This window comes from Pinus tabuliformis, chromosome 9 (assembly GCF_031772625.1).
Source record: "Pinus tabuliformis cultivar Carrire ecotype Pingquan chromosome 9, CPIR1, whole genome shotgun sequence".
Classification (NCBI taxonomy): domain Eukaryota; kingdom Viridiplantae; phylum Streptophyta; class Pinopsida; order Pinales; family Pinaceae; genus Pinus; species Pinus tabuliformis.
This window is the reverse complement of record NC_142307.1, coordinates 33,947,775-34,008,722: the sequence shown is the minus strand read 5'-3', so window position 1 is coordinate 34,008,722 and position 60,948 is coordinate 33,947,775. Positions and strand designations below refer to the sequence as shown.

At 37.1% G+C, this 60,948-nt stretch overlaps 1 protein-coding gene and 1 pseudogene across 1 annotated transcript; both read right to left on the bottom strand.

The window, feature by feature from the left end:
• Positions 1-10,898: 10,898 nt before the first annotated feature.
• Positions 10,899-15,405, bottom strand: LOC149146982 (DNA damage-binding protein 1-like). The gene is given in 2 exon segments (XM_089443527.1): positions 10,899-12,933; positions 14,093-15,405. Coding segments are annotated over 2 exon segments (3,348 nt in total).
• Positions 15,406-41,232: 25,827 nt separating this feature from the next.
• On the bottom strand, positions 41,233-41,844 carry LOC149146981 (DNA damage-binding protein 1b pseudogene; annotated as a pseudogene).
• Between the last annotated feature and the right edge of the window lie 19,104 nt (positions 41,845-60,948).

Here is a 60,948-nt window from a genome sequence, read left to right as displayed (position 1 = left end):
AACCAACTCGCTACGGCTGGTAAGTCAAAAGAAGCTTCATAGGAAATTCTAGAAATGGGTCTGTCATAAATAGAATAGTAAATGGGCGCCATGAAACCATTGCAAATTTGGTACAAGTGGTCCTTGTAAGAGGACTTCCACAATTTCTGATGGTATAAATGAATGGGTGTTGGATCTTGGGTAGTCCATCTCCAACCGAGGACAGGAAACTCAGAATTAAGACACAGGGTATCCATAATGTAAGCAGAATAACAAAATGGAGGGATTTTCCTTTCGGAGACTATAGTTTTGTTTCTGAATTCACGAACAGCTACGACCAACTTATCAGAAAGAATAGTGGCCCAGTCCATGATTATAGAATTCATAGCCGCTTCCATTAGGGGAACCATGTCAATATTGATACTAACAGAGTCATGTAATCCCCACAATCTACACATCATAATCCCCGCATAGCAATAGGGAGAAGCCAAAGAAATGTTGGAGTACTTACCCGAACTTTCATGCTTGTGCTTGGCTGGGTTCTGCCTCCAATCTCGGAGGGGTTCGGATGGTGATTCATTTTCTTTTGCGAATTTCTACACGAAAGTTCTGTTGTAGACTAGCTCCGGTTCAGGCAGATGATACATTCGCCTCAGGTCATCAGGCTTGAATGACCCGAAAATCCTTCCGTCCCTTGTATGGAAAGTTCTATCAGTGATGGGGATTTCTTCGATTGCCCAGCGCACCACGTCTGTGTAAGGGAGAACCTGCTCTCTGGCTGCTATTCTGTGTAAAAAGGAGTCGGCCAAGTCTTTGAGCGTTGCATCAGACTTCCTTAATACATCTACACTAGCCGTTCTCACTGTCACTTTTGGTTGCTCGGCCTCCAACAGATTATATGTGCCTTGCCATGTGGTCCTAGCAAGACCAGTGCACGTAGTGTCCGAGATTAAGCCTTTCTTCGAAATTGGAGCAGCTTGACCTGCAACAGATGTTGTAGTAGAACTAGAACTCCTCTTATTTTTCTTCCCCATCATGTTCAGGCTTTCTTCAACAAACGAACTCTACACAAGTGCAAGAGAAATTGTAACACGAGGAATAATGAAGACAAAGCATAATTGGAAAGGTATATATCACTTGAAGCGTGGCGCTATTAATTTTCAAAAAGTGGCTGCGGATCCAATCACTGGTAAGAGATCGCATATGCATTAATGGTGATTTTAAGGCCTGCTACCCATTAAATGACCTTTACGCTGTTATTCAGTTGAATGACCTCCCAACGCGTGCAACAGATATGCTATGCCTTAGATGCAAGTATTCGTTAATCGAAGGGGCAAAGTTATTAAATACGCATGGATTACCTTATCCCTGCATTTAACGGTTTTTTGAAATCTGCGCCTTATCAACCGGATTTAAATATAACTTTTAAGCTTAAAGCAATCGTTTTTTGAAAATGCCGATTACCGATGAACAATGTCGCATCGCATGGGGGGAGAGTGTTACATTATCGTTTGAAAGTAGCCCTGGCGAACGCCGATTGCGATATTGCATCGGACTAGCATATGAACCCATTACCAGATGCAATTTAAGTGATTTGCCGAACTCCGATAGCGAATTCGCATCGCATCGGGGAAAGAGCTGGGCGCCTTATAAAAATGCATGGGATACCGCCGACGGCCGATAGCGATATCGCATCGGGTCGGGGTTTATAACTTAAAGCATTTTCCCACATGAGACAGTGTCGATAGCCGATCGCCGATATAGCGTCGCGTCGGAGTATAAGATATGTGCTCTTTTCGTGTATACATTGAATACGCCGATCGCCGATAGCGATATCGCATCGGCAAAGACCGAAGTGCCATTTAAGTGCATCTCTCTTGTCATTGCGATATGCGATCTTGCGATCGCTTTATCGCAATAACAAAAGATTGTTTTATTTTGGAAACATTGTTTTTCGAAAAAGGCTTTAATTTACATACTCATTTGATTATGATACCTTTTTCGAACTAATTCATTAATACCAATTAATTTTTTAAAAGGGACCCATTTCATATGTTGATTATTTGTAAATACAGATGATATGAAATGGGGGGTTGTTGTAGGGCACAACAGACCCATCTTTGAATTCTTGAACTGCCTATCTTCAATGATAATGTTTTCAATCACCCACCTGATCATGCCTATATGGGGTAGGATTTTAGCCCTTGCTCTTATCCTATGAAGGAATGACAGGAAGCATCTCTACATTGAATTTTGAAGGTCGTTTTGAATCAAGTGTTGCTCTCGTAACAGTGATTTTAGGACGCTCATCCTCCAACCTATTTCAAATTACTTCCCAATTTGTTGCACCTCCGGCAACATCACAAACTATATCGACAAAGATAGGAGCCATCTCAGTAAACTCAGCTTCAAAAATGGTCTGTTTTCTCTGTTTCTGCATCACCTTTCTTAGGGACATGTCTTTTGTCTCTTTCCTAAGATAGACAAGATATATGAGTGCAAACGATATCTAGTAATTAAGATTGAAAGCTTCTATGAAATGACTTTGGATCGTGAGAAAGGTCTGAATGAGATACTTGATTATAACTACCCATAACCAAGAAAATGATTATCCTTCCTCGGGCCGCTAAATATTTAATAACCTGTCAACTCATTTGTTTTAGCATTTAAAGTATAATTTTTTCACACATTTTACCGGACTTAATCGCACATCACAGTCTTAAAAGGGATATAGTATAGCGTTATTGGATGTATTAAGCGAAATGCGGTTGTGAAGATCAAAATATCGCATTTTACAAATCGTTTGTGGTTTTTCTAACGGCTTGGTCAAGTTTCTCACGAACTATGTGAAGTGTGAAATGCGATTACGAAATGACAAGGTGATGTTATCGCAACGGGAGACCTAATCACATACCGCACTTTTATAAAGGTTTTTTAACATGGTCATGTGGAAAAGTGTGATTTGCGATCTATGATATGGATTTCATCCTTATTTAGTTTTGCAGGTTTCACTAGGAATTTTCTTAAAGTTAGGGTTTTATTATCCTAAGCCTAAAAATTTAAAAGGGTCCCTATTTAAAATTCTAAGCCTAGCTATTGTTTGTTATAAATCGGGGGGTTGTTTCGTAGTACAACAAGCATATATAGATATATATATATATATATATATACATCTATAATTAAGGGATTGGATCCCAATCTTCGACCTTGTCTCTAATCTAGATGCCTGCAGGAAGGAGGACTACTTTGTTGGCTTCCGCATCCGCTTCCTTATTATTCTATAGAAGAATGTGGAAAAGATTCACTTGAAGAAAGGAACCAACTAGCTTCCTTATTCGGGCAACGACTCTTGCTAGCCGAAAGTCCCTCGGGGATGTGTTATCCACAAGAATTTGAATCAAGGATTGGGAGTCACCAAGAATATTGGCTTTCTCAATACCAAGAACCTGTAAATGCTTAAGGCCTTGCAATAAATCCATGGCCTCAGCTTGCATTTTTGTACTGTGGCCCAGGCCCCAGGCATACCTATTCTCTATGCAGCGATTCGCATTCCTGATGACACCCCCAGCCCTAGCAATTCCTGGATTGCCTTTGGCAACCCCATCAAAAAACAAGGAAGAGTTGTCACAATTATTGAGCCAAATGCAGAAATCGCACTCAGCAAGCCTAATCTGCCAATTTTTCGTAGTTTGGAACTGTCTCTCATCCTCATAAAACTGAAGGCCAAGCTTTCCCCCCCATGCCAGTTCTTGAGGATTTAAATTATTTTTTCCCAGCTTCTCAAATTTCTCACCAAGAAATTCCTTTAGCAGGTTGTTGGCTTTTAACAAAACAAGGTTTCCCTTCTATGCTTTTTCTTGAAAATTTCTATGGTTGCGCTCAATCCATATCTTCCAGAAAATGAATTTTGGATAAACCATCCAAGCTGCCTTGAACCAGTTGTTATTGGGGAGTTTTCCGAGATAGAGATCAGCCTAATCATCAAAGTATCCAGCAATCAAGTTTAGCAGATGAATAGAGGATCCCCATGAGAAAAACACATCAGCCCAAATGCTCTTGGTGAACCTGCATTCAATCAATAAATGAGTGGCATTTTCCTCATTTTCCAGACAAAGATTACATCTGGAAGGGCCTAGGAAGCCTTTCTTTTTCAGTCTATCCTCAGTTAAAATGCTGTTGTGGCACAACATCCAACTGAAAAAAATCAATTTTTGGCACACATTTCTGCCTCCAGAGTCCTCGCCAAGTCGTTGGGCAGCAAGGGATGTGGGAAATTTTTTTGAGTTGTGCATAGCCTTGTGCAATAGTGTAAGAACTAGATAGAGAGCCCCAACCTCTCTTGTCTTGTTTCCTGATCCTCATCGGGTTCATTCCCTTCAGCTTAGTCAGCAGGAATGACCACGCCTGATCTAGAGCATCCGACATTTGAGGCTTCTTCTAACCTACCCACGAATTATCCTTCCAGCTAGAAATATCCCACAAAGTTTTGACGCCACTATTTAACATCCAGCTTCGAAGCTCAGAGAGATCTTAGAGTTCGCTCAATGGTTTTTCGCTCATGATTTTATCAGTCCAAATATTAATGAGCTTGCCATTACCCATGATCCAATAGGAATGCTTTTGTATCAGACGTAAGACATGCATGCAAAGCCTGTGGATTTGAGAGCCTTTGCTGGTGTGGGTGAGGTTATCCAAGCTTCGTAGCCTCTGACCCCTGAAATATTTCTTCCATAACACCTTTTGGGCCTAGTCTAGTTTCAGAGCTATTTGTCTCCACAAAATCTTAGCCCCCATAGCAATATTTTGAGTCCTCGGATCATTGAAATTCAGACCTCCTTCTAGCAAAGGTTTGGAAACTTTGTCCCAACTAACAAGGGGGATCTTCCTGTAATTTTTTTGCCTCCTTTCCAAAAGAACCTTTGAATCCATTCCTCCATCTTCTTGAGGATGTTGGAGGGAGCCAACATGGCTGAGAATTGGAAGATGGGCAGGCTAGATAGGACAGACTTAATAAGCATTGTTTTCCCTGCAAGGTTAAACCATGAGAAGCCCCAAGACTGAATTTTTTTCTTAAATTTCTCGACCATTGGGAGCCAATCTTTACTAGAGTGCCTCCTTTGGATGATAGGAAGGCCCAAATAGATGAAGGAGTTCCAAGAAGAAAAGCCAGCGAAACCCATATATCTGGAAATTGAGGAGAGCTCGTTGTTGCAGATATTCCAGCCATAAAAATGGCATTTTCCTTCATTTAGTTTGCTACCCGAAGTCCCATAGAAATCGTCCAACACTTTTCTGAATCTGGAGGCAGAGTACAAAGGCAACACCCAATAAAAGAACTTATGTCTATATATTACTGAACTTGTCATATGTAAATATTTATAGTTGTCTCCCTTCGATGGGATTGACACATTTTTTTAGACAATCAGATAGTGGCCAGACCACTGATACTTCATATGTTATCAAGCATCTTTAGCATGTAGTTTTCTAATTTAATGAAAATTATGATTTTTCCATGGGAAAAATAAATAAATAAGTAATAAATAAAATTTATCATTAAAATAAATATTTCACTTAACATGAAAAAATTAATAATAAAATCATAATAATTCTATATTCTAATTATTTTTGTGAAAGCTTTCTATAAATAATTATTTTACCGGTTCATAAAGATAGATAATCTGAAAATGCAGATAAAAATAAATAAAATGTAACTTTAGAAAAAACATATTTCTATATTGGTAAATGGAAACTCAAAATAGATAACTACAACAAACAAAAAAATGGATGAAAATAATTGAAATGTATCCCAAAAAACATATTCAATATATGGTAATTCAAAACTAGTTCTCCTAACATAATTCATATTTCAATTATTTTTGGGACAAATTGCCATAAACCATTACTTAACCAATACACAAATATAGATGATCTGAAAATACATATAAAAATAATTGAAATGCAACCCGAGAAAAACATATTCCTATGTTGACAAATGGTAACTCAAAACAAGTCCACTTGGGGTAGCTCAATTGGTAATGGTTGTGAAAATGAACTCTTGTTGAACCCAAAGTCTTGGGTTCAAATTGTGCTATCCCCCCATCTGATTGGGGTGAGAAGTTGGACATGATGAAGATGTAGTCCTACCAAGCTTACAAAAAAAAACACAAATAACTACAACAAACAAATAACATAAAATAGCTGAAATGTAGCCCAAAAAACATATTCAATATACGGTAACTCAAAATCGGTTCACCTAACATAATTCTATCTTTCAATCATTTTTGTGAAAGCTTTTCATAAACCATTACCTAACCAGTCTATAAATATAGATGATCTAGAAAAAAATATGGTTAAATTGGAGGGATCTAGGAGAGTACGAACTCTAGTGTTTCTGGAGGGAACCTGGTTCGAATCCCTGTAAACTCTCCAAATGGCTACTATGGAGGGGGTCTCCGCCTCCCCCTCTGGATGTCGAATATTATTTCCACTTAATGGTGGCCTCCCTTCCGAAGTGTCTACATCCAGTTGTGGCTGCAACTTCCAAGTTCATCAAGAGAAATATAGAGTTTAAGGACATCTCCCTGCTGGACGGAGCCCGTCGCATCTCCCTGGCATATTCGAAGATAGCATTAATTAGGAAATTTATAGGAATGTGGCCCTCACCTAGATCTATGGATGCCTGGATTAAGAAAACTTTGACTCCCACGATGAAAGGTGAAATTGCACTTTTTGTTGTTGGTAATGGCTTCTTCATCTTTTTATTTGAAAACAAAGAAGATAAGGAGGTCATTTTTCGTAATGGACCATATTTATTTGGCTCCAGAGGGATGTATTTAAATATTTGGACCCTGGATTTTAATCCTGATGAGGACATCGCTACTCCCATTCGAGTCTGGGTCAAGCTCCTTCATCTCCCTATATTCTATTGGAGCGACGATTGCCTTCGGGTTATTGGTAATGGAGTAGGGAAATACTTGGATAAGTATGAGCCAAAAGGATCCTAATTTTCCTGTGCTAAAATTTGTGGAAGTTGACTTGGAAAGGGACTTCCATCTGAAATCAATCTAAACTTGGGAGAATGGAAGCACAAAAAAGTCTTATACTATGAAGAAATTCCATTCAAATGCAGACATTGTCATGACTATGGCCACTTTGCTAGAGACTGCACCAAAATTGGGAATGATAAAAGTCTGGATGTTCCAATTGCACAGGAGGAGCAGTGGCAAAAACCTAAGAAAGCCCCGAAAGGTAAAGGCTCGATGTTAAAACCTCGTAGCATGTCGGTCACCAATATGGTTTCGTCCTCTTCGAACCCGTTCAAAGTGCTGAGTGATGGAGATATGGAGATGGAGGCACCACCTCAGACAATCATGGAGGAGACACAAGAAAGAGAAGAAGGAGAACTAGTAGCAGAAAATAGTCTGAAGGGGGATGGGGATGAAGTTACCCCACCAAAGTTTGCACTTGTCACTGAAGCACCTCCAAGTAGCCTGCAAAAAGGTATGGATTGTGTTTTCACTTGGAATTTATCCCAAACTCTATCCTGGGTTGAAGAGTGCAGCAGCCAGGAAACTAATTCCAACAAGAAAGCTGGAAGACCAAATAAAAGGACATAGAGAGAAAGGGAAGAAGAACTAAACAAAAAGTTGGGGAATCAAATAGTCATTTCAGAAATTTGAAAGGAAAAAAATTGAATAAAGAAGGAAAGGACAATGGTCGTTCCCCCTCCACCCACAAATTATGAAACTAATATCTTGGAACATAAGGGGGCTAGGAAACCCTGCTAAAATCCTAGCAGTCAGAGACATAATAAAACAAGAATGCCAATCAATAGTATTTCTTCAAGAAACAAAGTTAGAAGAAGTGGAAATTATGAAAGAAGCTAGGAAATTCTGGAGAGATAGCATTCCTTAAGAGGAGCCTTAGGAGGACTAGGCATAATTTGGTTGAACAAGAATTTTACTCTCGTTTATGAAATTAAGACAAAATCTTGGATAATGGCTCTTTTGGAAGATAAGGAGACAGGGGAAAGATTACCCTTCATAATCAAGCATTACGACCAATAATCAGGCAGAATCCCTTTCACTCTGGAAATGATTCAAAATAATTTTGGATATTGCTATCAAAACTTTGTATATAGTTGGCGATTCCATGATGATCATCCAAAAATGTATTAATCTTCTCAAGAATGTCACTCTCCTAGAAGATGAAACCTCCTCAATCGTGGTAAGGATTACATATTTTTTATAATAAAAATTGAAAAAGTTCATCTATTCCACGTGTTGCGTGCCAATAACCATCTAGAAAATGGTTAGGCCAACGTGGGGGTGTTATTAGAACAAGGTTGAATTTGCATAAACCAACATAATTCTTCATGTCACATCCTTTGAATGGATGCAAAGATGTCCTATGCATGAAATGGCAGTGGGGGAGGTTCAGGGCTTGGCAACTCGAGGTTTGGTCATGGCACAGGACATGGAAGTGTTAATAATTTGGTGGATAGCTCCTATAAACAAGTAGTAAAGGATATTGTTGAATGAAAATATGGTTGTAATTTACGCCCAATTATCTGGTTTGGGCAATGACTTGGAATTAATGCAAAATGCATGTGCATAGATGTATTGAGTGTTCAATAGAAGGTTGAAAACATCGACATTAAGGTGGAAACAACAACGGTGGGGGTCTTAAAGAAATTCTTCGAAGTTGGGGATTCAACGGCCATCATTGTTGCTAATGTTGAGGTTGTTGTTGTTGCGCAGGTTTTGGAAGAAGAAGAGAATGATGCGAAAGAACTAACCACTTATGTGGACGTTCTTACAGGTGAAGAAGTTGAGCCTGGTAGCAGCTGATTGAATTCGTCTTAATTTACATATATGCAATATTGATGTATAGAATATAGTGGTGTTTTTTTGGAGAATATATAGTTATAATTTTGTCATAAGAACATATGTAAATAATAGTGGTAGCAAGAAGGTCCCTATCCAATATAATTTGATGGAAGTTGCAAAAAGTACAAATCCGAATTTTGTAAGGGACCTAGCCCATTTCTAGTCAATATAATGAAAATACTACAAGTTTCATATATATATATATATATATATATATATATATATATATATATATATATATATATATATATATATATATATAGATGATGTGAAAATATAGATAAAAATAATTGAAATGTAACCCCAAAGAAAACATATTCCTATATTGATAAATGCTAACTCCATACAAATAACTACAACAACAAATAAAAATAATTAAATGTAGCCCAAAATACATATTCAATATATGGTAACTCAAAACCCGTTCTCCTAACATCATTCTATGTTTCAATTATTTTTGTAAAGCTTTCCATAAAGCATTACTTAACCTGTCTATAAATATAGATGATCTGAAAATATAGATGAAAATAATTGAAATGCAACTCCACAAAAACATATTCCTATATTGACAAATGGTAACTCAAAACAATTGACTACAACAAATAAACAATAGCATATAAAAATAATTAAAATGTAGCCGAAAAACATATTCAATATATGGTAACTCACAACTAATTCTCCTAACAATTTTATATTTCAATTATTTTTGTATAAAATATCCATAAACCATTACTTAACCAGTCCATAAATATAGATTATCTGAAAATACAGGAAAATAATTAAAATGTAACCCCAGAAAAATAGATTCCTATATTCACAATTGGTAACTCAAAACAAATAACTACGATAAACAAACAACAACAAATAAAATAATTGAAAGGTAACCCAAAAAACATATTCAATATATGGTAACTCAAAATCATTTCTCCTAAATATTTTTGTGAAAGTTGTCCATAAACCATTACTTAACCTGTCCATAAATATAGATGATCTAAAAATACATATAAAAATAATTGAAATGTAACCCTTCAAAAACATATTCCTATATCGACAAATGGCAACTCAAAACAAAATAACTACAAGAAACAAACAACCGAAGATAAAAATAATTGAAATGTAACCAAAAAAACATATTCAATAAATGGTAACTCGAAAAGATTTCTCCTAACATAATTCTATATTTCAATTATTTTTGTGAAAGCTTTCCATAAACCATTACTTAACCAGCCCATAAATATAGATGATCTAAAATTACATATAAAAATAATTGAAATGTAACTCCAGAAAACATATTCTTATATTGACAAATGGTAACTCAAAACAAACAACTACAACAAACAAACAACAAATCAAAATAATCGAAATATAACCCAAAAAACATATTCAATAAATGGTAACTCAAATCCAGTTCTCCTAACATAATTCTATATTTCAATTATTTTTGTGAAAAAATTCCATAAACCATTACTTAACCCATCCATAAATATAGATGATTTCAAAATAAAAATAAAAATAATTGAAATGTAAACCTATTTTGACAAATGATGACACAACAAATAATAGCAACACAGATAAAAATAATTGAAATGTAACGCAAAAAAACATATTCAAAAACAAATAACTGCAACAAATAAAAATAATTGAAATGTAACCCAAAAAACATATTCAATAAATGGTAACTCAAATCCAATTCTCCTAACACAATTCTATATTTCAATTATTTTTGTGAAAATTTTCCATAAACTATTACTTAACATGTCCATAAATGATCTAAAAATACAAATAAAGATAATTAAACTGTAACCCGAAAAACATATTCTTATATTAACAAATGATAACTCAAAACAAATAATTACATCATCAGGGTTAGATGTTAGATAAAAAATAATTGAAATGTAACCCAAAAAGCATATTCAATATATGTAACTCAAAACCAGTTCTCCTAACCAATTACGGCACCAAACAAACCGCAAGCAAAATAATTTTTCCTATTTCAAAAGTACATTGGATAAAAAAATAAAATAAAAGATATCAATGTAAGCTGGCAAGGTATTCCACCATTTTGCATAACTCATCAATAGGAATGGTCATGGCAGTTGCAATTTCGCTCATCCTTTGGCGGTTGAGATCCAGAAAAGACTCAATCAAATCGCCATCCAGCAACTGTTTCACATTTCTTGTGTCACCAGTGTTGAATGACCTCCACTGCTCATGGTTTAAGCCTCCTACTCCTCTTATTACGTTCACAAGATGCATTTGCAGCTTTTGAAGAATTTGATATTGCTCCTCTGGAAGTGATGCAATAAGACCAATCATACCATTAGTTGTTCCAAATATTACTGTAGGAATGGTATTCCCATACAAGGGCAAGGGCTGAGCTAAAGATGCACGCCTGAACTGGTTAACAAGAGCTCCAAGATGGTATTCACCTTCAAGTTTCAATTTTCTTTCCTCTTCCGAATCAATTGCAGCATCGTTCTTTTTCTTCACCACAAAAATGTCGAAATCTTTCTGATCTGTACCAACGTACGTATCATCATCCAGAAATTCTACAACAGTCATGTAGTTTGCACTATAATCGTGAGCCTTCTCTTCTAATATGCCTCCCCTCTCATCAATATTCTTGTATACCAACAAATACATAGATTGTACACAATCACCAACTAAGATAAAATCCCCACGAGTTTTTACACAGAGTGCAAGCACATGCCCGGGATGTCCACATTCAAACTCCAGCTCCCTGGAAACATCATCACGGATCATCCATTTGTACAAGTCAATCTTTTCGTTGATTCCTGCAACTAATTTTCCATTAAAAGCATTGAGATTGTATACAGCTCCCTTTGTCTCCTTCTCTGTAACCAGACGCAGTTGTCTGTTTCCAACCGAAAAGACCAAAATTCGGCCCTTCTTAATAAATATAGTTTCCTGATCAGGATACCGATAAGCTGTCCCAACACAACAATAGACAGTGTTATGATCATCTGTAAATGAGCAACTGAGGATTGAACAACCTTCTTCATACATATCCAGTGGATATGATGAAATATTTTCAAATGTCTTTTCATCTAATAGACGAATGAAGTGTTTTTGCATTTCATCATAACCATACTTCATGCTGCAGATGGCAAATGTTCCAGACTTGTCTTGATAGCAAATACGATATGGGTGTTCCTCGAGATGAACTGATGAGATGTAAATATTCTGAATATTATCGATTGAACCAAAAGAAAGCATGTCTTCCTTTACAACCACAATGCTGTTAGGGAAAGATTTTGAATGGAAAGAACACATATGATTAACTTCTCCCACACTCACATTACTATACGCCAACCTCAGGTTACTACTGCAAATAACTGTGGCCCTGTCACCTAACGCTAACACATGCGTTGCATTCTCATGACGAAAAGTCCTCAGATTTATTCCTTTGGTACCCAAGGAAATCTTTTTCGTTTCCCCGTCAGAAAGCTCCCCACTGCTCACATTCAATGTTAGGTTATATAAGTGCCCATCCCCAAGCCCACACAGCAAGTATGAAATCCCTTCAAATTTACAAAATAAAACAGACCGGGTAACAACATTCTCGCCAAATTGGAGACTTTGAATGAGTTTCAGATCAGGAAGAGAATAAATTCTGATACTTTGGTCTTTCCATAGTCCAACAGCTGCCAATTCACTCCGTTTACTATCCTGACCAATAGGAGTTATGTCCATGCAAGATACATCATACTCAATCTTTTTATGTCCCTTCAGTGTTAGGGATCCCTCTCCAATTTCCAAGTAGACAATATTACACCCTCGAGTGGCCAACAAAACCTGGGTAGCACTACCTGTGGCTACTGTTATAGACAATCCTGTGGCGGTGGGGGCTCTCCATTCAGACAATAGCTGTCCAGAAGACGCACTCATTAATCTCACAGAACTTGTTGTTACCTGAACAAGCTGGTCATGAATAGCATCTTGACAGAATAAGGAAGGAGCATGAAGGACAAATCCTTGTATTTCATGTGTTTCTTCTAGCTCATCATTTGAGTTAATGGCAAGTACACGAGTCTCACCAAGAAAGCTCAGCACTGTTGAAAGTATAATTTCAACTGTGCGACAGCTGAGGCATGCGGCAGCCTAAGGACAATAATCTGGGCGTATCGGCAAAGTCGAAGTGAAATGGCCGATATCGCATATCGGCAAGTCAGCATATCGGCAAAATGAAGTGAAGGCATTATAAAGGAGCCTTTGTGTTTTGCGATAAGCGAACGCCGATATCGCATCGGCAAAGTCAAAGTGAAGGAGTTATGAGGAAGCTCTTGTGTTTGCGATGAGCGATCGCCGATATCGCATCGGCACATCGCTATCGGCAATGTCATAGGGTTGAAGTCTTTGACATGAGTAAAGTTGCGATGCGATGGTGTGGACCCGATGGCTTCCCAAAACCAAATCGCATAATGTTTGAAATTCACCCGACGGCAAATATTAAATGTTGCGTGGAGTAAACCTAAGTTTTGATTGACCATACGTCTTGATGAAATGTCATAGTGGTAGGTAGAATATTAAAGTTTTACATAGAGTTGGTAAGTTTTTTTATGAGAAGGTATGGGCGAATGTACTTATTACATAAATTCTGTATGGGATAGGTGATGTAATTTATTACTGTGTTGACTTGTGTTTTCTATGTATGGCACACGGGAAGTTTAAGTGTGCGTTCACAGTAGAGTAAGATTAGAGTGGTGAAGCCAAAAACCATGTGTGGTATGTATTGAACACACAGCAGTGTGAAAAGTGTGAAAAACCAGAGGGTGAATGCACAGCAGTGCATAAAATGTATTTGGTAATATTTTGTAAGGAATTGTAAAACAGAGGAATAGCAAAAACCATGTGTGGTTTTGCATAAAGGAAATGGTGGAGCGTGAAATTTTGTAAGCCTGTGTGAATTTTGTTTACAGCAGTAAACTTATGTAAACTTTTGTTACAGCAGTAAGTTGTTTTTCACAGCAGTGAATATGAAAACAATTTTACAGTGGTAAATCCCTCTCAGTAAAAGAGGATGAAGTTTGTATTGATTTTAATGAATAGAATGTTTTTATAATGGTGGTGAAATACTCTGTTTTCTCTGTGAAATTTTTTGAGTCTTCCTGTGCACAAAAGATCCTGGAGTAAAGTAAAAACAGAGCACTGCCTCTGTGTGTTTGTTTATTTGGTTTTGGTATTTCCCCATTGAAGAAAAATACCCAACAAGCACCAAATAAGTGTCGAAATCGTCACGAGTCGAAGAAGCTCGTAATGGCCACATTCCCTTTACATCTGCAAACTCTGCAGCTGCATGCTCGTTGATTCGTATGCCACTCCTGAGAATGCGAAGGCAGCCATGGTTGAATCCTCCAGAACAAGTCACGACGTGTTCTTGTCCACCATGATCAACAACACAAAAGTCCACGATTGGACCAAGGTTAACATATGTTTCCACAACTGAAAATCCCACTGATCCATATATAGAATCCGGGGGAAGATGCAGTTTGACAAGTTGTGAATCTCCTTCATCAGACCCAATGTACACAAATCCATTCTCTAAATAACAGATTGTTGAAGCAACAGATGTGTCACCTAGCAGATCTATATTGAGACCACTAACCGTTCCCTTTTCATGAATGAGAGAAAGCAAGTGAAGGTGACCCATGTGGTCACCGAGCAGATATTGAGAATCATGGACTTTGGCATAAGCCTGAATGATAGTCATTGAGTTGGGTGTGGGAACAGCTTTGAATACTACAGAGGGAGAGGGACTGAAATAAGCAATGGTCTTCTCACCAATAATAATAACACCTCCAAAAGGCATGGGAACAGGTATTAACATACGGGCACCATGGTCTAAATTGGGCACAGACCAGGGCATCTCCTTAAAATCCCTGCCTTTTACATCTACCTCCTATGTTCTTACTTGCAGTTCATCTCCATACTGTTGAAGTTGTTGGTATAGCACAGCAATTGTGGGCTTTGAACAACCATACAAGAACTTGATATCCACAACTTCAACAGTTCTGTCCAGCGTGATATCGAAAGCGTGTGTAACTCCTGCAACACCATCATATGCTAAAATTGTAAATACGCCATGATAGAGGTGGAGTCCAATGACTCGACAATCCGGATCAACCATACCAATCTCATATCCATTCTTGACAGGGATCGCGACAAAATCCCAGACATTTGCGACAAAATCCCAGACATCTGCGACAGCCCTGGTAATAAGCTCACGGCCCCCGTTATTATTCCACTGAACAACACTCAACTTGTATTCTTCTGTGGAAATAACAAGAGAATCCTGCTGCTCCCCAGCAGGTCGGAACAGTTCAAGCACTGCGATTCGGCCATAGATTGGTACTTGTAGAACTTTTTGTAAACCCTGAGAGGAGAGAGAATGGATCTCAATCCAGGTGCTTTTTGCAATGATGAGATTAATGTCGCGAGGACCAGTAAAGTTGCCCACGCAACAATGAGTCACAGCAGTGGGCTTATGGACACTTACAACGTAGTTCCACATATTCATCTTCTACCCCTTGAAAAGAGCTAGCCTCGGGTTAACGGCAACAAGTGCTTCTGCTCTCCTAATTCGGCAGCAACAAACGACTGAACCTCAAGAAAATTTTCCTGAGGCAGCAACAAACTAGTGAACTCTGAGAAAGAAAATTCTCCTTCCGCCGCAACAAACCAGTGAACCTCAAGAAAGGAAGTTTTCTTCCACGACAATAAACCAGTGAACTCCAAGAACCACAAACCCTTTAGATATATATATATATATATACAATCTTCTCATAAGGAAATGCCCACATTTGAGTAGTCCCACCGACATTCAATTAATTGGGTGTTATGCCCTATAATAGTAAGGATATGTATTTCTTGGAGTCTAGTATCCCCGCCTAAATTATCTGGGAAGGTTGATAGTTTTTATTTAAATTATTTAAAAAAAATCAAATATTAAAAATTATTTTAAATAAATAGATAATTTTATTTTTTTTAAATATTAATTAAATATATATATATATATATATAGATATTTCATTAATTTTTTAAAAATATATTTTTTATTTTAAATATAAAAATTGACTTGAAATTTTTAAATAATTTAAAATTTTTAAATTTTCTAAAATAAAATTATAGGTAGGTTCAGGTGGTCCACTTTAACTATTTTTGCCCTAAATGAATTTAAATATAAAAGTTGGTTAATCAGTGGACAAATTCAACTACATTTTACGTAAGATTCTCTTTCAAATAGGTCTTACGGTTATAGTTTCTCATTTTTTATGATTACTTTTGACTTTGGAGCTTTTCCTTTGGGTTTTGGTTCATTAAGGATTGACTTTGTCTACTTAGTAAGTCACTACATAGGATAATTTTAAATCTAGATGTGTATTAGAATGTGGATTGAGTGATAATATCCTTTTTATAAATGAGTAATACATTTTTAAGTTGAATTTTGCTAATTAAAATTGTCTCTGTTAAAAAAAAAGAAACATTCATTTTAAAATCTGATTTTATTCACTTGTTAAGTCACTCCATAAGGTAATCAATACAATCATATAAATTAAATGGTCAGTAAATGCTGAGAGATATCAAATCATAAAATAATTAATATATACATTTCAAAAAATATGTAACAATATTATTAACCATGGAGATTCACCTCCTCTTTATGAGAGAAATTCGTAACTTGTAAATAGTCTTTGCTACAATACCATGCGCTAATACTATGGGTTGTCAATACCACATGCCCAATATATACATATGACTAAATTTGAGAGAAATCTTATCTTTTTATTAGTGATTATTACTAAAAATATTCTAACATATTTCATGGATATTAATTTATACCATCCACCTAATAACTACTTGATAATTAAATTAAATTTGTTAAAAATTGATAAGTTTGTTAATCAAAACATTTTCTCCATTAAAAAAAGGCTTTCGTCTTAAAAGTGGAGTAAGTTCATTAATCAAAACATTTCCTCTATTAAAAAAACATTTCACCTTAAAGGTTGACTTTGTCCACTTATTAAATCACTCCAAAAGATAATTATAGATTTAGGTACATATTAGAATGTGAATTGAGGGATAATCTCCTATCCCATAAACATATTTCCAAGTTGAAGTATGTTAACTAAAACTTTGCTCTCATTAAAAAAAATAGTTCACCTTAAAGGTTGAGTTTGTCCACTTATTAAGTCACTCCATAAGATAATTATAAATTTAGGTGCATATTAGAATATGAATTGAGTTATAGTCTCCTCTCCCATTAACGAGTAATATATTTCTAAGTTGAATTTTGTTAATTAAAACTTCACCTCTACTAAAAAAAACACGTATCTTAAAGGTTGATTTTGTCCACCTTTTAAGTCACTCCATAAGATAATTATAAATTTGGGTGCATATTAGAATGTGGATTAAGTGATAATCTCCTCTCTCATCCATGAGTAATATATTTATTAAATTGAAGCTTGTTAATTACTTTTTTTCCTCAACTAAAAAAAATATTCACCTTGAAATTGATTTTGTCCACTTATTAAGTCACTCCATAAGATAACTACAAATTTTGGTGCATATTATAATATGAGTTGGGAAATAATCTCCTCTCCCATAATTGAGTAACTGATGCAGCGAAACCTTTTTCTCTCCTTGTGGCGCCTTAGCACTTACTAGGTGATCCACAATCCTATACAAATTCCACAGGACATGACCCTTTGGGCAACTTTGCCTACGTTAATTGTAGATTTGTTTCCAATGACATGAATGCAAGGCGATCCAATCTAATAGTCCACCATCATTGCAGGACCCCTCTAGCTTGACAAGAATTAACAAAGGGGTTTGCTTTAAAGTGCGTTCACATTGGACGACAAGGATGCAACACAATCCAAATGGCTCGTCCATCCACGAGCCTAGTTCACCACGGGGGCACTCTATCCTATCACATTTTAATTGAGGGTGGTGTGTCCACAACCAAACTATGCCCTTGCCTAAAACCGCCTACATATTTCATCTTCACTACATGAAACCACCTTTGAGATCCATTCTGAAACTTTCACGGGAGAGGTATTTTAGCATGCGCCCAAAGAAGTTGGGTTTCATTCATAAGGAACTTCCTAATCATTTTCGACACCACCCCCTCTCAATCTGTCAACAGTTCTTCTCGACATTCTTCATTTACATATAATTCAATTAACACAGATTTCAATATTTTTCGTTGTTTATAGGAATTAATGTAACACAGGATAAGACATGCGATATGTTATGCTCTTGACCTACGAGAAGATACCAGAATACCAAATATGCGAAGAAATATACCCAGAACACATAACAATAAGAAATAACAGCATGTATTTTATTATTCAAAAAGGAAAGCAATGTTCACTTGCCTCTTCGAGCGGGCAACCTCCAATAGAGCTGGGCTTAATTACAAAATAAGACACGACACTCCTTGAGGGGAGTTTTTATCCTTTATATAGGATTCATACATGCAATACCATGGGTCAGTACCATGGCTCTTATTAATACCATCTATCTAATACCATGGTCCATTTGCAACTAACTGTGGTCCCTTCTTAAATGCGGGTCAACCACTTACAATTATTAATATGGGCTTTATTGACTCTTTACTTAACTATAACTATGACTCGACCCTATTACATAAATAAGGGGTTTAGGGTCGGACCCTAACATGCCATCCCCCATAAAAATAGCCTTGTCCTCAAGGCTGAAGCTGTGGAAACTGATGAAGGGCAGTGGCTGGTTCCTAGGTCGCATCTTCTGGAGAGGTGTCTTTCCACTTGACGAGGACTTCCTTGATCATGCAATCGCACAGGTGCCATTCTCGCGTGTTAAGAACCTCTTCAGGTTGGAGCCAGATTGAACCTTCTTCATCCAATTCCGGTAGACTGGTTTGAATTCGGCTTTCTTGAGGCATGAGACACGGAAGACTGGATGGATTTTTGCAGTGGGTGGCAAAGCTAGCTTGTAGGCTACTTCTCCGATGCGATGAAGTACTTGATATGGTCCGTAGAATTTTGGATATAATTTCTGACAACCCTTGTCTTTGAGGGTTGTTTGCTTATATGGTTGCAGCCTCAAGAATACCTTATCCCCGTCTTGAAATTTGCGTTCTGAACGATGTTGATCTTCCTGTTGCTTCATGCGGTTTTTTAGCTTGATGGAGATTCTCTCTGAGGTGGGCCAACATGGTTGTGCGATTCTGTAGGATTTGATCCACTGCTTGTACCTTCGAGCATCCCTGGATATAAGAAGTAGGTGAAGGAGGGAGTTGACCATATACTACTTCATATGGAGTCATCTTGGTGATGGCATGATAGTTAGTGTTATACCACCATTCGGCTAGAGGTAACCACTGTACCCATAGATGTTTCTCTTCTAAAGTGAAACACCTAAGGTAGGTCTCTAGACATTTCTTGACTGCTTCAGTTTGACCATCGGTTTGGGGATGATAGGAAGTACTGAGTTGTAGTTGGGTACCTTGTAGCCTGAAGAGTTCCTGCCAAAAGTTACTGGTGAAGATCGGGTCACGATCAGACACAATGGAAGTGGGCATGCCATGAAATTTGAAGATCTGGTCCATGAAAGATTGAGCCACCAAAGCTGGTGTAAAAGGGTGGGGTAGGGCGCAAAAATGAGCATACTTAGAAAGTCTGTCCACAACCACCATGATGACTGACTTGTTTCCTGACTTTGGAAGACCCGTAACGAAGTCCATAGAAACCTCCGTCCAGATTGAGGCCGGGATGGCCAATGGCTGTAATGTGCCTGGGGATTTGACTGTTTCTCCTTTTTGGCACTGACACACGTCACACTCAACTACAAAAGTAAGAATTTCCTTTTTCATGCCTATCCAAAAGAATGAACGTCGAGTGCGAGCATAAATCTTCTGAAAGCCTGAATGGCCTGTAGTGGGAGATGAGTGCAACTCCGCCAAAATGCGACTTTTGAGGGTGGATGTTGGTGATATCACTACTTTGTCCTTGTAGCAAAGAAGCTCATCCTGCCAAGAGTAGCCCGCTGTGGAATTTGGATCCGCCTACAATTTATTAATGAGTTGGGAGAGCAAGGGATGTGAAAACCATTCCTTGCGAGCCTCTTCAATCCATTCTGGAATGGGAAGGGAGATTGCGAGCAGGGTGCTTTCCTCCTCAAATTTGCGTGATAAAGCATCTGCTACAACATTTTCACGCAATTTCTTGTAAATTATCTCATAATCATATCCCAACATTTTGGCGAGCCATTTATTTTGTTGTGGCGAGGTTGCTCCAAAAAATATTTAAGGCTTTGATGGTCTGTGCAGATTTGGAAACGTCGCTCCAATAAGTATGGTCGCCAAGTATCCACTGCATGTAAGATGGCCATCATCTCCTTCTCATAGGTAGATTGTCCCAGATTTGTCCCACTTAGTTGTTGGTTAGTGAAGGCCAAGGGTCGACCTTCCTACATTAAGACCGCCCCAATACCCGTACTTAAAGCATCACATTCAATCACAAAAGATTTGGTGAAGTCAGGTAGTGCTAATACAGGAGTGGAACACATGGCATGTTTGGGAGCTATAAATGCCTGTTACACTTCATCATTCCAGAGAAATGAATTTTTATTGAGAAGGTGAGTGAGGGGTCTAGCAATGCGACCATAATTGTGGACAAATTTGTGATAGTAGCCTGTGAGACCCAAAAATCCTCTCAAGCTCTTCAAGGCCTTTGGTTGAGGCCACTCCTGCATTGCCTGGATATTTTTGGGGTCCACCCTGACACCTTCACGCACCACAATGTGGCCCAAATACTCAACTTTTTCCATGCCAAAATAGCACTTAGACATCTTGACAAATAATTTATGCTTCCAGAGCAGTTGCAAGAGCAGATCTACATGCTGGAGATGTGTTGCTCAGGTGAGGCTGTAGATGAGGATGTCATCAAAGAAAACAAGGACAAATTTTTTGAGATATGGTTTGAGCAGGTGGTTCATGAATCTATGAAAAGTGGATGGGGCATTACAAAGACCAAATGGCATGACGAGGAATTCATAATGGCCTTCATGAGTTCAGAAAGAAGTCTTTGGAATGTCTACTTCTTTCATGCAAATTTGGTGATAGCCCAAGCGAAGGTCGAGCTTAGTAAAGAATTGAGCCCCATTTAGTTCATCCAGCAAATCATCAACAACCGGGATGGGAAATTTATCTTTGACTGTCAGCTTTTTGAGGGCCCTGAAGTCTGGACACATACGCCATTCCCCATCTTTCTTGAGCACCATGACCACAGGCGATGAGTAAGGACTAATGCTAGGACGAATGACGCCTGTTTCGAGGAGTTCCTTGATGATTTTTTCAATTTCATTCTTTTGGGCAAACGGATATCTATATGGGCACACATTTGGTGGTTGTGCCTCTAGAACCAAAGTAATGTTATGATCATGTTCCCCTCTTGAGGGTGGAAGGTCATGAGGCTTGTCAAAGATCGGCAGATGGTTGTTTAAGATTTGTTTCATCTCAAGATGAATATGAATAGAAGTGGGTTCGAAGGCCTGGATGACATTAAACTGGGCTATAACTCCATGGTGGCCCTTTTTTAACAATTTTTCCATCCTATGCGAGTTGATGATAGAGGGAGCACCCGCCTGGAGTCCGCGGAGGGTATGTGTGTGGTTATTCTGCTTAAAGCTCATATATAACTGCTGGAAATCCATTGTGATTGGGCCGAGTGTGCGGAGCCATTCAGCACGCAAGACAATGTCACACCCACCCATGTGTATGGCAAACATGTGGGTCTTTAGTTGATAATCCACCATTTGAAGTTTGACATTTTTATAGTAGGCTTCACATTTCATTGTCCCCCCATCAGCAATTTGGACCTGGAAATTAGAGACTGCTCTGACAAAAAAATGCACCGCTTCAGTGACTCTTTGATGGATAAAGTTATGTGTGCTGCCACTATCAATCAAGACTACTACAAGGAAATACTTAATGAAACCTTTGATTTTGAGAGTTTGGGGAGAAGAAATCCCTGCCAAAGCCTGAAGCGAGATAATTGGTTCTTTAGGTGTAGCTGGGAGCGCATTTTCCGGCCGGTTGTCCTCATCTTCCTCCTCTGGTTCCTCAAATGGTGGGGGCTTCCTCCGATGAACTGTGATCAGTAGCATCAATTTGAAAGAATTTGGGTTCCTTGCATTTATGCCCCGGGGAGTATTTCTCATCACAGTAGTAACACAATCCTTGCTTTCTTCTTTCCGCCATTTCCGCTAGTGACACCTTTTGAACCTTAAGTGTTTGGGTAGTGCTTGGAGCCTGGGTGGGGCGACCCTTGGCTATGAAATTCGGATGAGTCGACTGGGCCGCTAACGCGCGTTCTACTTCACGAGCTATCTTGCAAGCATCCAGCCATGAGATTAGGTGTTGCAGTCGGACGTGGGCTTGTATGGCATATTTGAGACATGATCATGTATGTATAGGGGAGGATTTTATCCCTTTCTCCTATCCTATGAAGGAATGAACAGGAAGCATCTCTACATTGAAGTTCTGAAGGCCTTTTTTAGTCAGTTGTTGCTCTCGTAACTGTGATTTTAGGACGCTCGTCCTCCAGCCTATTGTAAATTACTTCCAAAGATGTTGCGCCTCGAGCAGCATCACAAACTATATCAGCAAAGATAGGAGCCATCTCTGTAAACTCAGCTTCAACAATGGTCTGTTTGCTCTGTTTCTGCATCACCTTTCTTAGGGACATGTCTTTTGTCGCTTTCTTGAGATAGACAAAATATATCAGCACAGAGGATATATAGTAATTAAGATTGAAAGCTTATGTGAAATGGCTTTGGATCATGAGAAAGGTTTTAATGAGATACTCGATTATAACTACCCATAACCAAGAAAATGATTATCCTTCCTCAGGCCACTAAATATTTAATAACCTATCAACTCATTTGTTTTAGTATTTAAAACATAATTATTCCACACACTTTACCGGACTTAATCGCACATCGCCATCTTAAAAGGGATACAGTATAGTGTTACCAGATGTATTAAGCATAATGCGATTGCGGAGATTGCAATATCGCATTTCGCAAATTGTTTGTGGTTGTTCTAATGGCTTGGTCAAGTTTCTCACAAACTATGCGAGTGTGAAATGACAAGGTGATTTTATCGCAGCAGGAGACCTAATCACATATCGCACTTTTGTAAAGGTTTTTTAACATGGTCATGTGGAAAAGTGTGATTTACGATCTGTGATATGGATTTCATCCTTACTTAGTTTTGCAAGGTTTGGCTAGGAAATTTCTTAGAATTAGGGTTTTATTATCCTAGGCCTAAAAATTTAAAAGGGTCCCCATTTACAATTCTAATCCTAGCTATTGTTTGTTGTAAATGGGGGGGTTGCTTCGTAGTACAACAATTGGTGATTCACTTGGGAGAACCAATTATCACTGAGTAGTTTTCTAAAATTTCTAAAAACTTTCAAAGTAATTAGGGTTATAAGAATAATGATTACATGAGTTATAAAGTAAACAACATGTCTATGGAATCATCATTACTTGCTCAACTTATTTACTTAATTACTTTACTCTTGTAATGATAGAAGTATAAGCACTTGCATCAGCTAATAAAGTTTAAAGAAATATAGTAGGTGTCTTTTGGAGATTAGTTTTTTGTAGTTTACTCATTTACCACAGATAGAGCTTTTGTTGCCAGCAGGCATTCATATCCTCGACATGGTTATCTTTTAACCAAAAATGATTCATTGTCCCCCCTATATGAATTTTCAAATCTCAAAATGATACTCACTTCGACCTTGTCCTCTTTTTCCTTTTTTGAATGTAATTTTTCTCTTTTTGGTTTCTTAAAAGACATTGTCTAGGCGTGGTAACCTACTAATGACAATGCCATTCATTGGTTGTAACTAAACTGAACAAGCTGGCTCTTGATGAGACCCCTTGTCTTCTGATCAAGGGGACCATTAGCTAATACCATGTTTGGTATGCAGTATTGGTAATATCAATTTAATCACTTCCCTGTGAACGTGGAAAACAAGCTCGTAATGATACTTTTTATCTTTTAAATTTTTTTTTTATATTTTGAAATTAGAAAAATGAGAAGTCAATTTCTGAGCTAAAGATTGATAGTGTTTAAGGTGCCTAAAGACACAATGAACTATATTTCTCACATGTTTCACAATTATCTCTGAATCACTGTAGACTTGCAGGTACTTGACATTAAGACCGATGGCTTTATACATTTTTTGGATTAGTGCTTCATATTCAGCGGCATTGTTAGTGCACTGGAATTCAAGTCTGCAGGCTAGCATGGTTTTCTCCCCTTGTGTACTAATCAAAATGCATCATGCACCTGCACCATCTTCTTATTTAGAGCTGTCAAAATAGAGAGTCCAGAACAGAGAGTTATTATAAACTTTATCTACTAAATTTAGACATTTGGAAGGATCCGTTTGTGAAAAAATTTCTATTTGAGAGACTACGGTGTTATCTAAAAAGGGAGACCTTTGAGCATTAAAGGATCCTAAAGAGGACTCGGATGAGTAATTTCCAATGATATTATTAGTGAAAGCAATAGGTTTGTTGCTTCCCTCGAGGTCGTTGACCGCATATGTCATGAATTTCTCTCGGTCTACCCTGATTTGGTTAGGTTTACCATTGTGTGGCAACCACATGTGAGACCAATCAGTTGTGAAATAACCGTGCATCTTTTCAGACCAGTCCATACTGAGAATTAAACCATAAAATTCAGGGATATCGGCTACCAGAATATCAATTATTTGGGAAACTTTTGGATTAGAGGAAATCCTAATTGAAACTAATGTTATCTCTCCAAGCACCTCAACTTTTGTCCTATCTAGCTGAACTATGTGCACAACATATTTTTGAGGTGTAATGTTCAATTTGGTACACACAGCCCTTGGCATTATATTTGAGGAGGCTCTTGAATCAACAAGACAGTTGTGAACTTTCCTGTTGAAAATTTCTTACGTGAGTAGAAACGGAGGAACATGAGAAATATACCTATCACCAATCAGAACTAGATCTGAGGGATCTACCTTGTTTGAGGATGAGGGAGGTTTTCCCATATCGTAGGTAGCTTGAGTAACTATAGTAGATGGCAGAGGGGATACTGGAACTGCTTTCAATTCCCTTAATAAAATCTTCTGCTACTGTTTGAGTTTAGTGAGCTCATGCAGCGATATGTTATCTCTAGTCTTCTTCATGTCTTCCACTATACTGTATTCGACCATGTCTCAAATTACCAATGTTTTTGAGGCATTTGGAGAATCTGTAGGGATAGGATTAGTTTGGATAGTCTCAGATTTCTTAGCTATTGTTTTCCCCTTTGCAGGAGTATCAACTTTCTGCTTGTGATTTGTGATAGACATGTCAGGATAGTTTTTACTTATTGTAGTCACTAGCATTGCTTGTGCCTCTTCTTCAGTTGGGAGAATAAAATCCCAGGTCACGTTTAGTTCAATTTCTTCATCCGTTTCGGCTGCCTCTTCATTTGGCGAATCTTATTCTGCTTCTTGGTCAGATTCAACATTTGAAATGGTGTTTGGGGGTTCTAACGTAGAAGAAGGGTTCCTTTTGAATGATCGAAAAGGTTTCTTAGGAGCAGAGGATTCTGCAACTTGATTTTAATTTCAACCATTTCGTTGGACATTGTCTTTAACACTTTCTAAAGGCCCTCAAGATTGAAAGGGTCTTTTGAAGCCTTCTTCTTAGAGTCATCCTTAAATGTCACTTTTTTGGTCTTCCTTTCATCTGTTTGTGATCTTTTTTCCAAAGCTATGATTCTTCTTCCTACAGACAGGGCTTCTTTCATGTTTTCTACAAGGGTAGCCTTATTGGCTCTATCTAAAAAAATTGCAATATTAGAAGGCAGAGATGATATATATCATTCTATTTGTACATCTACAACAGTTTTAAAGGCAGCTAGGATTTTGTTTAGAAATTTGTTAAATCTGGAGTTGAAATCTTTGATATTTTCATCTGGATTAGCTTTCAAATTAGAAAGATCATTGATCAAGGATGCTATGGTCCTATCATCACAAAATTTTGCAAGAAACACTTCTTGAAAAGTATCCTAGTCTCTAATTGAACCTGTTGGAAGGGAAAAATACAAAGACCCAGCAGATCCTTGGAAAGTATAAGGAAACAGTCTTATTACAACATCTTCATGTGCAACCCCATTGATATTCATTGCTAACATAAATTATTTAGATGTTCTTCGACCAGGAGAGCATCGTCAGGATTATACTTAGGCAAACATTTTTCTAGGTTTACTAGGAGTGCATTTGGATTTGCAACTAGGACAGCACCAGGATTTGTCCAACATTGATTGGCCATAGCTTGAGTTGGGGACTAGGAAAATGGAAGGTCGGTCCAGAAGTAGGTATAGATGGCAAAGAACTTATTACTAGATTAGTACTAATAATTGCAGTACTAATTGGAGAAGTGGATGTTTGAGAAGTTGTGGACTGGATAGAAGTGGATGGAGGAGTAAATGGATGGAAAGGTGATGTCATCTCGCTAGTATCTGATTCATATGTTGATGAAGTGAATTTCTTATGTCGTGGAGGAATGGGGAACTCGAAAGGGGTAACCCCAAGTCTCTCACTTTGCAGTCTAGTCAATACACCAGTTTGTTGTAATAAGGAGGTAACACTCTCTTCAGATATTTCGGGTCTCTATGGTTTCTCTGCAGAAATGGATATGTATTATAATTGTTGTATCAAAGAATGAACTTCGGTAGACTCAAGAGTGTAATCTGGGGAATGTGGTCACCTTACTACTTCAAGGGACGAGGGAGATGTTTCTACTACTTCAGACTTCTGATCGGGAGATTCTAAACGAGTTTGAGAAGGGGTAGAAATGGTGGAGGGGTTTTGACTCTTATGAATGTTTTTCAAATGATTTTTAGCTTCATCTACCATTCATGGTTGAATGCCCTCCTTCTAGCACCAAAATGTTGCGGCCTCATAATTCTGTTGCCGAAACATGGGGGATAACCACCCAATCCGGACCTTAAGACAGCTCCTTTTCCATTTATGAGTGCTTTTCAATAGAATAATGATAATCTAAGTGACCTATTCTACAATGCAATTTCTCTAACTAACTTATTCTAATATAAACCTGGGTGTTCTTGTGTGATATGTGATCTACAAGGATATCTATTTAGCATGTGATAATAAAGATTGAACACAACTAAATAGAGATGATAACGTAAAAGATAATTCTTTTGACTAAATAGTTAGTCAAAGGAATTTATAAAATATATCGCATATATGATGAGTTATATATGAAAATCACAACCTCGGCTAGGCATCATACAAGAGTGCAATTAATGCTTAACAGAAATAATAAATATCACATATAATCCATGAAAGTAAAGTTTTGACACTAATTAAAGGCAAACAGAATCAATCATACACGATAATAGTACCATATGTGTGAAGCCCTATTCATTTGACAAATGACATAGACCAACTTCTTTCTTCAAATCAAATTGTCTCCCAAGAATACAAAAGTGCATCAACAAAGGAAAGTAGTTTGATATCTAAAAGAAACGATCATGTTCCATCATGTCACCAAAGAATTCACAAACTTACAATAATGCATTCTTTGCAAATGTTTTTGATAAAATTCTGGACCCTTCTCTAAATGCATGAAAAGGGTATAAATGCTACTCTAACTAAATGTGAAAAAATAGATTATACAAAATTTGAGGAGGTTTCAAACAACCTTCCTCCTAACTAGGTAACTAACTCCAAAAATAAAGAGAGGCTAAATAAACAAAGCTAAGAGGATGACTTGGTGTCTGCCATCTTGTCGTTTAAATCGCAAATATCGGTCATCGATTGAATTTGAGGAGGTGGTCCGAAATCCTAAGTTGTCTGGTGAAGATCGCATTGGTGAGCGGTGGCAACATCTTTTGAGTCGTGTGAAGGGAATAGTTGAGAGTCATAATCTGGCTATGTGGCTTAACCAAATACTGCCAATATGACTCCCAGTTGGTCGTGGCTAGTTTCACAATTGCCTCTCTCTGAATCCTCGCCTTTTCTTGCCAGTCTTTATACAGAGTAGTTAAATCAGCCATTTCTTTCCTATTGCCTTCCTTGATGATATTGGTGTTGAACAGGATGTGGTTCAATACTTTGACAATGTTCTTTGATACTCCAGCTACCCTTGCGACTGCTAACTTAGCCTGTTTGATTCTAGCATCCCAATCTGTAAACAGAATGTCTTTATGAGTTTCTTCAATCTCGAGTAGATTAGACTTCTTTCCAACTTATGTTTCCTGCCACTCAATGAACTCACAGATTCTAGTGTTTAAATCATTAAACTCCGTTCTCTGGTCAATTGCCTTGTCTGTTAGCTGGTCGCTAGTAGTCATATGGGGAGTAATATGTGACATCTTTTGGCAGAAATACTCTTGTTGTCTCACCAGAAGGGAATTTAATTCGAAGGCCTCTTTGATGAACTCCTCAATAGTGGGAACGTCCTTGTATCTGTCCATGGATCGTTGCATTCCATGGAGTTTCATGTTTTTGGTCGATATATTGGCCTCATGGCTTATTTTCAGGACCTCCATGTCTTGTCGCAATTGCTTTAGTTGCTACGCCACTTTCCCCTTTGCGCTTTCTTTCTCTGCCTCAAGCTCTTGTTCGAGTTGTGCAATTCTCTTCTCTTTCTCCCTTAGCAGAGTAGAGAAGGAATTTCCTTGAACTGTGATAGTCTAGTCAACTGTGATAGTCTAGTCAAGTTATTGGTCAGATTGAAAGGAATTTCCTTCCAGACAATGTCCATGGGCTCGTTTCCTGGTGGGAATTCAAGTGCATCTACCCTTCTCCTTTTTCTATGCCTTCTAAATTCAGCCTTGTCGAGAGGGCTATAGAACACATCAAGTGGAGGTATTTCATTTAATTTGAGAACAATCTCCGATGTGGGCAGAGCAGGGATAATTTTAGTATGCTGGGATGTTGTTGCTTGTTTCTCCATAGGTGTAGATTGTCTGTCTACAGACTTGGGCTCTGTATCTTTATGAACATGCGAAGGAGTTTTTAATTCCTCTGTTTCTTGGGTATTTGAGGCTCTGGAAGTGCCTTGCAATTTCTAATTAAACTGATCCCACTCCTGCTCCAAACTACCGCCTTTGGTCTCTGAACCGATTTCTGTAGCTGGGTTTCTCATCACTTGCTTCTCAGCTAACTTCCTACAGGACTCAGCTATGTTGTCAGCATCTTGGGGCTTCCCTGTGTCTGGTGTCTTCTCAGTGTTTACCTGAGAGTATATTTGAGAGCTAGGGCATCCACTATCAACAGTGATGCTTGGAGTAGACTTATCCTCAGGTTTTAATAGATGTATTGGGATCACTTGGAGCCTATCATCTCTGAATTCCTGAAATATTTGAAAATATTTAGGTTTTAGATTTGCTTTTGCCCATTCGAACGCTTATTCGAAGGATATGGTTGACTGTAACAAATCCTCAAAATGATTATCATCATGATTGTATGGCTTGAGTTTAACTCCAGTAGTGACATTGTATGCCACTTTGTTTGAATCAAATTGCCTCTTAGGCAGTGTATGAAGCCTGAGGGCTTCCATATGTGTTGATTCCTTAGTGGCATAAACAAAATTGGCTAAAGCAAAAGAACCACGTTTGACAAGGAAAATGGGCCATAATGACTTCTTGTCGTCTTTGAGAACTTTAGTCAGGCCCTTTCCCACACTCTGGTAGGCAATTTCTCTTGCTGATAACTTATCGGAAACATATAAAGGAAGGATGTGTGGATCAGTTGTGGTACCACAAACCCTAATATAGGTGAACCACTCTTCAATAAAATACTTGCCAACAGTAAGCAGGTCTGCTGCAGCTTCTTGGAAGAGCCTAGGGGCTTTCTTATTGAAAATAATTTGATGTAGGGGCAACACAACAGCATGGAATATCTTATAGAAGTGAGGTATGTAATGTGACACCCATATTTGTTTATGACTGAGAGGGATTGGGTAAGGATCTTGTAAGGTCCATTTCCAACCCATGGTTGGAAATGTTGTGCAAAAACAGATAGCATCCATAATGTAGGCACTAAAATAGAAGGGAGGGAGGTTATCTGAAAAGGAGGCTTTCTTTTGTCCATATTCAGTAATGGTGGTGGCTAAGTTGTCAGATATGATGGAATTCCAATTCATGATATGGGAATTAACACAAGCATCAATCAGAGGAATCCATTCTATTGAAAACTTAGTATTATTGGGTAGCCCATACAATCTACATAACATGGTTGTTGCATAGTCGTGGGGGTTTTGCAAAGAGGCTATAACATACATACCTAATTTTTCATACTTGAATTTGTTTTCTAACACCCTCCAACCCTGAATTAGCTTGAAGGGGTCTGGATTCTTCTTTGCGAAGTTAGCCATAAATGTGTTGTCGTAGATATCTTGGGGATCAGGTATGTGGTACATCTTCTTCAGATCCTCTACTCTGAACAACCTTATAAGACCCATCTTTTAATTCTTGAACTGCCTATCTTCAATGATAATGTTTTCAATCACCCACCTGATCATGCCTATATGGGGTAGGATTTTAGCCCTTGCTCTTATCCTATGAAGGAATGACAGGAAGCATCTCTACATTGAATTTTGAAGGTCGTTTTGAATCAATTGTTGCTCTCGTAACAGTGATTTTAGGACGCTCATCCTCCAACCTATTTCAAATTACTTCCCAATTTTTTGCACCTCCGGCAACATCACAAACTATATCGACAAAGATAGGAGCCATCTCAGTAAACTCAGCTTCAAAAATGGTCTGTTTTCTCTGTTTCTGCATCACCTTTCTTAGGGACATGTCTTTTGTCTCTTTCCTAAGATAGACAAGATATATCAGTGCAAACAATATCTAGTAATTAAGATTGAAAGCTTCTATGAAATGACTTTGGATCGTGAGAAAGGTCTGAATGAGATACTTGATTATAACTACCCATAACCAAGAAAATGATTATCCTTCCTCGGGCCGCTAAATATTTAATAACCTGTCAACTCATTTGTTTTAGCATTTAAAGTATAATTTTTTCACACATTTTACCGGACTTAATCGCACATCACAGTCTTAAAAGGGATATAGTATAGCGTTATTGGATGTATTAAGCGAAATGCGGTTGTGAAGATCACAATATCGCATTTTGCAAATCGTTTGTGGTTTTTCTAACGGCTTGGTCAAGTTTCTCACGAACTATGTGAAGTGTGAAATGCGATTACGAAATGACAAGGTGATGTTATCGCAACGGGAGACCTAATCACATACCGCACTTTTATAAAGGTTTTTTAACATGGTCATGTGGAAAAGTGTGATTTGCGATCTATGATATGGATTTCATCCTTATTTAGTTTTGCACGTTTCACTAGGAATTTTCTTAAAGTTAGGGTTTTATTATCCTAAGCCTAAAAATTTAAAAGGGTCCCCATTTAAAATTCTAAGCCTAGCTATTGTTTGTTATAAATCGGGGGGTTGTTTCGTAGAACAACAAGCATATTCTTATGTCTATATATATATATATATATATATATATATATATATATATATATATATCTATAATTAAGGGATTGGATCCCAATCTTCGACCTTGTCTCTAATCCAGGTGCCTGCAGGAAGGAGGACTACTTTGTTGGCTTCCGCATCCGCTTCCTTATTATTCTATAGAAGAATGTGGAAAAGATTCACTTGAAGAAAGGAACCAAGTAGCTTCCTTATTCTAGCAACGACTCTTGCTAGCCGAAAGTCCCTCGGGGATGTGTTATCCACAAGAATTTGAATCAAGGATTGGGACTCACCAAGAATATTGGCTTTCTCAATACCAAGAACCTGTAAATGCTTAAGGCCTTGCAATAAATCCATGACCTCAGCTTGCATTTTTGTACTGTGGCCCAGGCCCCAGGCATACCTGTTCTCTATGCAGCGATTCGCATTCCTGATGACACCCCCAGCCCTAGCAATTCCTGGATTGCCTTTGGCAGCCCCATCAAAAAACAAGGAAGAGTTGTCACAATTATTGAGCCAAATGCAGAAATCGCACTCAGCAAGCCTAATCTGCCAATTTTTCGTAGTTTGGAACTGTCTCTCATCCTCATAAAACTGAAGGCCAAGCTTTCCCCCCCATGCCAGTTCTTGAGGATTTAAATTATTTTTTCCCAGCTTCTCAAATTTCTCACCAAGAAATTCCTTTAGCAGGTTGTTGGCTTTTAACAAAACAAGGTTTCCCTTCTATGCTTTTTCTTGAAAAATTCTATGGTTGCGCTCAATCCATATCTGCCAGAAAATGAATTTTGGATAAACCATCCAAGCTGCCTTGAACCAGTTGTTATTGGGGAGTTTTCCGAGATAGAGATCAGCCTAATCATCAAAGTATCCAGCAATCAAGTTTAGCAGATGAATAGAGGATCCCCATGAGGAAAACACATCAGCCCAAATGCTCTTGGTGAACCTGCATTCAATCAATAAATGAGTGGCATTTTCCTCATTTTCCAGACAAAGATTACATATGGAAGGGCCTAGGAAGCCTTTCTTTTTCAGTCTATCCTAAGTTAAAATGTTGTTGTGGCACAACATCCAACTGAAAAAAATCAATTTTTGGCACACATTTCTGCCTCCAGAGTCCTCGCCAAGTCGTTGGGCAGCAAGGGACGTGGGAAATTTTTTTGAGTTGTGCATAGCCTTGTGCAACAGTGTAAGAACTAGATAGAGAGCCCCAACCTCTCTTGTCTTGTTTCCTGATGCTCATCGGGTTCATTCCCTTCAGCTTAGTCAGCAGGAATGACCACGCCTGATCTAGAGCATCCGACATTTGAGGCTTCTTCTAACCTACCCACGAATTATCCTTCCAGCTAGAAATATCCCACAAAGTTTTGACGCCACTATTTAACATCTAGCTTCGAAGCTCAGAGAGATCTTAGAGTTCACCCAATGGTTCTTCGCTCATGATTTTATCAGTCCAAATATTAATGAGCTTGCCATTACCCATGATCCAATAGGAATGCTTTCGTATCAGAGGTAAGACATGCATGCAAAGCCTGTGGATTTGAGAGCCTTTGCTGGTGTGGGTGAGGTTATCCAAGCTTCGTAGCCTCTGACCCCTGAAATATTTCTTCCATAACACCTTTTGGGCCTAGTCTAGTTTCAGAGCTATTTGTCTCCACAAAATCTTAGCCCCCATAGCAATATTTTGAGTCCTCGGATCATTGAAATTCAGACCTCCTTCTAGCAAAGGTTTGGAAACTTTGTCCCAACTAACAAGGGGGATCTTCCTGTAATTTTTTTTGCCTCCTTTCCAAAAGAACCTTTGAATCCATTCCTCCATCTTCTTGAGGATGTTGGAGGGAGCCAACATGGCCGAGAATTGGAAGATGGGCAGGCTAGATAGGACAGACTTAATAAGCATTGTTTTCCCTGCAAGGTTAAACCATGAGAAGCCCCAAGACTGAATTTTTTTCTTAAATTTCTCGACCATTGGGAGCCAATCTTTACTAGAGTGCCTCCTTTGGATGATAGGAAGGCCCAAATAGATGAAGGAGTTCCAAGAAGCAAAGCCAGCGAAACCCATATATCTGGAAATTGAGGAGAGCTCGTTGTTGCAGATATTCCAGCCATAAAAATGGCATTTTCCTTCATTTAGTTTGCTACCCGAAGTCCCATAGAAATCGTCCAACACTTTTCTGAATCTGGAGGCAGAGTACAAAGGCAACACCCAATAAAAGAACTTATGTCTATATATTACTGAACTTGTCATATGTAAATATTTATAGTTGTCTCCCTTCGATGGGATTGACACATTTTTTTAGACAATCAGATAGTGGCCAGACCACTGATACTTCATATGTTATCAAGCATCTTTAGCATGTAGTTTTCTAATTTAATGAAAATTATGATTTTTCCATGGGAAAAATAAATAAATAAGTAATAAATAAAATTTATCATTAAAATAAATATTTCACTTAACATGAAAAAATTAATAATAAAATCATAATAATTCTATATTCTAATTATTTTTGTGAAAGCTTTCTATAAATAATTATTTTACCGGTTCATAAATATAGATAATCTGAAAATGCAGATAAAAATAATTAAAATGTAACTTTAGAAAAAACATATTTCTATATTGATAAATGGAAACTCAAAATAGATAACTACAACAAACAAAAAAATGGATGAAAATAATTGAAATGTATCCCAAAAAACATATTCAATATATGGTAATTCAAAACTAGTTCTCCTAACATAATTCATATTTCAATTATTTTTGGGACAAATTGCCATAAACCATTACTTAACCAATACACAAATATAGATGATCTGAAAATACATATAAAAATAATTGAAATGCAACCCGAGAAAAACATATTCCTATGTTGACAAATGGTAACTCAAAACAAGTCCACTTGGGGTAGCTCAATTGGTAATGGTTGTGAAAATGAACTCTTGTTGAACCCAAAGTCTTGGGTTCAAATTGTGCTATCCCCCCATCTGATTGGGGTGAGAAGTTGGACATGATGAAGATGTAGTCCTACCAAGCTTACAAAAAAAAACACAAATAACTACAACAAACAAACAACATAAAATAGCTGAAATGTAGCCCAAAAAACATATTCAATATACGGTAACTCAAAATCGGTTCACCTAACATAATTCTATCTTTCAATCATTTTTGTGAAAGCTTTTCATAAACCATTACCTAACCAGTCTATAAATATAGATGATCTAGAAAAAAATATGGTTAAATTGGAGGGATCTAGGAGAGTACGAACTCTAGTGTTTCTGGAGGGAACCTGGTTCGAATCCCTGTAAACTCTCCAAATGGCTACTATGGAGGGGGTCTCCGCCTCCCCCTCTGGATGTCGAATATTATTTCCACTTATTGGTGGCCTCCCTTCCGAAGTGTCTACATCCAGTTGTGGCTGCAACTTCCAAGTTCATCAAGAGAAATATAGAGTTTAAGGACATCTCCCTGCTGGACGGAGCCCGTCGCATCTCCCTCGCGTATTCGAAGATAGCATTAATTAGGAAATTTATAGGAATGTGGCCCTCACCTAGATCTATGGATGCCTGGATTAAGAAAACTTTGACTCCCACGATGAAAGGTGAAATTGCACTTTTTGTTGTTGGTAATGGCTTCTTCATCTTTTTATTTGAAAACAAAGAAGATAAGGAGGTCATTTTTCGTAATGGACCATATTTATTTGGCTCCAGAGGGATGTATTTAAATATTTGGACCCTAGATTTTAATCCTGATGAGGACATCCCTACTCCCATTCGAGTCTGGGTCAAGCTCCTTCATCTCCCTATATTCTATTGGAGCGACGATTGCCTTCGGGTTATTGGTAATGGAGTAGGGAAATACTTGGATAAGTATGAGCCAAAAGGATCCTAATTTTCCTGTGCTAAAATTTGTGGAAGTTGACTTGGAAAGGGACTTCCATCTGAAATCAATCTAAACTTGGGAGAATGGAAGCACAAAAAAGTCTTATACTATGAAGAAATTCCATTCAAATGCAGACATTGTCATGACTATGGCCACTTTGCTAGAGACTGCACCAAAATTGGGAATGATAAAAGTCTGGATGTTCCAATTACACAAGAGGAGCAGTGGCAAAAACCTAAGAAAGCCCCGAAAGGTAAAGGCTCGATGTTAAAACCTCGTAGCATGTCGGTCACCAATATGGTTTCGTCCTCTTCGAACCCGTTCAAAGTGTTGAGTGATGGAGATATGGAGATGGAGGCACCACCTCAGACAATCATGGAGGAGACACAAGAAAGAGAAGAAGGAGAACTAGTAGCAGAAAATAGTCTGAAGGGGGATGGGGATGAAGTTACCCCACCAAAGTTTGCACCTGTCACTGAAGCACCTCCAAGTAGCCTCCAAAAAGGTATCGATTGTGTTTTCACTTGGAATTTATCCCAAACTCTATCCTGGGTTGAAGAGTGCAGCAGCCAGGAAACTAATTCCAACAAGAAAGCTGGAAGACCAAATAAAAGGACATAGAGAGAAAGGGAAGCAGAACTAAACAAAAAGTTGGGGAATCAAATAATCATTTCAGAAATTTTGAAAGGAAAAAAATTGAATAAAGAAGGAAAGGACAATGGTCGTTCCCCCTCCACCCACAAATTATGAAACTAATATCTTGGAACATAAGGGGGCTAGGAAACCCTGCTAAAATCCTAGCAGTCAGAGACATAATAAAACAAGAATGCCAATCAATAGTATTTCTTCAAGAAACAAAGTTAGAAGAAGTGGAAATTATGAAAGAAGCTAGGAAATTCTGGAGAGATAGCATTCCTTAAGAGGAGCCTTAGGAGGACTAGGCATAATTTGGTTGAACAAGAATTTTACTCTCGTTTATGAAATTAAGACAAAATCTTGGATAATGGCTCTTTTGGAAGATAAGGAGACAGGGGAAAGATTACCCTTCATAATCAGGCATTACGACCAATAATCAGGCAGAATCCCTTTCACTCTGGAAATGATTCAAAATAATTTTGGATATTGCTATCAAAACTTTGTATATAGTTGGCGATTCCATGATGATCATCCAAAAATGTATTAATCTTCTCAAGAATGTCACTCTCCTAGAAGATGAAACCCCTCAATCATGGTAAGGATTACATATTTGTTATAATAAAAATTGAAAAAGTTCATCTATTCCATGTGTTGCGTGCCAATAACCATCTAGAAAATGGTTAGGCCAACGTGGGGGTGTTATTAGAACAAGGTTGAATTTGCATAAACCAACATAATTCTTCATGTCACATCCTTTGAATGGATGCATCAAGACAACATTGTATTGTGGTGGTAGGGGTCGTCAGAGTGTTAAGACAGTAGTTAAGAAGGCCATCTCCTCGAGGTGCCTATGCAAGATGGTAGTTAAGAAGGCCAACTCTCTGAGGTACCTTCGCAGTGTCTTGGTTGCAAGGTCAGTAGGTGGTGAGTTAATGCACGAGTGCGGTGCCGTCGGAAGGCAAATAATGTACGCTGACAGGTGGGTGTTGAAGCATCGGTTACTCATCGGAATTTTTAATATAACTACTTCTCTTAGTGATGAAGGAACCATCGTATTACGCTCCTGGGTTCTGGTGGTGGAAAATATGGAAGGAAAAGGCATTGGCAAGACTCTGCATTGTCACGCATTTATCAAGGACAAGATCGAGAGGAATGTTGGGATTGATCAGGTTGTTATATATTTCAGTTGGCTTCAGTCAATTAATCAAAATATTTTCATTGTTCAAAGGCGTATAGCTGCAAAGATGTCCTATGCACGAAATGGCAGTGGGGGAGGTTCAGGGCTTGGCAACTCGAGGTTTGGTCATGGCACAGGGCATGGAAGTGTTAATAATTTGGTGGATAGCTCCTATAAACAAGTAGTAAAGGATATTGTTGAATGAAAATATGGTTGTAATTTACGCCCAATTATCTGGTTTGGGCAATGACTTGGAATTAATGCAAAATGCATGTGCATAGATGTATTGAGTGTTCAATAGAAGGTTGACAACATCGACATTAAGGTGGAAACAACAACGGTGGGGGTCTTAAAGAAATTCTTCGAAGTTGGGGATTCAACAGCCATCATTGTTGCTAATGTTGAGGTTGTTGTTGTTGCGCGGGTTTTGGAAGAAGAAGAGAATGATGCGAAAGAACTAACCACTTATGTGGACGTTCTTACAGGTGAAGAAGCTGAGCCTGGTAGCAGCTGATTGAATTCGTCTTAATTTACATATATGCAATATTGATTTATAGAATATAGTGGTGTTTTTTTGGAGAATATATAGTTATAATTTTGTCATAAGAACATATGTAAATAATAGTGGTAGCAAGAAGGTCCCTATCCAATATAATTTGATGGAAGTTGCAAAAAGAACAAATCCGAATTTTGTAAGGGACCTGGCCCATTTCTAGTCAATATAATGAAAATACTACAAGTTTCATATATATATATATATATATATATATATATATATATATATATATATATATATATATATAGATGATGTGAAAATATAGATAAAAATAATTGAAATGTAACCCAAAATACATATTCAATATATGGTAACTCAAAACCCGTTCTCCTAACATCATTCTATGTTTCAATTATTTTTGTAAAGCTTTCCATAAAGCATTACTTAACCTGTCTATAAATATAGATGATCTGAAAATATAGATAAAAATAATTGAAATGCAACTCCACAAAAACATATTCCTATATTGACAAATGGTAACTCAAAACAACTGACTACAACAAATAAACAATAGCATATAAAAATAATTAAAATGTAGCCGAAAAACATATTCAATATATGGTAACTCACAACTAATTCTCCTAACAATTCTATATTTCAATTATTTTTGTATAAAATATCCATAAACCATTACTTAACCAGTCCATAAATATAGATTATCTAAATACAGGTAAAATAATTAAAATGTAACCCCAGAAAAATAGATTCCTATATTCACAATTGGTAACTCAAAAAAAATAACTACGATAAACAAACAACAACAAATAAAATAATTGAAAGGTAACCCAAAAAACATATTCAATATATGGTAACTCAAAATCATTTCTCCTAAATATTTTTGTGAAAGTTGTCCATAAACCATTACTTAACCTGGAGTCATCTTGGTGATGTCAATTAATCAAAATATTTTCATTGTTCAAAGGCGTATAGCTGCAAAGATGTCCTATGCACGAAATGGCAGTGAGGGGTTCAAGGCTTGGCAACTCGAGGTTTGGTCATGGCACAGGGCATGGAAGTGTTAATAATTTGGTGGATAGCTCCTATAAACAAGTAGTAAAGGATATTGTTGAATGAAAATATGGTTGTAATTTACGCCCAATTATCTGGTTTGGGCAATGACTTGGAATTAATGCAAAATGCATGTGCATAGATGTATTGAGTGTTCAATAGAAGGTTGACAACATCGACATTAAGGTGGAAACAACAACGGTGGGGGTCTTAAAGAAATTCTTCGAAGTTGGGGATTCAACGACCATCATTGTTGCTAATGTTGAGGTTGTTGTTGTTGCGCGGGTTTTGGAAGAAGAAGAGAATGATGCGAAAGAACTAACCACTTATGTGGACGTTCTTACAGGTGAAGAAGCTGAGCCTGGAAGCAGTTGATTGAATTCGTCTTAATTTACATATATGCAATATTGATGTATATAATATAGTGGTGTTTTTTTGGAGAATATATAGTTATAATTTTGTCATAAGAACATATGTAAATAATAGTGGTAGCAAGAAGGTCCCTATCCAATATAATTTGATGGAAGTTGCAAAAAGAACAAATCCGAATTTTGTAAGGGACCTGGCCCATTTCTAGTCAATATAATGAAAATACTACAAGTTTCATATATATATATATATATATATATATATATATATATATATATATATATATATATATATATATATATATATATATATATATATATATATATATATATATATATATATATAGATATATATATATATATATATATATATATATATAGAGAGAGAGAGAGAGAGAGAGAGAGAGAGAGAGATGATGTGAAAATATAGATAAAAATAATTGAAATGTAACCCCAAAGAAAACATATTCCTATATTGATAAATGGTAACTCCATACAAATAACTACAACAACAAATAAAAATAATTAAATGTAGCCCAAAATACATATTCAATATATGGTAACTCAAAACCCGTTCTCCTAACATCATTCTATGTTTCAATTATTTTTGTAAAGCTTTCCATAAAGCATTACTTAACCTGTCTATAAATATAGATGATCTGAAAATATAGATAAAAATAATTGAAATGCAACTCCACAAAAACATATTCCTATATTGACAAATGGTAACTCAAAACAACTGACTACAACAAATAAACAATAGCATATAAAAATAATTAAAATGTAGCCGAAAAACATATTCAATATATGGTAACTCACAACTAATTCTCCTAACAATTCTATATTTCAATTATTTTTGTATAAAATATCCATAAACCATTACTTAACCAGTCCATAAATATAGATTATCTGAAAATACAGGTAAAATAATTAAAATGTAACCCCAGAAAAATAGATTCCTATATTCACAATTGGTAACTCAAAACAAATAACTACGATAAACAAACAACAACAAATAAAATAATTGAAAGGTAACCCAAAAAACATATTCAATATATGGTAACTCAGAATCATTTCTCCTAAATATTTTTGTGAAAGTTGTCCATAAACCATTACTTAACCTGTCCATAAATATAGATGATCTAAAAATACATATAAAAATAATTGAAATGTAACCCTTCAAAAACATATTCCTATATCGACAAATGGCAACTCAAAACAAAATAACTACAAGAAACAAACAACCGAAGATAAAAATAATTGAAATGTAACCAAAAAAACATATTCAATAAATGGTAACTCGAAAAGATTTCTCCTAACATAATTCTATATTTCAATTATTTTTGTGAAAGCTTTCCATAAACCATTACTTAACCAGCCCATAAATATAGATGATCTAAAATTACATATAAAAATAATTGAAATGTAACTCCAGAAAACATATTCTTATATTGACAAATGGTAACTCAAAACAAACAACTACAACAAACAAACAACAAATCAAAATAATCGAAATATAACCCAAAAAACATATTCAATAAATGGTAACTCAAATCCAGTTCTCCTAACATAATTCTATATTTCAATTATTTTTGTGAAAAATTTCCATAAACCATTACTTAACCCATCCATAAATATAGATGATTTCAAAATACAAATAAAAATAATTGAAATGTAAACCTATTTTGACAAATGATGACACAACAAATAATAGCAACACAGATAAAAATAATTGAAATGTAACGCAAAAAAACATATTCAAAAACAAATAACTGCAACAAATAAAAATAATTGAAATGTAACCCAAAAAACATATTCAATAAATGATAACTCAAATCCAGTTCTCCTAACATAATTCTATATTTCAATTATTTTTGTGAAAATTTTCCATAAACTATTACTTAACATGTCCATAAATGATCTAAAAATACAAATAAAGATAATTAAACTGTAACCCGAAAAACATATTTTTATATTAACAAATGATAACTCAAAACAAATAATTACATCATCAGGGTTAGATGTTAGATAAAAAATAATTGAAATGTAACCCAAAAAGCATATTCAATATATGTAACTCAAAACCAGTTCTCCTAACCAATTACGACACCAAACAAACCGCAAGCAAAATATTTTTTCCTATTTCAAAAGTACATTGGATAAAAAAATAAAATAAAAGATATCAATGTAAGCTGGCAAGGTATTCCACCATTTTGCATAACTCATCAATAGGAATGGTCATGGCAGTTGCAATTTCGCTCATCCTTTGGCTGTTGAGATCCAGAAAAGACTCAATCAAATCGCCATCCAGCAACTGTTTCACATTTCTTGTGTCACCAGTGTTGAATGACCTCCACTGCTCATGGTTTAAGCCTCCTACTCCTCTTATTACGTTCACAAGATGCATTTGCAGCTTTTGAAGAATTTGATATTGCTCCTCTGGAAGTGATGCAATAAGACCAATCATACCATTAGTTGTTCCAAATATTACTGTAGGAATGGTATTCCCATACAAGGGCAAGGGCTGAGCTAAAGATGCACGCCTGAACTGGTTAACAAGAGCTCCAAGATGGTATTCACCTTCAAGTTTCAATTTTCTTTCCTCTTCCGAATCAATTGCAGCATCGTTCTTTTTCTTCACCACAAAAATGTCGAAATCTTTCTGATCTGTACCAACGTACGTATCATCATCCAGAAATTCTACAACAGTCATGTAGTTTGCACTATAATCGTGAGCCTTCTCTTCTAATATGCCTCCCCTCTCATCAATATTCTTGTATACCAACAAATACATAGATTGTACACAATCACCAACTAAGATAAAATCCCCACGAGTTTTTACACAGAGTGCTCACATTCAAACTCCACATTCAAACTCATCACAGTAGTAACACAATCACAGTAGTAACACAATCCTTGCTTTCTTCTTTCCGCCATTTCCGCTAGTGACACCTTTTGAACCTTAAGTGTTTGGGTAGTGCTTGGAGCCTGGGTGGGGCGACCCTTGGCTATGAAATTCGGATGAGTCGACTGGGCCGCTAACGCGCGTTCTACTTCACGAGCTATCTTGCAAGCATCCAGCCATGAGATTAGGTGTTGCAGTCGGACGTGGGCTTGTATGGCATATTTGAGACATGATCATGTATGTATAGGGGAGGATTTTATCCCTTTCTCCTATCCTATGAAGGAATGAACAGGAAGCATCTCTACATTGAAGTTCTGAAGGCCTTTTTTAGTCAGTTGTTGCTCTCGTAACTGTGATTTTAGGACGCTCGTCCTCCAGCCTATTGTAAATTACTTCCAAAGATGTTGCGCCTCGAGCAGCATCACAAACTATATCAGCAAAGATAGGAGCCATCTCTGTAAACTCAGCTTCAACAATGGTCTGTTTGCTCTGTTTCTGCATCACCTTTCTTAGGGACATGTCTTTTGTCGCTTTCTTGAGATAGACAAAATATATCAGCACAGAGGATATATAGTAATTAAGATTGAAAGCTTATGTGAAATGGCTTTGGATCATGAGAAAGGTTTTAATGAGATACTCGATTATAACTACCCATAACCAAGAAAATGATTATCCTTCCTCAGGCCACTAAATATTTAATAACCTATCAACTCATTTGTTTTAGTATTTAAAACATAATTATTCCACACACTTTACCGGACTTAATCGCACATCGCCATCTTAAAAGGGATACAGTATAGTGTTACCAGATGTATTAAGCATAATGCGATTGCGGAGATTGCAATATCGCATTTCGCAAATTGTTTGTGGTTGTTCTAATGGCTTGGTCAAGTTTCTCACAAACTATGCGAGTGTGAAATGACAAGGTGATTTTATCGCAGCAGGAGACCTAATCACATATCGCACTTTTGTAAAGGTTTTTTAACATGGTCATGTGGAAAAGTGTGATTTACGATCTGTGATATGGATTTCATCCTTACTTAGTTTTGCAAGGTTTGGCTAGGAAATTTCTTAGAATTAGGGTTTTATTATCCTAGGCCTAAAAATTTAAAAGGGTCCCCATTTACAATTCTAATCCTAGCTATTGTTTGTTGTAAATGGGGGGGTTGCTTCGTAGTACAACAATTGGTGATTCACTTGGGAGAACCAATTATCACTGAGTAGTTTTCTAAAATTTCTAAAAACTTTCAAAGTAATTAGGGTTATAAGAATAATGATTACATGAGTTATAAAGTAAACAACATGTCTATGGAATCATCATTACTTGCTCAACTTATTTACTTAATTACTTTACTCTTGTAATGATATAAGTATAAGCACTTGCATCAGCTAATAAAGTTTAAAGAAATATAGTAGGTGTCTTTTGGAGATTAGTTTTTTGTAGTTTACTCATTTACCACAGATAGAGCTTTTGTTGCCAGCAGGCATTCATATCCTCGACATGGTTATCTTTTAACCAAAAATGATTCATTGTCCCCCCTATATGAATTTTCAAATCTCAAAATGATACTCACTTCGACCTTGTCCTCTTTTTCCTTTTTTGAATGTAATTTTTCTCTTTTTGGTTTCTTAAAAGACATTGTCTAGGCGTGGTAACCTACTAATGACAATGCCATTCATTGGTTGTAACTAAACTGAACAAGCTGGCTCTTGATGAGACCCCTTGTCTTCTGATCAAGGGGACCATTAGCTAATACCATGTTTGGTATGCAGTATTGGTAATATCAATTTAATCACTTCCCTGTGAACGTGGAAAACAAGCTCGTAATGATACTTTTTATCTTTTAAATTTTTTTTTATATTTTAGAATTATATTCTAAAAAAGGAAAATTTTAAAAGATTGGATGGATCATTGGCTCTTTTGAGAGTTTTGGGTGATAATGATAGAGTTTTTAAGATGTTGATCTGCAAAAAGCCTTACTAGGTTAAAGATTCTTTTTTGGACTGATAATAAAACCCTCATATTCTATAAGGTTAAGAGCTTGTTCGTAAAATGAATAATAATTATTATTAGAGTCTATAGTGTCATAACATAATATTGTTTTTTTCTAAATGGTCTTATATCCCGCGCACGCGGCTTGCTAGGTTTCCTCTGACTGCGCTTTCTACTTCAGCCCTCGGCCCTTGGCATGGCCCCTCCAGAGGCTCCACCAGAGGAGGTCTCTCTTCAACAGGCTTTCTCTGCCTTGGTCATATCATTACAACCTCAAAGACCTCGCCCTACAGTCTCCAAATTCATGAAAAAACTTGATGGTTTACAGGAATTAATCTTACCTCCAACCTTGCCTCACATGGCGGCCCTTGCTTTAGCAGAACAAGGTCTCATTGGGCAATTTACTAGGCTTTGGCCATCTCCAAAAATAGTGCAAATATGGGTGTAAAGGAACTGGTCAGATAAAACTCAAGGGAAAATCTCCATTAGATTTTGTGGGAAAGGGTATTTCACTTTTCATTTTAAAACAAAAGAAGATAAAGACTTAATTTTCCGAAATGGGCCTTATTTCATGGATTCAAGAGAATTATATCTCAAAAAATGGACTCCGGACTTTGATCTAGAGTTGGACATACCCACTGTTGTTCCTATTTGGGTTCAGTTACCTCAACTTCCCCTTCACTATTGGGGAGATGAATCAGTTCGTGCTATTAACTATATCCACATCGTTGTTGAATACTCTCCAATTTGTTACATTGTCGGGAATTAATGGCCTAAATATTAATTCTATTGAAAATATGTCTCAACTAAAATCTTCTGAGGGTATAAGCCTGGATGCCACATTAGCAAGTAAGTACGCACTTGCGTTTTGTAATCTAGGGACTGAAGATATGTTGAAATTAGAAAAATGAGAAGTCAATTTCTGAGCTAAAGATTGATAGTGTTTAAGGTGCCTAAAGACACAATGAACTATATTTCTCACATGTTTCACAATTATCTCTGAATCACTGTAGACTTGCAGGTACTTGACATTAAGACCGATGGCTTTATACATTTTTTGGATTAGTGCTTCATATTCAGCGGCATTGTTAGTGCACTGGAATTCAAGTCTGCAGGCTAGCATGGTTTTCTCCCCTTGTGTACTAATCAAAATGCATCATGCACCTGCACCATCTTCTTATTTAGAGCTGTCAAAATAGAGAGTCCAGAACAGAGAGTTATTATAAACTTTATCTACTAAATTTAGACATTTGGAAGGATCCGTTTGTGAAAAAATTTCTATTTGAGAGACTACGGTGTTATCTAAAAAGGGAGACCTTTGAGCATTAAAGGATCCTAAAGAGGACTCGGATGAGTAATTTCCAATGATATTATTAGTGAAAGCAATAGGTTTGTTGCTTCCCTCGAGGTCGTTGACCGCATATGTCATGAATTTCTCTCGGTCTACCCTGATTTGGTTAGGTTTACCATTGTGTGGCAACCACATGTGAGACCAATCAGTTGTGAAATAACCGTGCATCTTTTCAGACCAGTCCATACTGAGAATTAAACCATAAAATTCAGGGATATCGGCTACCAGAATATCAATTATTTGGGAAACTTTTGGATTAGAGGAAATCCTAATTGAAACTAATGTTATCTCTCCAAGCACCTCAACTTTTGTCCTATCTAGCTGAACTATGTGCACAACATATTTTTGAGGTGTAATGTTCAATTTGGTACACACAGCCCTTGGCATTATATTTGAGGAGGCTCTTGAATCAACAAGACAGTTGTGAACTTTCCTGTTGAAAATTTCTTACGTGAGTAGAAACGGAGGAACATGAGAAATATACCTATCACCAATCAGAACTAGATCTGAGGGATCTACCTTGTTTGAGGATGAGGGAGGTTTTCCCATATCGTAGGTAGCTTGAGTAACTATAGTAGATGGCAGAGGGGATACTGGAACTGCTTTCAATTCCCTTAATAAAATCTTCTGCTACTGTTTGAGTTTAGTGAGCTCATGCAGCGATATGTTATCTCTAGTCTTCTTCATGTCTTCCACTATACTGTATTCGACCATGTCTCAAATTACCAATGTTTTTGAGGCATTTGGAGAATCTGTAGGGATAGGATTAGTTTGGATAGTCTCAGATTTCTTAGCTATTGTTTTCCCCTTTGCAGGAGTATCAACTTTCTGCTTGTGATTTGTGATAGACATGTCAGGATAGTTTTTACTTATTGTAGTCACTAGCATTGCTTGTGCCTCTTCTTCAGTTGGGAGAATAAAATCCCAGGTCACGTTTAGTTCAATTTCTTCATCCGTTTCGGCTGCCTCTTCATTTGGCGAATCTTATTCTGCTTCTTGGTCAGATTCAACATTTGAAATGGTGTTTGGGGGTTCTAACGTAGAAGAAGGGTTCCTTTTGAATGATCGAAAAGGTTTCTTAGGAGCAGAGGATTCTGCAACTTGATTTTAATTTCAACCATTTCGTTGGACATTGTCTTTAACACTTTCTAAAGGCCCTCAAGATTGAAAGGGTCTTTTGAAGCCTTCTTCTTAGAGTCATCCTTAAATGTCACTTTTTTGGTCTTCCTTTCATCTGTTTGTGATCTTTTTTCCAAAGCTATGATTCTTCTTCCTACAGACAGGGCTTCTTTCATGTTTTCTACAAGGGTAGCCTTATTGGCTCTATCTAAAAAAATTGCAATATTAGAAGGCAGAGATGATATATATCATTCTATTTGTACATCTACAACAGTTTTAAAGGCAGCTAGGATTTTGTTTAGAAATTTGTTAAATCTGGAGTTGAAATCTTTGATATTTTCATCTGGATTAGCTTTCAAATTAGAAAGATCATTGATCAAGGATGCTATGGTCCTATCATCACAAAATTTTGCAAGAAACACTTCTTGAAAAGTATCCTAGTCTCTAATTGAACCTGTTGGAAGGGAAAAATACAAAGACCCAGCAGATCCTTGGAAAGTATAAGGAAACAGTCTTATTACAACATCTTCATGTGCAACCCCATTGATATTCATTGCTAACATAAATTATTTAGATGTTCTTCGACCAGGAGAGCATCGTCAGGATTATACTTAGGCAAACATTTTTCTAGGTTTACTAGGAGTGCATTTGGATTTGCAACTAGGACAGCACCAGGATTTGTCCAACATTGATTGGCCATAGCTTGAGTTGGGGACTAGGAAAATGGAAGGTCGGTCCAGAAGTAGGTATAGATGGCAAAGAACTTATTACTAGATTAGTACTAATAATTGCAGTACTAATTGGAGAAGTGGATGTTTGAGAAGTTGTGGACTGGATAGAAGTGGATGGAGGAGTAAATGGATGGAAAGGTGATGTGATCTCGCTAGTATCTGATTCATATGTTGATGAAGTGAATTTCTTATGTCGTGGAGGAATGGGGAACTCGAAAGGGGTAACCCCAAGTCTCTCACTTTGCAGTCTAGTCAATACACCAGTTTGTTGTAATAAGGAGGTAACACTCTCTTCAGATATTTCGGGTCTCTATGGTTTCTCTGCAGAAATGGATATGTATTATAATTGTTGTATCAAAGAATGAACTTCGGTAGACTCAAGAGTGTAATCTGGGGAATGTGGTCACCTTACTACTTCAAGGGACGAGGGAGATGTTTCTACTACTTCAGACTTCTGATCGGGAGATTCTAAACGAGTTTGAGAAGGGGTAGAAATGGTGGAGGGGTTTTGACTCTTATGAATGTTTTTCAAATGATTTTTAGCTTCATCTACCATTCATGGTTGAATGCCCTCCTTCTAGCACCAAAATGTTGCGGCCTCATAATTCTGTTGCCGAAACATGGGGGATAACCACCCAATCCGGACCTTAAGACAGCTCCTTTTCCATTTATGAGTGCTTTTCAATAGAATAATGATAATCTAAGTGACCTATTCTACAATGCAATTTCTCTAACTAACTTATTCTAATATAAACCTGGGTGTTCTTGTGTGATATGTGATCTACAAGGATATCTATTTAGCATGTGATAATAAAGATTGAACACAACTAAATAGAGATGATAACGTAAAAGATAATTCTTTTGACTAAATAGTTAGTCAAAGGAATTTATAAAATATATCGCATATATGATGAGTTATATATGAAAATCACAACCTCGGCTAGGCATCATACAAGAGTGCAATTAATGCTTAACAGAAATAATAAATATCACATATAATCCATGAAAGTAAAGTTTTGACACTAATTAAAGGCAAACAGAATCAATCATACACGATAATAGTACCATATGTGTGAAGCCCTATTCATTTGACAAATGACATAGACCAACTTCTTTCTTCAAATCAAATTGTCTCCCAAGAATACAAAAGTGCATCAACAAAGGAAAGTAGTTTGATATCTAAAAGAAACGATCATGTTCCATCATGTCACCAAAGAATTCACAAACTTACAATAATGCATTCTTTGCAAATGTTTTTGATAAAATTCTGGACCCTTCTCTAAATGCATGAAAAGGGTATAAATGCTACTCTAACTAAATGTGAAAAAATAGATTATACAAAATTTGAGGAGGTTTCAAACAACCTTCCTCCTAACTAGGTAACTAACTCCAAAAATAAAGAGAGGCTAAATAAACAAAGCTAAGAGGATGACTTGGTGTCTGCCATCTTGTCGTTTAAATCGCAAATATCGGTCATCGATTGAATTTGAGGAGGTGGTCCGAAATCCTAAGTTGTCTGGTGAAGATCGCATTGGTGAGCGGTGGCAACATCTTTTGAGTCGTGTGAAGGGAATAGTTGAGAGTCATAATCTGGCTATGTGGCTTAACCAAATACTGCCAATATGACTCCCAGTTGGTCGTGGCTAGTTTCACAATTGCCTCTCTCTGAATCCTCGCCTTTTCTTGCCAGTCTTTATACAGAGTAGTTAAATCAGCCATTTCTTTCCTATTTCCTTCCTTGATGATATTGGTGTTGAACAGGATGTGGTTCAATACTTTGACAATGTTCTTTGATACTCCAGCTACCCTTGCGACTGCTAACTTAGCCTGTTTGATTCTAGCATCCCAATCTGTAAACAGAATGTCTTTATGAGTTTCTTCAATCTCGAGTAGATTAGACTTCTTTCCAACTTATGTTTCCTGCCACTCAATGAACTCACAGATTCTAGTGTTTAAATCATTAAACTCCGTTCTCTGGTCAATTGCCTTGTCTGTTAGCTGGTCGCTAGTAGTCATATGGGGAGTAATATGTGACATCTTTTGGCAGAAATACTCTTGTTGTCTCACCAGAAGGGAATTTAATTCGAAGGCCTCTTTGATGAACTCCTCAATAGTGGGAACGTCCTTGTATCTGTCCATGGATCGTTGCATTCCATGGAGTTTCATGTTTTTGGTCGATATATTGGCCTCATGGCTTATTTTCAGGACCTCCATGTCTTGTCGCAATTGCTTTAGTTGCTACGCCACTTTCCCCTTTGCGCTTTCTTTCTCTGCCTCAAGCTCTTGTTCGAGTTGTGCAATTCTCTTCTCTTTCTCCCTTAGCAGAGTAGAGAAGGAATTTCCTTGAACTGTGATAGTCTAGTCAACTGTGATAGTCTAGTCAAGTTATTGGTCAGATTGAAAGGAATTTCCTTCCAGACAATGTCCATGGGCTCGTTTCCTGGTGGGAATTCAAGTGCATCTACCCTTCTCCTTTTTCTATGCCTTCTAAATTCAGCCTTGTCGAGAGGGCTATAGAACACATCAAGTGGAGGTATTTCATTTAATTTGAGAACAATCTCCGATGTGGGCAGAGCAGGGATAATTTTAGTATGCTGGGATGTTGTTGCTTGTTTCTCCATAGGTGTAGATTGTCTGTCTACAGACTTGGGCTCTGTATCTTTATGAACATGCGAAGGAGTTTTTAATTCCTCTGTTTCTTGGGTATTTGAGGCTCTGGAAGTGCCTTGCAATTTCTAATTAAACTGATCCCACTCCTGCTCCAAACTACCGCCTTTGGTCTCTGAACCGATTTCTGTAGCTGGGTTTCTCATCACTTGCTTCTCAGCTAACTTCCTACAGGACTCAGCTATGTTGTCAGCATCTTGGGGCTTCCCTGTGTCTGGTGTCTTCTCAGTGTTTACCTGAGAGTATATTTGAGAGCTAGGGCATCCACTATCAACAGTGATGCTTGGAGTAGACTTATCCTCAGGTTTTAATAGATGTATTGGGATCACTTGGAGCCTATCATCTCTGAATTCCTGAAATATTTGAAAATATTTAGGTTTTAGATTTGCTTTTGCCCATTCGAACGCTTATTCGAAGGATATGGTTGACTGTAACAAATCCTCAAAATGATTATCATCATGATTGTATGGCTTGAGTTTAACTCCAGTAGTGACATTGTATGCCACTTTGTTTGAATCAAATTGCCTCTTAGGCAGTGTATGAAGCCTGAGGGCTTCCATATGTGTTGATTCCTTAGTGGCATAAACAAAATTGGCTAAAGCAAAAGAACCACGTTTGACAAGGAAAATGGGCCATAATGACTTCTTGTCGTCTTTGAGAACTTTAGTCAGGCCCTTTCCCACACTCTGGTAGGCAATTTCTCTTGCTGATAACTTATCGGAAACATATAAAGGAAGGATGTGTGGATCAGTTGTGGTACCACAAACCCTAATATAGGTGAACCACTCTTCAATAAAATACTTGCCAACAGTAAGCAGGTCTGCTGCAGCTTCTTGGAAGAGCCTAGGGGCTTTCTTATTGAAAATAATTTGATGTAGGGGCAACACAACAGCATGGAATATCTTATAGAAGTGAGGTATGTAATGTGACACCCATATTTGTTTATGACTGAGAGGGATTGGGTAAGGATCTTGTAAGGTCCATTTCCAACCCATGGTTGGAAATGTTGTGCAAAAACAGATAGCATCCATAATGTAGGCACTAAAATAGAAGGGAGGGAGGTTATCTGAAAAGGAGGCTTTCTTTTGTCCATATTCAGTAATGGTGGTGGCTAAGTTGTCAGATATGATGGAATTCCAATTCATGATATGGGAATTAACACAAGCATCAATCAGAGGAATCCATTCTATTGAAAACTTAGTATTATTGGGTAGCCCATACAATCTACATAACATGGTTGTTGCATAGTCGTGGGGGTTTTGCAAAGAGGCTATAACATACATACCTAATTTTTCATACTTGAATTTGTTTTCTAACACCCTCCAACCCTGAATTAGCTTGAAGGGGTCTGGATTCTTCTTTGCGAAGTTAGCCATAAATGTGTTGTCGTAGATATCTTGGGGATCAGGTATGTGGTACATCTTCTTCAGATCCTCTACTCTGAACAACCTTATAAGACCCATCTTTTAATTCTTGAACTGCCTATCTTCAATGATAATGTTTTCAATCACCCACCTGATCATGCCTATATGGGGTAGGATTTTAGCCCTTGCTCTTATCCTATGAAGGAATGACAGGAAGCATCTCTACATTGAATTTTGAAGGTCGTTTTGAATCAATTGTTGCTCTCGTAACAGTGATTTTAGGACGCTCATCCTCCAACCTATTTCAAATTACTTCCCAATTTTTTGCACCTCCGGCAACATCACAAACTATATCGACAAAGATAGGAGCCATCTCAGTAAACTCAGCTTCAAAAATGGTCTGTTTTCTCTGTTTCTGCATCACCTTTCTTAGGGACATGTCTTTTGTCTCTTTCCTAAGATAGACAAGATATATCAGTGCAAACAATATCTAGTAATTAAGATTGAAAGCTTCTATGAAATGACTTTGGATCGTGAGAAAGGTCTGAATGAGATACTTGATTATAACTACCCATAACCAAGAAAATGATTATCCTTCCTCGGGCCGCTAAATATTTAATAACCTGTCAACTCATTTGTTTTAGCATTTAAAGTATAATTTTTTCACACATTTTACCGGACTTAATCGCACATCACAGTCTTAAAAGGGATATAGTATAGCGTTATTGGATGTATTAAGCGAAATGCGGTTGTGAAGATCACAATATCGCATTTTGCAAATCGTTTGTGGTTTTTCTAACGGCTTGGTCAAGTTTCTCACGAACTATGTGAAGTGTGAAATGCGATTACGAAATGACAAGGTGATGTTATCGCAACGGGAGACCTAATCACATACCGCACTTTTATAAAGGTTTTTTAACATGGTCATGTGGAAAAGTGTGATTTGCGATCTATGATATGGATTTCATCCTTATTTAGTTTTGCACGTTTCACTAGGAATTTTCTTAAAGTTAGGGTTTTATTATCCTAAGCCTAAAAATTTAAAAGGGTCCCCATTTAAAATTCTAAGCCTAGCTATTGTTTGTTATAAATCGGGGGGTTGTTTCGTAGAACAACAAGCATATTCTTATGTCTATATATATATATATATATATATATATATATATATATATACATCTATAATTAAGGGATTGGATCCCAATCTTCGACCTTGTCTCTAATCCAGGTGCCTGCAGGAAGGAGGACTACTTTGTTGGCTTCCGCATCCGCTTCCTTATTATTCTATAGAAGAATGTGGAAAAGATTCACTTGAAGAAAGGAACCAAGTAGCTTCCTTATTCTAGCAACGACTCTTGCTAGCCGAAAGTCCCTCGGGGATGTGTTATCCACAAGAATTTGAATCAAGGATTGGGACTCCAAGAATATTGCCAAGAAGGAGGACTACTTTGTTGGCTTCCGCATCCGCTTCCTTATTATTCTATAGAAGAATGTGGAAAAGATTCACTTGAAGAAAGGAACCAAGTAGCTTCCTTATTCTAGCAACGACTCTTGCTAGCCGAAAGTCCCTCGGGGATGTGTTATCCACAAGAATTTGAATCAAGGATTGGGACTCACCAAGAATATTGGCTTTCTCAATACCAAGAACCTGTAAATGCTTAAGGCCTTGCAATAAATCCATGACCTCAGCTTGCATTTTTGTACTGTGGCCCAGGCCCCAGGCATACCTGTTCTCTATGCAGCGATTCGCATTCCTGATGACACCCCCAGCCCTAGCAATTCCTGGATTGCCTTTGGCAGCCCCATCAAAAAACAAGGAAGAGTTGTCACAATTATTGAGCCAAATGCAGAAATCGCACTCAGCAAGCCTAATCTGCCAATTTTTCGTAGTTTGGAACTGTCTCTCATCCTCATAAAACTGAAGGCCAAGCTTTCCCCCCCATGCCAGTTCTTGAGGATTTAAATTATTTTTTCCCAGCTTCTCAAATTTCTCACCAAGAAATTCCTTTAGCAGGTTGTTGGCTTTTAACAAAACAAGGTTTCCCTTCTATGCTTTTTCTTGAAAAATTCTATGGTTGCGCTCAATCCATATCTGCCAGAAAATGAATTTTGGATAAACCATCCAAGCTGCCTTGAACCAGTTGTTATTGGGGAGTTTTCCGAGATAGAGATCAGCCTAATCATCAAAGTATCCAGCAATCAAGTTTAGCAGATGAATAGAGGATCCCCATGAGGAAAACACATCAGCCCAAATGCTCTTGGTGAACCTGCATTCAATCAATAAATGAGTGGCATTTTCCTCATTTTCCAGACAAAGATTACATATGGAAGGGCCTAGGAAGCCTTTCTTTTTCAGTCTATCCTAAGTTAAAATGTTGTTGTGGCACAACATCCAACTGAAAAAAATCAATTTTTGGCACACATTTCTGCCTCCAGAGTCCTCGCCAAGTCGTTGGGCAGCAAGGGACGTGGGAAATTTTTTTGAGTTGTGCATAGCCTTGTGCAACAGTGTAAGAACTAGATAGAGAGCCCCAACCTCTCTTGTCTTGTTTCCTGATGCTCATCGGGTTCATTCCCTTCAGCTTAGTCAGCAGGAATGACCACGCCTGATCTAGAGCATCCGACATTTGAGGCTTCTTCTAACCTACCCACGAATTATCCTTCCAGCTAGAAATATCCCACAAAGTTTTGACGCCACTATTTAACATCTAGCTTCGAAGCTCAGAGAGATCTTAGAGTTCACCCAATGGTTCTTCGCTCATGATTTTATCAGTCCAAATATTAATGAGCTTGCCATTACCCATGATCCAATAGGAATGCTTTCGTATCAGAGGTAAGACATGCATGCAAAGCCTGTGGATTTGAGAGCCTTTGCTGGTGTGGGTGAGGTTATCCAAGCTTCGTAGCCTCTGACCCCTGAAATATTTCTTCCATAACACCTTTTGGGCCTAGTCTAGTTTCAGAGCTATTTGTCTCCACAAAATCTTAGCCCCCATAGCAATATTTTGAGTCCTCGGATCATTGAAATTCAGACCTCCTTCTAGCAAAGGTTTGGAAACTTTGTCCCAACTAACAAGGGGGATCTTCCTGTAATTTTTTTTGCCTCCTTTCCAAAAGAACCTTTGAATCCATTCCTCCATCTTCTTGAGGATGTTGGAGGGAGCCAACATGGCCGAGAATTGGAAGATGGGCAGGCTAGATAGGACAGACTTAATAAGCATTGTTTTCCCTGCAAGGTTAAACCATGAGAAGCCCCAAGACTGAATTTTTTTCTTAAATTTCTCGACCATTGGGAGCCAATCTTTACTAGAGTGCCTCCTTTGGATGATAGGAAGGCCCAAATAGATGAAGGAGTTCCAAGAAGCAAAGCCAGCGAAACCCATATATCTGGAAATTGAGGAGAGCTCGTTGTTGCAGATATTCCAGCCATAAAAATGGCATTTTCCTTCATTTAGTTTGCTACCCGAAGTCCCATAGAAATCGTCCAACACTTTTCTGAATCTGGAGGCAGAGTACAAAGGCAACACCCAATAAAAGAACTTATGTCTATATATTACTGAACTTGTCATATGTAAATATTTATAGTTGTCTCCCTTCGATGGGATTGACACATTTTTTTAGACAATCAGATAGTGGCCAGACCACTGATACTTCATATGTTATCAAGCATCTTTAGCATGTAGTTTTCTAATTTAATGAAAATTATGATTTTTCCATGGGAAAAATAAATAAATAAGTAATAAATAAAATTTATCATTAAAATAAATATTTCACTTAACATGAAAAAATTAATAATAAAATCATAATAATTCTATATTCTAATTATTTTTGTGAAAGCTTTCTATAAATAATTATTTTACCGGTTCATAAATATAGATAATCTGAAAATGCAGATAAAAATAATTAAAATGTAACTTTAGAAAAAACATATTTCTATATTGATAAATGGAAACTCAAAATAGATAACTACAACAAACAAAAAAATGGATGAAAATAATTGAAATGTATCCCAAAAAACATATTCAATATATGGTAATTCAAAACTAGTTCTCCTAACATAATTCATATTTCAATTATTTTTGGGACAAATTGCCATAAACCATTACTTAACCAATACACAAATATAGATGATCTGAAAATACATATAAAAATAATTGAAATGCAACCCGAGAAAAACATATTCCTATGTTGACAAATGGTAACTCAAAACAAGTCCACTTGGGGTAGCTCAATTGGTAATGGTTGTGAAAATGAACTCTTGTTGAACCCAAAGTCTTGGGTTCAAATTGTGCTATCCCCCCATCTGATTGGGGTGAGAAGTTGGACATGATGAATATGTAGTCCTACCAAGCTTACAAAAAAAAACACAAATAACTACAACAAACAAACAACATAAAATAGCTGAAATGTAGCCCAAAAAACATATTCAATATACGGTAACTCAAAATCGGTTCACCTAACATAATTCTATCTTTCAATCATTTTTGTGAAAGCTTTTCATAAACCATTACCTAACCAGTCTATAAATATAGATGATCTAGAAAAAAATATGGTTAAATTGGAGGGATCTAGGAGAGTACGAACTCTAGTGTTTCTGGAGGGAACCTGGTTCGAATCCCTGTAAACTCTCCAAATGGCTACTATGGAGGGGGTCTCCGCCTCCCCCTCTGGATGTCGAATATTATTTCCACTTATTGGTGGCCTCCCTTCCGAAGTGTCTACATCCAGTTGTGGCTGCAACTTCCAAGTTCATCAAGAGAAATATAGAGTTTAAGGACATCTCCCTGCTGGACGGAGCCCGTCGCATCTCCCTCGCGTATTCGAAGATAGCATTAATTAGGAAATTTATAGGAATGTGGCCCTCACCTAGATCTATGGATGCCTGGATTAAGAAAACTTTGACTCCCACGATGAAAGGTGAAATTGCACTTTTTGTTGTTGGTAATGGCTTCTTCATCTTTTTATTTGAAAACAAAGAAGATAAGGAGGTCATTTTTCGTAATGGACCATATTTATTTGGCTCCAGAGGGATGTATTTAAATATTTGGACCCTAGATTTTAATCCTGATGAGGACATCCCTACTCCCATTCGAGTCTGGGTCAAGCTCCTTCATCTCCCTATATTCTATTGGAGCGACGATTGCCTTCGGGTTATTGGTAATGGAGTAGGGAAATACTTGGATAAGTATGAGCCAAAAGGATCCTAATTTTCCTGTGCTAAAATTTGTGGAAGTTGACTTGGAAAGGGACTTCCATCTGAAATCAATCTAAACTTGGGAGAATGGAAGCACAAAAAAGTCTTATACTATGAAGAAATTCCATTCAAATGCAGACATTGTCATGACTATGGCCACTTTGCTAGAGACTGCACCAAAATTGGGAATGATAAAAGTCTGGATGTTCCAATTACACAAGAGGAGCAGTGGCAAAAACCTAAGAAAGCCCCGAAAGGTAAAGGCTCGATGTTAAAACCTCGTAGCATGTCGGTCACCAATATGGTTTCGTCCTCTTCGAACCCGTTCAAAGTGTTGAGTGATGGAGATATGGAGATGGAGGCACCACCTCAGACAATCATGGAGGAGACACAAGAAAGAGAAGAAGGAGAACTAGTAGCAGAAAATAGTCTGAAGGGGGATGGGGATGAAGTTACCCCACCAAAGTTTGCACCTGTCACTGAAGCACCTCCAAGTAGCCTCCAAAAAGGTATCGATTGTGTTTTCACTTGGAATTTATCCCAAACTCTATCCTGGGTTGAAGAGTGCAGCAGCCAGGAAACTAATTCCAACAAGAAAGCTGGAAGACCAAATAAAAGGACATAGAGAGAAAGGGAAGCAGAACTAAACAAAAAGTTGGGGAATCAAATAATCATTTCAGAAATTTTGAAAGGAAAAAAATTGAATAAAGAAGGAAAGGACAATGGTCGTTCCCCCTCCACCCACAAATTATGAAACTAATATCTTGGAACATAAGGGGGCTAGGAAACCCTGCTAAAATCCTAGCAGTCAGAGACATAATAAAACAAGAATGCCAATCAATAGTATTTCTTCAAGAAACAAAGTTAGAAGAAGTGGAAATTATGAAAGAAGCTAGGAAATTCTGGAGAGATAGCATTCCTTAAGAGGAGCCTTAGGAGGACTAGGCATAATTTGGTTGAACAAGAATTTTACTCTCGTTTATGAAATTAAGACAAAATCTTGGATAATGGCTCTTTTGGAAGATAAGGAGACAGGGGAAAGATTACCCTTCATAATCAGGCATTACGACCAATAATCAGGCAGAATCCCTTTCACTCTGGAAATGATTCAAAATAATTTTGGATATTGCTATCAAAACTTTGTATATAGTTGGCGATTCCATGATGATCATCCAAAAATGTATTAATCTTCTCAAGAATGTCACTCTCCTAGAAGATGAAACCCCTCAATCATGGTAAGGATTACATATTTGTTATAATAAAAATTGAAAAAGTTCATCTATTCCATGTGTTGCGTGCCAATAACCATCTAGAAAATGGTTAGGCCAACGTGGGGGTGTTATTAGAACAAGGTTGAATTTGCATAAACCAACATAATTCTTCATGTCACATCCTTTGAATGGATGCATCAAGACAACATTGTATTGTGGTGGTAGGGGTCGTCAGAGTGTTAAGACAGTAGTTAAGAAGGCCATCTCCTCGAGGTGCCTATGCAAGATGGTAGTTAAGAAGGCCAACTCTCTGAGGTACCTTCGCAGTGTCTTGGTTGCAAGGTCAGTAGGTGGTGAGTTAATGCACGAGTGCGGTGCCGTCGGAAGGCAAATAATGTACGCTGACAGGTGGGTGTTGAAGCATCGGTTACTCATCGGAATTTTTAATATAACTACTTCTCTTAGTGATGAAGGAACCATCGTATTACGCTCCTGGGTTCTGGTGGTGGAAAATATGGAAGGAAAAGGCATTGGCAAGACTCTGCATTGTCACGCATTTATCAAGGACAAGATCGAGAGGAATGTTGGGATTGATCAGGTTGTTATATATTTCAGTTGGCTTCAGTCAATTAATCAAAATATTTTCATTGTTCAAAGGCGTATAGCTGCAAAGATGTCCTATGCACGAAATGGCAGTGGGGGAGGTTCAGGGCTTGGCAACTCGAGGTTTGGTCATGGCACAGGGCATGGAAGTGTTAATAATTTGGTGGATAGCTCCTATAAACAAGTAGTAAAGGATATTGTTGAATGAAAATATGGTTGTAATTTACGCCCAATTATCTGGTTTGGGCAATGACTTGGAATTAATGCAAAATGCATGTGCATAGATGTATTGAGTGTTCAATAGAAGGTTGACAACATCGACATTAAGGTGGAAACAACAACGGTGGGGGTCTTAAAGAAATTCTTCGAAGTTGGGGATTCAACAGCCATCATTGTTGCTAATGTTGAGGTTGTTGTTGTTGCGCGGGTTTTGGAAGAAGAAGAGAATGATGCGAAAGAACTAACCACTTATGTGGACGTTCTTACAGGTGAAGAAGCTGAGCCTGGTAGCAGCTGATTGAATTCGTCTTAATTTACATATATGCAATATTGATTTATAGAATATAGTGGTGTTTTTTTGGAGAATATATAGTTATAATTTTGTCATAAGAACATATGTAAATAATAGTGGTAGCAAGAAGGTCCCTATCCAATATAATTTGATGGAAGTTGCAAAAAGAACAAATCCGAATTTTGTAAGGGACCTGGCCCATTTCTAGTCAATATAATGAAAATACTACAAGTTTCATATATATATATATATATATATATATATATATATATATATATATATATATATAGATGATGTGAAAATATAGATAAAAATAATTGAAATGTAACCCAAAATACATATTCAATATATGGTAACTCAAAACCCGTTCTCCTAACATCATTCTATGTTTCAATTATTTTTGTAAAGCTTTCCATAAAGCATTACTTAACCTGTCTATAAATATAGATGATCTGAAAATATAGATAAAAATAATTGAAATGCAACTCCACAAAAACATATTCCTATATTGACAAATGGTAACTCAAAACAACTGACTACAACAAATAAACAATAGCATATAAAAATAATTAAAATGTAGCCGAAAAACATATTCAATATATGGTAACTCACAACTAATTCTCCTAACAATTCTATATTTCAATTATTTTTGTATAAAATATCCATAAACCATTACTTAACCAGTCCATAAATATAGATTATCTAAATACAGGTAAAATAATTAAAATGTAACCCCAGAAAAATAGATTCCTATATTCACAATTGGTAACTCAAAAAAAATAACTACGATAAACAAACAACAACAAATAAAATAATTGAAAGGTAACCCAAAAAACATATTCAATATATGGTAACTCAAAATCATTTCTCCTAAATATTTTTGTGAAAGTTGTCCATAAACCATTACTTAACCTGGAGTCATCTTGGTGATGTCAATTAATCAAAATATTTTCATTGTTCAAAGGCGTATAGCTGCAAAGATGTCCTATGCACGAAATGGCAGTGAGGGGTTCAAGGCTTGGCAACTCGAGGTTTGGTCATGGCACAGGGCATGGAAGTGTTAATAATTTGGTGGATAGCTCCTATAAACAAGTAGTAAAGGATATTGTTGAATGAAAATATGGTTGTAATTTACGCCCAATTATCTGGTTTGGGCAATGACTTGGAATTAATGCAAAATGCATGTGCATAGATGTATTGAGTGTTCAATAGAAGGTTGACAACATCGACATTAAGGTGGAAACAACAACGGTGGGGGTCTTAAAGAAATTCTTCGAAGTTGGGGATTCAACAGCCATCATTGTTGCTAATGTTGAGGTTGTTGTTGTTGCGCGGTTTTGGAAGAAGAAGAGAATCATGCGAAAGAACTAACCACTTATGTGGACGTTCTTACAGGTGAAGAAGCTGAGCCTGGTAGCAGCTGATTGAATTCGTCTTAATTTACATATATGCAATATTGATTTATAGAATATAGTGGTGTTTGTTTGGAGAATATATAGTTATAATTTTGTCATAAGAACATATGTAAATAATAGTGGTAGCAAGAAGGTCCCTATCCAATATAATTTGATGGAAGTTGCAAAAAGAACAAATCCGAATTTTGTAAGGGACCTGGCCCATTTCTAGTCAATATAATGAAAATACTACAAGTTTCATATATATATATATATATATATATATATATAGAGAGAGAGAGAGAGAGAGAGAGAGAGAGAGAGAGATGATGTGAAAATATAGATAAAAATAATTGAAATGTAACCCCAAAGAAAACATATTCCTATATTGATAAATGGTAACTCCATACAAATAACTACAACAACAAATAAAAATAATTAAATGTAGCCCAAAATACATATTCAATATATGGTAACTCAAAACCCGTTCTCCTAACATCATTCTATGTTTCAATTATTTTTGTAAAGCTTTCCATAAAGCATTACTTAACCTGTCTATAAATATAGATGATCTGAAAATATAGATAAAAATAATTGAAATGCAACTCCACAAAAACATATTCCTATATTGACAAATGGTAACTCAAAACAACTGACTACAACAAATAAACAATAGCATATAAAAATAATTAAAATGTAGCCGAAAAACATATTCAATATATGGTAACTCACAACTAATTCTCCTAACAATTCTATATTTCAATTATTTTTGTATAAAATATCCATAAACCATTACTTAACCAGTCCATAAATATAGATTATCTAAAATACAGGAAAATAATTAAAATGTAACCCCAG